The 72089-nt window shown below is 41.2% G+C and overlaps 1 protein-coding gene across 2 annotated transcripts; it reads left to right on the top strand.

The window, feature by feature from the left end:
• Positions 1-55904: 55904 nt before the first annotated feature.
• On the top strand, positions 55905-61263 carry ADCYAP1 (adenylate cyclase activating polypeptide 1; the record flags this gene model as incomplete). 2 transcript variants are annotated; one of them, XM_079717750.1, is made up of 5 exons in its annotated part: positions 55905-56014; positions 58190-58321; positions 58766-58864; positions 59962-60102; positions 61200-61263. In XM_079717750.1, the coding sequence occupies 5 exons, from the start codon at positions 55905-55907 to the stop codon at positions 61261-61263; spliced, it is 546 nt and encodes a 181-aa protein (XP_079573876.1). The 2 variants fall into 2 exon arrangements, with proteins under 2 accessions (XP_079573876.1, XP_079573875.1); XM_079717749.1 differs by lacking the exon at positions 61200-61263 and having other exon boundaries at positions 58190-58377; positions 58768-58864; positions 59962-60151.
• Positions 61264-72089: the final 10826 nt, after the last annotated feature.

Below are 72089 nucleotides of genomic sequence, written 5' to 3'. Positions count from 1 at the left end.
CTTCATGCCTCAGCCTAATTGCCATCTCTTCAGAGGAACTTTCCTGATCATCTGATCTGTAGAAGTCTTTCTCTCTTTAGTTTTTCTCCATCACACCATCCTCTATAATTATTTTGTGTTTGCTTGGTTATTGTCTGTCTGCCCCCCTAAGAAATAAGGTCATTGAAGTCAAGTCACTTGTCCAGGGTCACCATGAACATTTGCACAGGTTGTGCACTGTATAAGGATGCCTAGTTGAGGTAAGTGAATGGGCTAAAATCTGCCTTTACTTACCCACCAGAAGGGTTGTCTTAAAAAAAAAAATTGTCCAAAGATATCATCCAGGCTGGCAGTGGATGTGATTTTGCCTATCTTGTTCAATAGTTTATATACAGAGCCTAGAACAGTGACTGGTGTGTATTGGACTTTCATAAAATATTTAATGAATGGAAGGGAGTAATGTAGCTGCAGGACTGGTTTATACTAGAAAATAACCAAGGAGTCCTTAATAAATTAAAAGTCTTCCAATGAGTTTCATTATACGTAGAGTAAAATCAAAATTCTTTTTTTTTTTTTTTGCCGTGCCACGAGGCATGTGGGATATTAGTTGCCCAACCAGGGGTTGAACACGTGCCCCCTGCAGTGGAAGTTTGGAGTCTTAACCACTGGATCACCAGGGAAGTCCCCAGATCAAAATTCTTTGCATGGCCCATTGCATAGCACCCTTCTGATTGTGATGAAAAATTGCAGTAGTTCTAACCTACTTCACAAAAGACAACCTTCCAGGTATCTTTTGATAATCAAATTCATGATAAGTCCAGAGCCCACACATTACACAAGGAATGCTGTTTCCTGCTATATTTCAACTTGCATGAAGGGATAGTCTGTATTTCTTTTTCTTTATTTCTTTTTTCATTTTTGGCCACACCGCAAGGCATGCAGGTTTTTAGTTCCCTGACCAGGGATGGAACCTGTGTCCCCTGCAGTGAGAGCACGGAGTCTTAACCAATGGACTGCCAGGAAGTCCCAATATTCTGTATCTTAGGACTCAGCTGAAGATGCCTTGAACACTTGCATTTTCTCCCTATTATAGGATGGCTTTTGATGGGACTCTTCACACAAAAAAAATACCTAGTAACATTAGTTCACTCAGGTCTTGTGATTCCAATCAAATTTCCCTGGGAATGTTTCCTTGTCCATTTTGATTAGAATAGCCACTTACATGGGAATTCTGTACCAATTCTGGAATTTCTTTGACCCTTTCTTTGACAGCTATCTCGAACCACTTGGACCCTTACGGTACATAATTCCTCCTTAGGTGTCCACTGTAGCTTTCTCTTTGTGGATGACCCAGCTCTTCTACTAGATTCTCATCCTCATCGAATTCCATTCCAGCAGTCACATAACCATCTGCTTCTGTCTGACTTTTTACTGTGTTCTTGCCCTTATCCATTTTTACAAGGGCTGCCCACCAGTGCAGGGGAGACTGATCCCAGTGGTAATAGTAATTCAGCAACTGTGGAAGAATCACCTCCCTTCAAGCTCCCTGGGCAGATGAGGTTTTTTTCTGATTCTGAAGGTGACTGGGAATTCATTGCCTGATGACTAACTTCCTCTTTTGTAATGTGATAGGAGGGGAAGCAAGGCAAAAATCTCAACCTCTAAACTCCCTGTGAGGCTTTAATAAGATGTGTTTACAAAGGAACAATTTTAGAACACCAAACCAAGCCAAACAAAATCCCAGGGTCAGCCAAAGTTTTCGATTTTTCCTTGTTCACTCATCTGGAAAAGTAAGTGGCAGCCGTGGTGTTTGGCGTGGCCAGGATGGCCTTAGCTAACATCAAGAACATGTGATTTCTCCTAGTCCGTATTTCTGGTTAGTCCTGCTTGAACATACACACGCCTCTTAAATGCTATGCATTCAGAGCTTCAGATCTGGAACAAGTGTGATGACCTCCGAGGCCCTCATTAGCTTGCCTACTAACTTTAGGAAATTTGGGCAGTGGGATGAGCACTGGCCCCCTCTAAGCCTCAACCACAGGAAGCGTGGGGTGGAGAGACCGCTTTCCTACGGCCCGTTACTCGGAATACTTGCTTGAACCAAATGGAAACCATCTGGCCAAGTGGATTTATTGTCATGAGCTAACAACACTGTATATTTTCATGTAGATTTAAAGGGCTAGGTTTCTGAAAATATTTTAAAAATGGCACTTTAATCCACTTAAGCCATTTGTTACTTATTTCAGTTTGCGGTAGATATTTTATTTTTTTGGCCGCACTGCGGGGCTTGTGGGATCTCAGTTCCCCGACCAGGGATTGAACCCGGGCCCTTAACAGTGAAAGCACCAAGCCCTAACTGCTGGACCATCAGGGAATTCCTGAGGTAGATATTGTAGATCAAATTAAAAGTGATCATTTTCCTTTTTAAGTATATTTGGCCCCTCAATATTGCTGCTTTTCGAAAGTGTCTCTGACCATTCTCAACACAAATAGTAAGATGATGATAAAAATGCTAAGAAGAAGTAGGCATCTTTCTAATCCCATGAGTAAATTTTCTACCCAAAGTGTTTCTGGCAGAGAATTCCATTTTATATAGTAACAACATTTTAGACAGTCTGGAAACAGCCTAGATTACCTGGTGTAATAATAACTATCAGTTATTAAGCATAGCATGCATGCTCTGCTAAATATATGTGATAAGTCTTTTACATGAGCTATAGCTCATTTAATCCGTATACTGTGAATACAGGGTAGTTACCAGTTTTATTTTACAGATAAAGAAACTAAAGTTTGGAGGAACAGAGTAACTTGCGTCAGGCAGGATGGATGAAAAGCAGGAAAGTGGGACCTGAACCAAGGTCTGTCTGACTCTAAACATGTCCTCTGCCTGCCGTGTGCAAGAGTGATAATTATGCTTATTTTTTCTTGGCTCAAAGCGGCCAGGGCATTAAAATAAATCCTAAACTTGTGAAATAATGACAATTGCTTTGTAGGTATGTTATACTGTGTAATTATCATGCTTATATTATGTAAGGTGTGTATTATTGTGACCGTTTCACAGATATGGAACTGAATCTCAGAGATAATTTATCACACAATTATTGATTGAATCACATGCAAACCCAGATCGGTCCTGGCTCACAAATCTCTTCCTGGGAGCTTGTTAGATGCAGAATCTCAGGGCCCCTCCCCCTCCCTCACCTGTTGAATCAGAATCTCCATATTATGAATTTGGTAAAGTTGCAGGATACAAAATTAATGCACAAAAATCTCTTGCATTCCTACACAGTAATGATGAAAAATCTGAAAGAGAAATTAAGGAAACATTCCCATTTACCACTGCAACAAAAAGAATAAAATACCTAGGAATAAACCTACCTAGGGAGATAAAAGACCTGTATGCAGAAAACTATGACACTGATGAAAAAAATTAAAGACAATACAAACAGGTGGAGAGATATACCATGTTCTTGGATTAGAAGAATCAATATTGTGAAAATGACTATACCCCCCAAAGCGATCTACATATTCAATGCAACCCCTATCAAATTACCAATGGCATTTTTTACAGAACTAGAACAAAAAATCTTAAAATTTGTATAGAGGCACAAAAGACCCCGAATAGCCAAAGCAGTCTTGAGGGAAAAAAACAAAGCTGGAGGAATCAGACTCCCTGACTTCAGACTATACTACAAAGCTACAGTAATCAAGACAATATGGTACTGGCACACAAACAGAAATATAGATAAATGGAACAGGATAGAAAGCCCAGAGATAAACCCATGCACCTATGGTCAACTATGACAAAGGAGGCAAGGATATACAATGGAGAAAAGACAGTCTCTTCAATAAGTGGTGCTGGGAAAACTAGACAGCTACATGTAAAAGAATGAAATTAGAACACTCCCTAACACCATACACAAAAATAAACTCAAAATGGATTAGAGACCTAAATGTAAGACTGGACACTATAAAACTCTTAGAGGAAAACATAGGAAGAACACTCTTTGACATAAATCACAGCAAGATCTTTTTTGATCCACCTCCTAGAGTAATGGAAATAAAAACAAAAATAAACAAATGGGACACAATGAAACTCAAAAGCTTTTGCAAAGCAAAGGAAACTACAAACAAGACGAAAAGACAACCCTCAGAATGGGAGAAAATATTTGCAAACGAATCAATGGACAAAGAATTAATCTCCAAAATATATAAACAGCTCATGCAGCTCAATATTAAAAAAACAAACAACCCAATCAAAAAATGGGCAGAAGACTTAAATAGACATTTCTCCAAAGAAGACATACAAATGGCTAAGAAGCACATGAAAAGCTGCTCAATATCACTAATTATTAGAGAAATGCAAATCAAAACTACAGTGAGTATCACCTCAAACCAGTTAGAATGGGCATCATCAGAAAATCTACAAACAACAAATGCTGGAGAGGGTGTGGAGAAAAGGGAACCCTCTTGCACTGTTGGTGGGAATGTAAATTGATACAGCCACTATGGAGAACAGTATGGAGGTTCCTTAAAAAACTAAAAATAGAATTACCATATGACCCAGCAATCCCACTACTGGGCATATACCCAGAGAAAACCATAATTCAAAAAGACACATGCACCCCAATGTTCACTGCAGCACTATTTACAATAACCAGATCATGGAAGCAACCTAAATGCCCACCAACAGACAAATGTATAAAGAAGATGTGGTACATATATACAATGGAATATTACTCAGCCATAAAAAGGAACGAAATTGGGTCATTTGTAGAGATGTGAATGGACCTAGAGACTGTCATACAGAGTGAGGTAAGTCAGAAAGAGAAAAACAATATCGTATATTAATGCATATATGTGGAACCTAGAAAAATGGTACAGATGAACCGGTTTTCAGGGCAGAAATAAAGAGACAGATGTAGAGAACAAACGTATAGACACCAAGGGGGGAAAGTGGTGGGGGTGGTGGTGGGATGAATTGGGTGATTGGGATGGACATGTATACACTGATGTGTATAAAATGGATGACTAATAAAAACCTGCTATATAAAAAAATAAAATAAAATCTAAAAATTTTAAAAAAAAGTAAGAAGTAAACTATCCTTATTTACATGACATGATTCTTTACATAGAAAAGCTTACATAAATCCAAAAAATAATTCCTAAGACTAATAAGTGAATTCAGCAAGGTCACAGAATATAAGATTAACATAAAAACCCAAATATACTAACAATAATCATGTAGAAGCTGAAATTAAAACAACACAATTTACAATTGCTCAAAAAAATTGTATATAAATCTAATAAAACAGGAATGGGAGTAATATGATGAAAATCCTGATGAAAGAAATCAAAGATCTAAATAAGTAAGAGATGTACCATTCTCATGGGCTGAAAGACTCAACAAGGATGTCAATTCTTCCAAATTAATACAATTCCTATCAAAATTCCAGCAAGACTTTTTCTTTGGTAGATAAGTTTATTCTAAAATTCACATGGAAAGGCAAAGGAACTAAAAGAGCTAAAAGAATCTTGAAGTTCTTTTTCCTGTTATTTTTCTGACTCTATTAAGGAAATCTTTATTTCTTGAATCTAGTAATTTAAAAAATCGGGGCTTCCCTGGTGGAGCGGTGGTTGAGAGTCCGCCTTCCGATGCAGGGGACACGGGTTCGTGCCCCGGTCCCGTAAGATCCCACATGCCGTGGAGCGGCTGGGCCCGTGAGCCATGGCCACTGAGCCTGCACGTCCGGAGCCTGTGCTCCGCAACGGGAGAGGCCACAACAGTGAGAGGCCCGCGTACCGCAAAAAAAAAAAAAAAATTGGAACGTGAAAAAAAAAAAAGAATCTGCATTTTAACAAGATTCCCAGGTGATTAGTGTGCCCGTTAATGTTTGGAATTAGATTACATAGAGATTTTGAAAGCTACCTGAAGTCTCCCTCCTCTGCCGCCCCACCCCCATTTTTTCTCCTTAATCTGTTAAAATAACCAAAAAAAAAAAAAAAAATCTGTTCAGTTGCTGTCACTCACCAATACTTCACAAACACGGTCTCATTTAAGCCTCATAACAACTCCACAGTGTCAATACTATCATCCTCACTTACAAGTAAGGAAATTGAGTCTTGGGGAGAACAGAGTGCTAATGTAGGAACCGGAAAAGGTAATATAATTCCTCTCAGGTGAAATTAAGATTCAAAATAGTATAAAATACTGCTTCTTTTTTTTTTTTTTTTTTTGCAGTACGCGGGCCTCTCACTGTTGTGGCCTCTCCCGTTGCGGAGCACAGGCTCCGGACGCGCAGGCTCAGTGGCCATGGCTCACGGGCCCAGCCGCTCCACGGCATGTGGGATCTTACGGGACCGGGGCACGAACCCGTGTCCCCTGCATCGGAAGGCGGACTCTCACCACTGCACCACCAGGGAAGCCCCAATACTGCTTCTTTTGATTTTCCTTTTAACTAATGTTTAATAATAAAAAAGCTGAAAATTGTAGCTATTTGTTGAGTACTCATAATTTACTAAGCACTACACTAAGTGCCTTACCTTATCTAAATATGTAAAACTATTATATAAATGGAATTTATTCTCTCTGACAAGTAGACAAATATCATGGACGCATTTGGCTTGTTTATCACAAACTAATGGGTTAAAAGAAGGAATGATAACTGTTGATTAACTGTTATCAGCAAGACCATCTGACCATCAGTCAACGGCTCAGTCAGGTGTGGGGTTCCCTCCAAGGGACATTTGGAACCATACAGCAGCCCTTTAAGGTTGTCACAGTGCATGGGAGGTACAACTGGCATTTAGTGTCTTGGGATGAGGGATGCTAAATGCTCTGTCAAGTATGGATTCCAACACAACCAAATATCATCCCTCCCCAAATGCCACTGGTACTCTCCTTGAGGAATGGAGACCTTTATCACAGTTTTTGTGTTTATAAAACAAGACTCAACCTTGGAGAGAACTGTACTAATTACTTCCGTTCCCAAAGACTTAACACGTTCCGCTACCAAATCATTGTGATAAACCCACTAGGACACAGATATACTGAGAACCCGGGGGGCTGTGAGGCCATCAGAAATGATTTAATGGTCAGAGAGACCACTTGGATAAATCTCTTCTCCACCTACCTAGACTTCCACCGCCTCTCTCAGACAGGAAACCTCCGCTTCCTCGCCACCCTGGCCGGTGTTGGAGAATCAGGCACAGCCGGGTCCCACCCATTCCTGGGAAGAGGCGCGACCAGTTTGAGCGTGAGCCTCGGATCCCACTTCGGCAGGTTTTCCTAGCGGGTGGGGCTACGTGCTTGAGCTCACCCTTCCTGGTTCACTTCCTACTGTAGGAGTTCCTGCCGGAGCCCCAGGCTAAAAGGCGAAGGTCAGGAGCCGGGCCAGAGGCAGCTGAAAGTGATGGATCTCGTGCTGTTTTGCAGGTTGCTCTGGCACCTGGAATGCAGGCGTTTCCAACTGGCCTTTCCTGGCGCCGCAGTAGTTCCATCTACCCTTGGATTTGCAGGTGAAGCGGGCAGCTATGTATGGGGAAAGCGGTTGGAAACTGCACTTTACCCTCAGGCCCAAGCCTTTCTCCAGACCTGCTTTAAAGAGAATTTATGTTAACGGCTTGCTTAGCTATTAATAAGGAGCCACTGTCTTTCCTTCTGTGTTCCTTCCCACTGCGCATGCTCATGCTCTTCAGCGAGCCTGGGAAAGGAGCTGGGGGGAGGTGGAGGAGGGCTGCACAGAGGGGCAGCTGAACCTTGAGCACGTTCAGTCGCAGTAGTAGCTGCCATGTCCATGAAGTGCCTACACTGTTCTCAGCACTTTTATTTACATTATCTTCTTTCCTCAAAACAACTCTGATACGTCTTGTTCCTGATGTGGAAGGAGAAACTTTGAGACATTAGTAACTTGTCCAGGGCTACTTAATTATTAGATACAAGAGTTGGAATTCAAATAGTTTTCTGTAGTCCAAAGACATTAAACATTTTTAAATTAAAAGCCAAAGCTGGGCTTCCCTGGTGGTGCAGTGGTTAAGAATCTGCCTGCCAATGCAGGGGACAAGGGTTTGAGCCCTGGTCCAGGAAGGTCCCACATGCCCCGGAGTAACTAAACCCGTGCGCCACAGCTACTGAGCCTGTGGTCTAGAGACTGCAAGCTACAACTACTGAGCCCGGGTGCCACAACTACTGAAACTGCGATCTAGAGCCCGTGTTCCACGACAAGAGAAGGCGTGGCAATGAAAAGCCTGCGCACCACAACCAAGAGTAGCCCCCGCTCTCCCACAACTAGAGAAAAGCCTGCTTGCAACTAGAGAAAAGCCTGCTTGCAGCACCCAACGCAGCCCAAAATAAAATAAATAATAAAGAAATAAAATTAAAAAATAAAAAGACAAAGCAATTTCTTCCATGTTTTATGATACAGATTTATCAACAAAGCACTTTTTTGTGAGTTTATGAGTAGATCCTGTTGACTGAAATAAGAACACATGATGCAAAAGTTGTGAATTAAGTTTTATTCAGGGACCTTACTGAGGACTATAGCTCGGGACACAGGCTCTCAAGTAAGCTCCGAGGAACTTCTCTGAAGAGGTGAGGGAGGAGCCAGGTTATAGATGAATTTTTTTGCTGGGAAAAACATATAGTCCAGCATAAAAGGATAACTGCTAATCCCAATGAACAGACAACTCAAATGAATGATTTTAGTGTTTTTCTAAGTATGGGAAGATGCAAGAATCTGGGGTCATTGAAAATTTTCCTTAGATAAGTATCTTATCTAGGGACTGGTATATTCAAAGCACAGAATGCTTTCTGTTTTTCTCTCCATCCTGAACTCCCCTCAGGATGCACTGTCGGTGGCTGACTGCAGTGACTAATGGCTTGATCCCTGTAGAACTGGAATGGCAAGCAACATTTTTTTCTTTACAATCCAAAGCTGTATTTTGAGAAAAAAATACATGGTTTCTGGTAGCTTCCCTAGGAATGTAGGCCACTCTGTCTCTGGCAAGAATGTGGATCAGGTTCCTAAATTTTCCCAACACTTTCAACTGTGCCATCTGCACGTCTGGGATCTAAAGCATATGTATTTTCCTCCATTCAACAACACAGAAGACTGGCATTTTAGTTATTTGTCACTATGAATTGATTGCAATTCAGCCTTTGCCAGAGTTTGCTTGTGACATCTGATAAGAGAGAGAAAGAGAAAGGAAGAATATGAAAAAAGATTTGTGGGAATTGTGTTTATCTGTTGTTCCAGGGTCTCCAAGTTATTGGACTGTATTATCTTAGGTAATCAGAGGATAATGTTCTTGAATCTGTGTGTGTGTCTGTGTGTGTGTTTGTGTGAGTGTGTGTGTGTGTAATCACAGTTCCTTTAAAAATATCATTATAGGAGTAACAAAACAATGCTGTTAGGCTAATCTGTCATTTTACTTATTTCTAGGGCTGCTTTAATTGCTCTTGCAGAAATGACAGGTGTCCCTTTCTTTTCTCACTGTTTAGGGTCTGTTTCACAAAATTGGATGTTTGAGGGGGGAAGACTTTTTTTTTTGGCCTCTCCCCATGGCTTGTGAGATCTTAATTCCCCAACCAGTGATCGAACCTGTACCCTCGGCAGTGAAAGCACGGAGTCCTAACCACTGGACAACTGGGGAAGTCCCAATGGAGGAAAACTTCCTTTTCAGATACAGAAGGCTGGTTCTTCAGTCAAGGTATACAAATGTCCAGGCTTTTACAGTATATGAATAATTATCCATTATATTATTCAATGTATTTATATAAGGATCCCTTTGAGACATTCCTGCTGGAGTCTAGTTCACCTTTATGGAAGAATTCATGTGCCTCATTCTATTTGGAAGTGAGACTTCATACTAAATATCTTTGCTTTATTGTTTTGGTTCCCAGAAAACTCATGGCCAAATGAGTACTTGACTATATTGCTTAATTAATTCCAGATGCTATGTATACATATTGTTCCTTAAAAATTACATTAAAAATTTTAATTGTCAGCTTGTGTCTTAATATTTGTAAGTTATCTAAAACACCCTCTCCCACTTAATTTTTTTGGCAATAGGCATAGAATTACCCTACGGATTACTTGCTAACTGCCAAGGGCAAAAATACCTAAAATGGGAGGGAGACGCAATAGGGAAGGGATGTGGGAACAGATGTGTATGTATGACTGATTCACTTTGTTATAAAGCAGAAACTAATAAAAAATAAAAAAAAAATAAAAAAAAAAAAACCTAAAATGGAGAGATCTGGCTTTCACCACCGCAACCCAGTGATCAATTTTACAATCAGTAATAGCAGGACAATCAGGCATTATGTGCCTCCTGATGAGATGCAATATGATGTACATATTACCACTTGCCAAATATGTTAACTTGAATGTAATCAAGTCTGTAGGTCTTACTTCCAGTTCCTAGAAATAGAAGGGATAGAGAAATTAAAAAACATCATGAAGAAACGAAGTTAAAAATAGAATGTGGGAGATTGTACAATGAAAATAATTGGGGAGATAGAGTCAGTTCTAGATTAAAAGAGATGGGAGAGGGAATTCCCTGGAGGTCCAGTGGTTAGCATTCCACACTTTCACTGCTGAGGGCCTTGGTTCAATCCCTGGTCAGGGAACTAAGATCCAGCAAGCTGCGCAGCATGGCCAAAATAAATAAATAAATAAATAATTAAAAGAGATGGGGGAAGGTACCGAAACTAGATCAACAGTAATTATTTTTAGGCATGTAAAGTGCAGCCACTTTGGAAACAGTTAACAAGTTAAATGTAAATTTGCTCTGTGATCCAGCAATTCCTCTCCTGGGTGTCTTCTACCCAAGAGAAAATAGATATCCACACAAGGACTTGTATGTCAATGTTCATAGCAGCATTATTAACAAAAGCCAAAAACTGGAAACAATCTAAATGTCCATCAACTGATAAGTGGCTAAACAAAATGTGATCTATCCATACAATGGAATATTACTCAGCCATAAAAGAAACAAACTATTGATACATGTTATAACATGGGTGAACATCAAAAACCTTATGCTAAGGAAAAAAGGCTAGATGCATAAGACCGCATATTGTATGATTCTATTGATATGAAATGTCCAGAAAAGGCAAATCTAGAGAGACGTTGGGTAGATTAGTCATTGTCATGGGCCGAGGATAGAAATGAAGATTTACTGCATATGGTCATAAGGGAGCTTTTGGGGGTGGAAAAAGTGTTCTAAAACTGGATTGTGGTGATGGTTTGTGCAACTCTGTACATTTACTAAAAATCATTGAAACGTCCACTTATAATGAGTAGATTTTACAGTACATAAATTGTACCTCAATAAAACGGATTAAGAAAGGACTATGGCAGATGTGATGTTCTGTGAGCCTTGCAGCTTTCCCCTTTCTCCTACTGATACTAGCCCTGAGACTGTCCTGGAGGAGAACTGAGGGGCTCAGCCAACAGCCAGCACCAACCACTGCACCTGGGAACGAGTCCACCTTGAACCTTTGGGAGACTGGCCAACCTTCTAGGTGAGTGAGTTCTTCAGGAGTGAGCTCAGGTGAGACCACAGGAGGAAATACCTGGTGGATCCACAGATCATGAGATGTAGTAAGTTGTTTTACATTAATTCTATATTTAAATACATACATTTAAATAAAAATATATATCGGTGAAGTGATATGGCAAAAGATTAACAGTTGTATTTAAATGGTGGATATATGGTTAATGTGCTGTTTCTATTTTCTGTCTGTTTGAAAAATTTTAAATGAAAAGTTAAAATAGACACATAGGAGAAATCATACATGGAGAGGGAACTAGGCATTTGGGGTAGATACAAATCCTTCCCTAAATTCATGTCTGCATTTCCACCCACGCAATTCTTGGACATATGAGATGGGTCTTGAGTGAGTAGCTGCTGGGGGAGCAGAAGGGATTCTAATTAGAGGAAAGAGCAGATGCAGTGAGATAGAAACAGAAGAGGGTTTGGTTCATCTGGGGCTTATCGCTTATCTATTCCACAAAAATTATTAGCATCTACTATGTGCTCGGCACTGATAAAGGTACTAGGGGTTCAACAGTGAACAAATGAGCTAAAATTCCTGCCTAATCGGTGCTTAAACTGTAGTGAAGGAAGACAAATAATAATAAACAAACAAATGAATAGTATATATGGAATATCAAATAATCAGGAGTGGATCCAGGTTTTGTGAAGTTATACAAAGTTGGAGTATTCATTACTCCAAAAAAACCCCAACATCATCCATGAAAGTAGGGAGTTCTGATGCTGATGCTTCATGAGCTTCATAGTAAATCTGCTCAAGTATCTTTGTGTGAATTTCTCCAGAAGAAGAACTGGGACAGGTAAGTGGTGGATGTGGAAAATAATTCCAGGAAATACTGGTAGTGGGTGGGATGGTTGGGATGAGGGGGTGGGGTGGGAGATCCAAGAGAGAGGGTATATAGGTATACATGTAGCTGATTCACTTCATTGTACAGTAGAAAGTAACACAACACTGTAAAGCAATTTTACTCCAAAAAAAAAAAAAAGAAAAAGAAAAAAGATATCATGGCATATAGAGAACAGACTTGTGATTGCCAAGGGGAGGGGAGGGATGGACTGGAGTTTGGGGTTAGTAGATGCAAACTATCACATATAGAATGGATGGACGAGGTCCAACTGTATAGCACAGGGAACTGTATTCAATGTCCTGGGATAAACCATAACGGAAAAGAATATAAAAAGAATGTATATATATGTATAACTGAGTCACTTTGCTGTACAGCAGAAATTAACACAACATTGTAAATCAGCTATACTTCAATTTAAAAGAAAGATATCATGGCATAAAAGACTGGTATCAGTTAAGCTTAGATTACAGGACCAAGTACAAACTTTATTGAAATAACTGAAGAAGACCTAAATAAATGGAGAGATAGAGCATATTTAGAGGTGGAAAAACTATGTTTTCACTGCTTAATTACTGACCGTTCTGTTGGTGGACACTTAATTTTCTTTCTTAATACAAATCAGACTGAAGTGAATGTTCTTTCATATTTCTTCTTAGGCATGTAGGCTAGAGTTTCTCTATATACGTTAAAGTGGAATTTCTGGTTCAGAAGACATTCTTTTTTTTTTTTTTTTTTTGTGGTACACGGGCCTCTCACTGTTGTGGCCTCTCCTGTTGCGGAGCACAGGCTCCGAGAAGACATTCTTATATTCAGTTTTACGAGATGTTCCTAAATCACTCTCCAAAGTGGTTGTAGGAATTATACTCCCTCAGGTAGAACATGAGAGTCCTTGTTTCACATTCTTACCAATACTCAGGTCTTTATCATTGTTGAAATTTGCGTGAGTAGTAGCAAGACCCAGCACCATGTCATATGTTCATTGTCTATTTGACTTTCCCTTCCTGCCAATTGCCTGTTCATATCTCCTGTTCGTTTTTTTTTTTTCTTTTTCTTTCTTTTTTTTTTTTTTTTTTGTGGTCGTGCCCCGTGGCTTGTGGGATCTTAATTCCCTGACCAGGGCTTGAGCCTGGGTCACAGCAGTGAAAGTGCCGAGCCCTAACCGCTGGACCACCAGGGAATTCCCTCTGTTCATTTTTCTATTGGGTTATTTGTCTCTCTCTCTCTTTTTTTGTTTTTTTTTTTGCTTTTGATTTGTAGAATTTCTTAATATGTTCTAGATACTAATCATTGGTAAGTTATATGAATTACAGGTATTTCCTTCTCCTACCACTCTATGGTGTGTCTTTTGATTTTATTTATAACTTTTTGGGAGTTTGTTTTTTTGGGAGTTTGTTTTGTAGCATTTGAGCCTCGAGGCATCCACTGGAGGGGGTCTCATTAGATAAAGACCCGGAGATTTTGATCAGGGTGATGAGTGATATGGGTGGATGTGCGTAGGCTCTCATTCCAGACTGCTGAAATTTAAATCCCACTATCACTTGTGTAAACTTGGACAAGTTATTAATCTTCTGTGCCTCATTTTTCTTGTCTGTAAAGTGGGAATATTAATAGTACATGGATTATTTTAAGCATTAGAGTGTATTAGTTTTCTATTGCTGCATAACAAATTACCACAAACTTAGCCAGCTTAAACAACACAAATTTATTATCTTACACTTTCTGTGGGTCAGGAGCTGAGTTAGGAAACTCAGTTCTTCCTCCTGTGTCTCTTTTACTCTCACTTTACTAGCAAACTCACAACAGTTCTGACACCCGATGTGTGGGTTTCTTCCCACCAAGCAAGTCCATGTGACACTAGCTGGGTATCCTACAATTTAACTTCATTCTGACACTATCTACCTGGGGATAGAGTCAGACCCCACAGGTTAAGGGCTCAGTCCTACAAGACTTCTCCCCTCCCCCCCCTTTTTTGGCCACACCACATGGTTTGGCGGATCTTGTTTCCCCCATGAAGGATCGAACCCAGGCCCTTGGCAGTGAAAGTGCAAAGTCCTAACCACTGGACCACTGGGGAATTCCCTCCCCCACCCCCATTTAGATGCCAGTGGCAAGTCCAGGTTGTCACCTGTGCTTCTGACCTAAAGGCTATACATCAAAGGTTCCCACGACCCCCTCTCTGGGTTTGATTAATTTGCTACTTGCTGTTGGCCAACTGGGTAACCTTCTCATATCCTAGAGGCAACCTGCCTTCCCTGCCACGTTGTCCTCTCCCCAGCATGGCAGTTTGCTCCTGTGAGATAAGTAGAAGAATCTCTCTCATCCTCTGAATCTCTTCCCAAAGTAAGTGCCCATCTGATTAGGTCAGGCCCACCCAGGAAGATTCCCCTTTTGATTAACTCAACATCAACTGAGGGAACTTAATTACAACTGCAAAATCCCTTCTGCCATGTGATGTAATATAATCGTGGGAGTAACTAGCCCACCATAGTCACAAGTCACATCCACACTCAAGGGGGATGTGTACAGTGGGGAGCAGGAATCTTGGGGACCATCTTACAATTCTACTTGTCATAACATTTCTTCTCACTGGTTAACCCACCATAGGTTTTCTGTCTATTCCATAAACACATTTGTATTTAGAACTTGAGGAATTTCCTATTGGACTTCCCTATTTGTTATCCGCCGGGCCCTTTGGGAAAGGGTTGTCTTGAACAGAATGGAAAGTAATAGTAAGGGTAATTGGGAAGAACCCCCCTGCCACCCCCGAGAAGTCATGGAGGACCAGGACAAAGCCAAGGAGCCCTGCGCCTTCTTTTCAGGGTGAGACTGACAGCTGAAGCCAATGACACATCTTGTGTCTGACAGTTGGTTGCCCTATTAATTACACAGATGAATAACTTTTCATTAGGTTTCCCCCTTCAAAGTTGAATATATCTTCATTCTCTTTAGTGTCCTTGGCAAATTAGATTTCTGAGTCATTTTATAAAAATTTAAATTCGTTATATTTTTAATGATGCCTGGAGGAAGGAAGAGAATTCATCATTTATAGAACTTTTAATGGGAAAAGTAATTTCTGTATTCTTTTGGGTGAGCACTTTTGGGCAAACGCTAGTCACAGAATCCCCATTATTATTACTTCATCTGTGAACCTGAGTTAAAAGAAGAAAGATTTGCTGATTTTTGTGTTTGAGATTCGTGTACCCGAGGTACAGGGAGTGTTCAATTTATTTATTATACCATAAATTATGCATTAGATTAACATTTTTTAGTGATTCACTTTCTCATTTATTAATTTAATGAACACAGTTTTTCAAAGTGAGATTTAATATTGTGAGTAATACAGTGGTAGTAAGGATCAGGCAGAACAATTCATCCTGTGTTAAGTGGGAACATTTTCATAACTTAGAGCATTATCCCTCATATAGCGAGATTGAACTAAATGCCAAGCTTCCTGTATTTGCCCAGAGAGCTTATCAGGATGGTTTGTTAAAGAGGAAACATCTTGTGTTTGGCTGAAAGTAGCAATTTAGAAAAAAATTCAGGAAACTTTTAGGGACTGAACTGGTTCCATGATTTTAAGAATTTATAAATGAACTAACTGTGGAAATGAAAAGAAATGGTTGTAAAGATTATTTCTCAACTTGAAAGAATATGAACCAGTGTCATCAAGAACTTAAAATCCAGTTTTGGTGATATATATGGTATATAATAAATAATAAAATTCTGTTCTATCTTTTATTCTAAGTAGCTGTAAGTATAGAACCAACTGCAGATACCATGCCTAGCTCATAGTGAAGCCATAAGTCGCTGGTCTTTATGAAAAACAAAATTTGTCAATAAGCTTTAGAAGAAAGAAAACATACTCAACCTTGGATCCTATGATATGATAATATTACCCAATGCGCATGTTGAAAATGCAATTTACTAATATTCCATCTTAAAAACAAATCATAGAGGATTCATTTTGGGGAGGGATTAAACATAATTTGAATAGATTTCACCTCAACACATCAATCAGGTGGGATACTTGCAGGTGGAATGATTTTGCTGAAAAAATTTAAAAACTAAATTATAGTTTAGTTCTAGTTAGTTTAGATTAGTTAGTTTAGTTCTAGTTCTTGGTAGTCACAGCTCTGTCAGCTTGCTGCTCACTGCTACCAGATCTTCTCTTTTTTTTTATTTTAAAAGATTATTTTTTAAAAAAATTTATTAATTTTTGGCTGCATTGGGTCTTTGTTGCTGCGTGCAGGCTTTCTCTAGTTGCGGTGAGCAGGGGCTACTCTTCCTTGCGGTGTGTGGGCTTCTCATTGCTGTGGCTTCTCTAGGCGTGTGGGCTTCAGTAGTTGTGGCTCGCGGGCTTAGTTGCTCCGTGGCACGTGGGATCTTCCCGGACCAGGGCTCGAACTCGTGTCCACTGCATTGGCAGGTGGATTCTTAACCACTGCACCACCAGGGAATCCCCCAGATCGTCTCATTTTTAAAAAGGATTTGATTTATGTGTTTATTGAGAAATGATTGTCACAATAATTTAGTTAACATAAATCACCTCACATAGTTACAAATCTTTTTCTTGTGATGAGAACTTTTAATTTTTACACCCTTAGCAACTGTCTTTTTTTAACTGAAGTATAGTTGACACACATTATATTCGTTTCAGCTGTGTAATATCGTGATTTGACATTCATGTACATTATGAGTTGATCACGATAAGTCCAGTAACCATCTGTCACCACACAAAGTTATCACAATATTATTGACTATATTCTCTATTCTGTACATTACATCCCTATGACTTATTTATTTTATAACTAAAAGTTTCTACCTCTTGATCTTCTTATTTCACTCAACCTCCCACCTGCAACTTTCAAATATACAATATTGTTAATTATAGTCACCATGCTGTACATTACATCCCCAGAACTTATTTGTCTTATAACTGGAAATATGTACCTTTTGACCTCCTTCACCCATTTTGCCCACTGCCCACCTCCTGTCTCTGGCAACCACCACATCTGTTCTCTGTATCTTTTTTTTTTTTTAAGATTCTACATACACCTGAGATCATACAGTGTTTGTCTTTCTCTGTCTGACTTATTTCACTTAGTATGATGCCCTTAAGTTTCATCCATGTTGTCACAAATGGCAGGATTTACCTCTTTTTTGTTTTAAATAGCTGAATAATATACATATTTCTTCTATTTCTTGCCTATTATAAATAACATTGTAATGAACTTGGGGGTGCAAATATTTTTTTGAGATAGTGATTTTGTTTCCTTTGGATAAATACCAGAAGTAGATTTGCTGGATCATATGGTAGTTCTATTTTTAATTTTTTAAGGAATCTCCATACTGTTTTCTAATTTACATTCCTACCAACAGTGCACAAGTGTTTTCTTTTCCCCACATTGTCCCCAGCACTTATCTCTTGTCATCTTCTAACAGGTGTGAGATGATATCCCTTTGTGGTTTGATTTGCATTTCTCTGATAATTAGTGATGTTGAGCATCTTTTCATGTGCCTGTTGGCCATCTGTATGTCTTCTCAGGTCTCCTCATTTTTAATAGAAGCAGAAATCTGTGCTATATTTTGCATGAGATCTTCTAATTTTTAAATGTTGGCTCAATTTTTATAAAAAGTACCTTTTGCCTCAAAACCCCCCACAAAAACCCTGTGTGTGTCCCACTGGGGAGAGAGAGCTGTGTGGGGCATTGATATTGATGTGAAATAGAAAGAGAATGGATTCAGGGCTGCTGTGCTCAACTACCTGGCCTCTTAAGGAAGCCTCTTCATCTTCTGAACCCCAGCTTCCATTTATATAAGAGGGGATCTGCAGATGTGTGGTTCCCAGAGATGGGGGTAGTGGTGGAGGGAGGGGGAATTGGATAAAGGTGATCAAAAGGTACAAACTTTCAGTTATAAGATAAATAAGTACCAGGGATGTAATGTGCAACATGATGACTGTAGTTACGGTATATTTGAAAGTTGTTAATAGATCCTAAGAGTTCTCATCACAAGAAAAAAATAAAAAACAATTTTTTCTTTTTCTTTTTTTTGTATCTATATGAAATGATGAATGTTAACTAAACTTACTGTGGTAATCATTTCACAATATATGTAAGTCAAATCATTATGCTGTACCCTTTAATACAGTGCTGTATGTCAAATATATCTCAATAAAACTGAAAAAAAAAGAGAGGGGATCAGATGTCATGTTCTCTAAAGAACCCTCCTCTAAAACTCTTGAAGAATTGCTTTTTCTGTTTTGTACTGGTGACATGCTGTTCACTCAGCATGTTTCTTGATGAATCTTCTACCTAATACATGAAATTCATGAGTTACTTGTTTTTTCATTTATTTTTCTCATGCCCCTTATCTTTCACATAGATGTTCTCAGAGCAGGAGCATGCTCTGGACCATCTGTAGCTTATTACTCTTTTGTTTTGACATTTTAGGCTTTTCAAGGATTAGTTTCTTCAGGTGTAGTTCAAGAAACTAACATATCTATAAAGAGAATTAGCATAATAATTATTTTCTCTCTCCTCCCCTCCTTTTCATTTTGTGTGGCATTATCTCTTGGGCCATAATAGGTAGCAGAAATGAAGCTAAAGTTAGTAGATATTTAGTGAATTTTAACTTTTCAGGCAGTCATTCTGATTGATTCAGTTCCAGTTTCCACTTCACCTTTAACAGTGTACAAATTCAAAAAAATTCTAGAACTAGTTGTAGTAATTACAGTTTTGCAGGTTAGGCCACAAAATATGATTTTTATTAAGACTGATTTCTTAGATTGCTGGAATTATTTCTGTGCTACCTGGGCTTGTTATGCCATCTAAAAGCATTATACCATTTATTTTTTAAATTTTATTGGAGTATACTTGATTTACTAAAAAGCATTATACCATTTAAAAAAACCACACTCAGGTGTAAGAAAAGCAATAAGAAACAGGCAGCCTGATGTAAAATCCTATTCAGCGTCCTAACCTTTTGTCAGTCTCTCTGCTTTACATATTTGTTGTGAAAAGGTATCCTTAGCAACAAAGATTATTGGCTTGTTATATAAAAGAGACCCCAGACTGTTCTTATAAAGATTCAACTGCTTGACACTGGATTTGCTTTGCTTTTCCTTCCCAATGATAATAAGCACCCAGATGGCAAGACTGGAGACCTGACAGCAAAAGCACATGGGCCACAGCATTTGAATAAAAAGTAGGATGTGCTTTAGGCCATGTGCCCACGTGCCTGAGGGCCTCCCCTTCTCAGCCCTCTCTTCTTGTCTTTCATCAGAGCCTCTTCTAGCAAAGCTGCCCAACAAAGGCAGTCTGGCATTTCATTATGGCACCAGGGAAATCAAAAGGAAAATAAAAATGCTCATGAAGTATTTAAAAACTTCATAATGGAAATAGTTGAGTTCCACCTGAAAGCAAATGTATATTTGTCATCATTTTCAATAATGACAATATTATCATTCTTGTAAAAAAGAATAATAATGAGAAAAAGGAATGATGAGCCCCCAAGATGATCATATTTGGGTGCATTTGAGAAGTAATAACATGGAGGCTGTTTTCTAATTTTTATTCTGAAATTGGTGATTTCTCTAATCAAAGAGAGTTCCCCTGCTTCTAACGGTGGTTCTAATTAAGTCAGGGAAAATGTTCAGAAAGAGGGTATTACCTTTGAAATTCCTTTGAGACATTAAATGTCCTTCTTCCCTCTTTCTCCTGAAGGAAACAGCAGCAAATGTCCTGATTTGAGGCCGTGAAAAGAAGCAGGGTCTTCCTGACTAGAGGCTGCTTTGACATTGGTTAATTTCCTACAGGTCAGAGCTACCTGCTAATTTTGTGAATGAGAAAAGTGGGAGAGGAAGATAGCGATGAAAACAAAACCCTTCCTTTCTTGGCACTCCTGTTTTGGTAGCCATTTTCGGTCTCTGGGTTGGCACCTAACTGCAGAAAATTTTCCTAGAATTGGCTGTTCACACTTATAGGAGAAACCTCTGCACTGCCCCCCCAAAATTGAATTTTTTTCACCTTTTCTTGGCTGCCTGACCATTAAGTGATATTTACAGTTCAGGCAATGCTTGGTGTTTCTGCCCTACCCCTTTCCAGGTGGAATAAGGGCGAGCAGCTTGGGGAATCTCACTCTGAACAAGGCTACCCAGGCCCACAGGGGACTCTGTGTTCCTTCATGAAATGCAGAAATAATGAATTAGCCCAGGTTGTGCAAAGGAGTTTCTCAGACTGTCTCCTCTTGTGGGATTCAGATCTGGTTTCATAATCTTCCGGTTTCTGAAAACCCAAGGTGACTTTCAACACAAGGCATCTGGGTATAATTAAATAATTGTTGGCAATTATTTGCGGAGTCATACACACAGGGAAAACGGGAGACCCTCTGATTGCAGCAGTGTTGCTTACACCTGTGGTTTTTGTTATTTAAACCCAGGCCCCTTAAGGTACTAACTATCTTTCTGTCTGAAATGACCAATTTGCTCTTACCTTAATCAAGTAAGTTATCTTTACAGTCTTTCTCAGGGGGAAATCACCCCTTAGAGAAGCACAAACTTCTTTTATGTGGAATAGAATGCGTATACTACCCAGAAGATAAGGCGTGTAAAAGCAAAGATGGTTGGCTGTGGACTTGGGACCAGTCATACATCGAAGTCTCCTTCAGGCTTGATCCCTCAATAATCAATCAGTCCTTAAGAGGGAGGGTATTCACTTTTAAAATATATTATTTTGCCTTACATCAAAAGAACATGAGCCCATGGGCTTCCCTGGTGGCGCAGTGGTTGAGAGTCTGCCTGCCGATGCAGGGGACACTGGTTCATGCCCCGGTCCGGGAAGATCCCACATGCCGCGGAGGGGCTGGGCCCGTGAGCCGTGGCTGCTGAGCCTGCACTTTCGGAGCCTGTGCTCCGCAACGGGAGAGGCCACAACAGTGAGAGGCCCGCGTACCGCAAAAAAAAAAAAAAAAAAAAAAAAAAAAAAAAAAAAAAAAAGAACATGAGCCCAAGTAAACACAAAGCACAAGAACAAGGGCGTTCAGGTTCCAAGTTAGGATTCCACTAACAGCCAAGTAAACCTGGGGAAAAAAAAATCTGATTTCCTCTCTTTCCTAACTATAGTCAGAGATAATCAAGTGCTCCCTTGGCTCAAGACACTAACTTCAGTAAACACATACATGTTATATTTTTCTGTTTCATTTTTGCATTCTTCTTTCTGTCTCATTGAGGGTTTCTGTGAAATAGTGCACTTCACATCACTGCTGTCAATTCCAGTTTTGCCTTCTTTTACTCAGACAGCAGTTGGGGAAAAAAAAGTGCAATTTAAATAACTGAGATATTTATTTAAAGTGAAAGATAGGGGGACTTCTCTGGTGGTCCTGTGGTTAAGATGCCGCGCTCCCAATGCAGGGGTCGCGGGTTCTATCCCTGGTCAGGGAACTAGATTCCGCATGCCGCAACGAAGATCCCGCATGCTGCAACTAAGACCTGGTGCAGCCAAATAAACAAATAAATATTTAAAAAATAAATAAAGAAAGTGAAAGATAATGAAGACTGAGGATCCTGCTCTGAATCGCTTGTGGTCTCCGTCGCCTTTATGATAGATGGTTCCTATTTGCTTGCTGGATTGTGATCTGTGAACCAGGATTTCCTGTAATGATGTTGAAGTCGTTTCAGGACTCTATCTTGGTCGCTATGCTCGTAAAAATAGTTCGCCAACCCAGAAAGGCCAAGGGCGGTGGTTTTGGCAGAGAGCAAGTTCCTCAGAAGGAGCACTAGGTGGCGGTGCTGCGCCGTAAGTGCTAGAAGGCCGAGGCTCGCTGCACTTCAGGGCTGCTAGGATTTCTGTGGAGAGAGCCCTGATCACTGATGTTTGTGCCCCAGAGCGATCAGATTAACCCAAGCAGAGGTGGTCCTTACAGGATATATATCTGGGAAAGGAATTTTCTGTTAAGCTTTCGTTAAGGCTGTGATTTGTTATATCAACAAACCATAGGACTTCCCTGGTGGTCCAGTGATAGAGACTTTGCCTTCTAATGCAGGGGGTACAGGTTTGATCCCTGGTCGGGGAGCTAAGATCCTGCATGGATCCCGGCCAAAAAACCAAAACAGAAAACAGAAACAATATTGTAACAATGAGTCAATAAAGACTTTAAAGACGGTCCACATTAAAAAAAAAACTTTATTAAAAAAACATTGTTTCACAGTCTAAAGGCTGGGGTGTTTTGTTTTGAAAAACTGGAAAGGAAATATAAGGGCAAAATTCAGAGTCTGTCAAGATTATAAGTAAAATTTTACATTTTTTCTTTTTTCTTTATTTTAAAAGTTGAAGTACAGTTAATTTACAATGTTGTGTTAGTTTCAAGTGTACAGCAAAGTGATTCATATATATATATTTTTTCCACTATAGGTTATTATAAGATATTTGGTATAGTTCCCTGTGCTATACAGTAGGTCCTTGTTGTTTACCTATTTTATATATAGTAGTGTGTATATGTTAATCCTAAACTCCTAATTTATCTCTCCCCACCCCTACATTTTACATTAATTTATGTTTTCTATTGGATGATTAAAATTTTCCTGAGGGGCTTCCCTGGTGGCGCAGTGGTTGGGAGTCTGCCTGCCGATGCAGGGGACACGGGTTCGTGCCTCGGTCCAGGAAGATCCCACATGCCGCGGAGCGGCTGGGTCCATGAGCCATGGCCGCTGAGCCTGCGCGTCCGGAGCCTGTGCTCCACAACCGGAGAGGCCACAACAGTGAGAGGCCCGCGTACTGCAAAAAAAAAAAAAAATTTTTCCTGAGACTGAAGGCTTTTGATGGCTGACTGGAAAAATAAAGAGCTGGTGGTGGGAGTGGCACTGTGGGCTCTGAAGGAGGAGCGAGAAGGTAGCTGGTGAGGCATCTACTTGTCCCACCTGTTCTCAGCTGCAACAGAAGAAATCAGGACTGGAGACCACAAAGCTCCCTTCAGATTCTAACGGCCTGTGATTATCTGATTTTAAGCAGTTGCAAAGTATGAGCTCCTGAAAGCCATTTAATTTGATTCCAGTTTACTGTAAAGGCATGTGAATGTTTATAATATGGTATATATGTGAATACTACTCTTGTTGAATGCCAGAAGGGATGTGCATTCCGGGAATTCCAAGATATGGAAGGAAAACTTTGAAGTTTTGGTTGAGGAGGTAATGGAATTGTCTATAATGATATTAGCTCAGTGCTTTATCTTTGCTCTAAATGTTTTGGAAACTGCTGGCCTTCTATTTGCTACATGTAAAATTACATTAGGAAGTCAGACAGAGAAAGACAAGGACTGTATGTTTTCACCCATATGTGGAATCTAAAAAAGCTGAACTCAAAGGAGTAGGGAGTTGGAATGGTTGTTGCCAGGGGCTGGGGGGCAGAGGGGGGAACAGGAAGATGTTGGTCAAAGGGTACAAACTTCCAGCTATGAGATGAAGATGTTCTGGGGATATGATGTACAGCATGGTGACTATAATTACAATATTGTATCATATACTTGAAAGTTGTTAAGAGAGTAGATCTTAAAACTTATCACCACACACACAAGGTAGTTATGTGAGGGGATGGAGGTGTTAATTAACCTTATTGTGGTAATTATTTTACAATATGTACTTGTATCAGATAATCACACTGTACACCTTAAACTTACGTATATTATATGTCAATAGTATCCCAATAAAGCTGAATAAAAACCAAAATCACATTAGAATTTTTGAATCATAAGTCTGACATTACAGAATTATATAAGTTTTTCTTCTAGGGACATGATATATTTTACACATATATATTCTGTTTAAATTAACTTACTAATTTTCTTTTAAATAATTTGTTTATTTATTGAGGGAACCAGTAATGGGCTCTGCCTTCAAGGAGACTACATTTTTCTGGTCAGACAGTGAGTTGGGCAAGCAATTCCAAGAATGTGTGGTAACTGAGCTAAGCGGAAAAATACAAGATTCTCTGAGAGAACATAGCAGTAGATACGAAAACTACTATCTGTAGACACTTCACAGGAAAAACTGAATGTTAGATTAGATTGTGTGGAGATTTTTATAGAAAACAATAATCCTTTAACAGAGGAAACAGAAAAAGACATTGTGTGTCTGTGTTAAATGCTTCTTTTCTTTATGGAAACCTGGAAACATGTAAAATTCTTTGACCACTTTGAGGGCTTCCCTGGTGGCGCAGTGGTTGAGAGTCCGCCTGCCGATGCAGGGTACATGGGTTCGTGCCCCGGTCTGGGAGGATCCCACATGCCGCGGAGCGGCTGGGCCCGTAGGCCATGGCCGCTGAGCCTGCGCGTCTGGAGCCTGCGCTCCGCAAGGGGAGAGGCCACAACAGTGAGAGGCCCGCATACCGCAGGAAAAAAAAAAAAAAAGAAATTCTTTGACCACTTTGATCATAGATGCCAGAGAAAAGCTAATACTAAACACTAAATAATATTAAATACGAAGGGAAATACTAAATACTAAGGGAATATTTTTCTCTTAGTTTTCAAGTCACATAGACAGTTGAATCTGAAAAAAAAAACTTTAAATATCAATAGGCTTTCTATTCTCTGTGAAACTTCTTTTTTCCTCTTGTTATTCATATCCTTCCTCTAACAGAATTATGAGTTCCTAATTAGAACTGCATGGTTACCCTGAATTTGAAATTAAAAGGCAACAATTTGCATTTGCAATACAGATCATTTCAGGTTAATGGCAACTTTTGCTAATGCAAGAAATACACTGAAATCACTCATTCATACTGTGAACAAAACAAGGGAGAAAATATTCATAGAACCAGTGATTCATAGTTATTTTTGTTGGGGTGAAAAACCATCTCTTGAGAAGGACAATGGTTCAATGAACAAATGCCATGGTGCATTGGATGATACAGGCGATGCTCGTAGCTGAATGGAGGAGGACAAAAGTTTTTTTACAAGGATGGTTTTGATGCAATTGGAATATTACATTTATAATACCCTACTCCTTGTTGATGAGTAATCTGATTTCAGTGATGACCCTTTGCTTGAGATACATATATTCTGGCAATTGACTCCTCTTTCCACCCCCGAAATAGAATGTTTGAAGTTTGACATTGTCCTTTATTAATATTTTCAGTATTACTTCCACAACTTGGACTCCTTCTAAGTGCCACATCTGGTTCTTACAACCAGAATGTTTTGTGGGCCCTTCTCTCAGGGAAAATTTTCAGGGTGATCCTCCTGAATCAGAAAATGTTAGGGGTGGACATGGTTTTAAAGATTGTCTATCTAATCCCTTATTTTACAGATGAAAAATTAAATCTTGAAGAGTTTAGTTACATATCTAATAGGTTGTGGAGCTCCAACTAGAACTCAGAGAGGAGAAACCAGGTGAGAATTTGTATGTATGAAGAATCTACTGTGGTAGCTGTGGACCCATCTTATTTAACTTTAATCCTTACCATAATCTTATGTCACAGGCAAATCCTTTTTTTTCCCTTTTGTTTTGGCCGTGCCACTCAGCTTGCAGGATCTCAGTTCCCCAACCAGAGACTGAACCCAGGCCAGAGCAGTGAAAGCACAGAATCCTTACCCCTGGACCACCAGGGATCTCCTGGTGAAGCCTTATTTTTAGACAAAGAGGTTAAGGCTAGAAAAGTAAGAGATACTAGTCCAAATCCAAGTTTGCTGGCTTTTCACTCACTCACTCATCCACTTAAAAACTATTGAGAGGTGGTCTGTGCCAGGCGCCAGGCTGGGGACACAAAGGTGTGCAAACAGAGGTGGATTCTGGTCTTCAGTCGTTTATGGTTTGGCTGCAGAGACAGACACTAATTAAACAATCACACAAAAAAGATGTAAGATTACACTGACGAGAGCTGTGAAGGACATGACGGGTCATTTGTGCCACATCCTGATGTGAAAGCAGCAGTTTCCCATGAAGGTGGTCCTCGCAGAGGCTTGCCCAGCCTGATGCCAGCCTCTTGGAAAGCCAGCTTGGGAGAGAGGCTGGACGGGTTGGTGGGAGGAGAACAGAGGGACAACGTGCTGCCCTTTGACTAATTTCTCTGGGGTCTCCTGGTCTTGCTTTCACATGGCTTCCTCTACTGATTTTTCTGTCATAGTTTGAAAAATAGCCCTGTCAATATATTTTTCTTGAAAAAATGGTAGACAAGCCTTTGCTCTGTGAAATTGTGCTCAGGAGGGTGACAGCTTGCTTTGCTCTCTCCCAGTCACACTTCTGAGTCTTGGTAACACTCCATGGAAATTGTGACATTGACAGTGACTTCTCCTTACTATGAAGTACGATTCTAAAAGGTTAAGTTGGCCTGCTTATCTATGGGTGAATGTCCGTCTATCCATCCGTCCATTCATCCATCCATCTTTCCATCCATTCATTTTTCCATCTTTCCATCATTTTACCCATTTTCTTAGTGGTTTTTCCCTCTTTCTGACACAATTGCATCCTAAGGAATTTTTGTCATTGAGTATGATAACTCCATCAAATTTTGTTTGCTTATAAGACAAATCAAAGAGAATATGGAGAATGAAATGACTTTGTTTTGACAAAATGGTGGAATCCTGAATGAGTGTTGTCGTTTTTATTTTCACTGTTGTCATCATAAAGTCTGTGCAACACAATTTTTTTCTCTTTTGGTAATATCATTCTAGATATATTTCCTTGCAAATATGTGCATATGCTTACTCATTTCATGAAAACGAAATCACATCCTATAAACATTTTTGTGGCCCTTTTCCCTCTTAGCAATATACCATGAACATTTTAAGTTCAAATTAATAAAGCTCTTCATAATAATTTCAATGGCTGCATGGCATCCCATTGTCAGAATGTGCCATAATTTATTTATTTAATCTCCTGTTGTTAGGGACAGTTTGGAATTTCTCCATTCTCATAAACATTGCTGCAATGAACATTCTTGCATGTTTAACTTTGTGCTGTTGTCAACAAATTTCTTTCTGATAGATTTCTGTATTAAATTCTGATAGAATTGCTGTATTAAGGGCTTTTGATACATGCTGCCAAATTCTCATTTTTCATGAGTTTCTCTCAATTTATAAACCCCCCCTAACAAAGCATGAGATGTCCGTCTCTCCAGTGATTCCCTGCCATAGTAACACTAAGCAATGGCAGTGAGCATTTTTAACTATTGAAAACTTTTCCATGTATTATTGACTAGTTGCTTTTCTTGTTTTGAGAACTGTCTGTTCTATATCTTTGGCCAATTTTGTCCAGAGCTATTTATTTTTTGGTAAGGTCTCTTTATATAGAAATGACATTTTCCCAGTTTATTATTTATATTTTGACTTTGATAATGATGTTTTTGAGTTACAAAATCATTTGAGATAGTCAAATTTATTTACTTCTTCCTTTGTGGTTATTGCATCTGCTGTCATATTGAGGAAAGACTTCCATGTTTATATAGTTATTCTACATTTTTTTTTTTTTTTTTTTTTTGCTGCACCGCATGGCTTGTGGGATCTCAGTTCCCCAATCAGGGATTGAACCCAGGCCACGGCAGTGAAAGCCCCAAATCCTAACCACTGGACCACCAGGGAACTCCCTAGTTATTCTACATTTTGTTCTAATAATTTATTTTAAAATATTTTTATATGACTGGAACCTATTTTGGAATATGGTGTGTATTAGGAATATAATCTTTCATTGTAAAATAGTTAGTAGATTGTTAAAGAACCATTAATGGACTATTTTTTAATTTCCTCTGACTTGAAATGTCATCTTTATCATATACATAGATTTCCAATTCACGTATTGTGGCTTATCTCTCTTTTATTCAGGTTTAAATAATTATGCCCTCACTAAAGTTTTGAGCTTATTAGTATAGCTCCTCTGCATTTTTTGCTAAGACTATTCTTAGGTATTTTATAATTTTTATTATTAGTTATAAGTTACTTTTAGTGGGATAGTTTCCATTTTATTTTCCACCGCTTATTGTTGGGACATAGGAAAGCTATTAATTCTTGTATACACATTAATTTGTGTTACCAAGTGCAAACTCGAATAATGTGTATATGGTAAATTTTAAACTGTTAGCTCATATATATATATATATATATATATATATATATATATATTTTTTTTTTTTTTTGCGGTACGTGGGCCTCTCACTGTTGTGGCCTGTCCCATTGTGGAGCACAGGCTCCGGATGTGCAGGCCCAGCGGCCATGGCCCACGGGTCCAGCTGCTCCGCGGCATGTGGGATCTTCCCGGACCGGGGCACGAACCCATGTCCCCTGCATCGGCAAGTGGACTCTCAACCACTGCGCCACCAGGGAAGCCCCTGTTAGCTAATATTTTAAATTGAAGCACACTGGAATCTTTATGAATGGATTTTTTTTGTATTTACTAGATAGATATTTAATAGGAAGAAAATTTGCTTTGAAAGATGAAATTGTTGCTGAACATCCATATCATAGGGAATAGCAACATTTATTTTAAAGGCAGGCAGCTCTTTTCTTTAAGAATAATCTTAGTGAGTTTTTGGTCATGGGAGTCCTAGATTAGCAGAGGTTGAAGAAAGGAAAATGAAGGGGACTTCCTTGGCGTTCCAGTGGTTAGGGCTTTGCACTTCCACTGCAGGGGGCATGGGTTCAATCCCTGCTTGGGGAACTAAGATCCCACAAGCCCTGAGGCAAGGCCAAAAAAAAAAGAAAAAGGAAAATGAAGCTGTTCTGTTTAGTAAAATAACAGGAACATGCCTAAATTCCTCTGCCATCTGAAGAGGCGGGGGTATGGGGAACCCCAAGGATGAGAATAGAAGAAACCATGGGGAGTAATGACCTCAGTGGGGTGAGGAGTACCACGAAAATAGAACTGCTAAAAAATTCCTTGTAAGGGGATTGTTCCTTGTAAAGAACAGTGATATTTATTAATAAATTATAAGTTGATTCCTGTTCTGAACCCTGTTGTGATCTGTTCTAGAATAGAGTATATTCACACAAAATTTGAGATATAGTAAGGTCAACAGATCAGCAAACGATTGCCACTGAAAAGATAATTTATCGCTCACAGTTCCGGAGAGAAGTGGGCATGCTATACCACCTGGGGCCACATGAGGAAGCACCAGCGTTGGTCATGAAGAAGAAGAAGGGGGAGGAAGTGTGGGTAAGCGTTGATTGTAGTTTCTTTGGAAAGAAGCAATTAAGGAGGGGTAAGCAGGCTTAGATTGCTAGTTTGCATAACTTTAGCAGGCTCTGGAATACAAAGGCGGTTCCTAGATGTCTGGGGTGATTGGGGCAGGTGGATAATGGCCAAGGATCTGAGAGCCCTATAAAAAGGTGATTGCGAGTGTGGACTCTGTATTGGCTGGTGTGTATTTGAAAGGCATGTCCCCAAGCAGAGGACTCCTCTTGAGGGGGCAGGGGTGTTGAAGGAGGCAGAAAGTCAAGACAAGGGGACTCAAACATAAAGCAGAACAAGGGGGCTTCCCTGGTGGCGCAGTGGTTGAGAGTCCGCCTGCCGATGCAGGGGACACGGGTTCGTGCTCCGGTCTGGGAAGATCCCACATGCCGCGGAGCGGCTGGGCCCGTGAGCCATGGCCGTTGAGCCTGCGCGTCCGGAGCCTGTGCTCCGCAACGGGAGAGGCCACAATAGTGAGAGGCCCGCGTACCGCAAAAAAAAAAAAAAAAAAAAATAAAGCAGAACAAGGTATGTCCAGCACATGCACATGGGGCAAATATTAAAGCACTGAGTTTACAGAAGCTATAAACATGCTTAATATTGATATGTAATCCTTCTCAGTTTTTTAAACTTTCAGTAAAGTCCTGTTATATGCAACTGTCTTATATTAATGGTAGGTACTTTGGGGAATACAGGAAACAGGGCTATTTTCCATGTTGCAGGTGTTGCTACAGAAAGTGAATAGAGTAGGAAATCAAAGTAGGAGGTGATCAAGAGAAGCATAAGCTCTCCCACCAAGAATTCTCAGAAATACTGAGGAGGGCTATGTGGATGGAGGCTCAAGTCAACTTATTTGGAAAATAAATGCTTCAGGGGACTTCCCTGGTGGTCCAGTGGTTAAGACTCCATACTCTCAATGCAGGGGACACAGATTCGATTCCTGCTCGGGGAACTAAGATCCCGCATCCTGCATGACACATGGCGCGACCTAAAAAAAAAAAAAAAAAAAAAAGCTTCAGGAAGGCTGGAGGAGATGGAAACACCCAACAGCAGCCCTTTGGGTTATGATGGTAGGAATTATAAATTCTGGAGGCTTTAGGGAATGGTTTGAGGGCTGGTCTGTTCCTAGAGAAGGGCTCTCTTACAAAAGTGATTCTTAGGGCTTTTAAGAGTCATGGTAATGAATTTTGGGACTCTGATGAAACTGATACATTTTCTCTCCATAAAAATGTACAATATTTTATATACCATGTCAGGAGCTTTACAGAAGCCCTAGAGCCCATCTGTAGATGCTGGTCCATGAACCTGGGGAAAAAGCTCCCAATATTAAAGTCATAGTAAAAGACATGAACACTATATGGTCTCCTTAAATTGGTCACAACACCTATAGTCCAATTACGCATCTTTGATACTCCCACATGTAAATGAAAAACTACTTTTTCTTTAATCAAGGTTGGCTCCTTACCTATAATGTAGTGTAAAGTCAGGTTGACTTAGAATGACAGAGGTGTGACTTTTATCATAAATGCCAGGACAGTTTTCTAGTATTTATTATTATTATTATTATTTTTTTTTTTTTTTTTTTTTTTTTGCGGTACGCGGGCCTCTCACTGCTGTGGCCTCTCCCGTTGCAGAGCACAGGCTCCGGACGTGCAGGCTCAGCGGCCATGGCTCACGGGCCCAGCCGCTCCGCAGCATGTGGGATCTTCCCGGACTGGGGCACGAACCCGTGTCCTCTGCATCGGCAGGTGGACTCTCAACCACTGCGCCACCAGGGAAGCCCTCTAGTATTTATTATTAAGACAAGATTTTTCTCTATAGGCAATGAAGTTAAGGACTCATTTTCATACCCTTGTTTCTATCTAAGAGTATGGATAACACCAGAAAATCAAATTCTTTTTGGTTCTGAGTAGAAGAGAAGAAATATGATTATCAGAAGAGAGATTTTATCTTCAAATTATTGAAAGTTTTCTGAATAGTTCAAAGGAGAAATAAAGATCACATAATGACATAATGAAAGCCTGCTTGACATTTTTCTTAAAATTTTAATGAGGTAATTTGATAACTTATAGCTGTTTAATACCTGCCTCGGGACCACGAATTAGAAGTAATTTCACTGGAAAAATGATACCTAGAGGGAATAAAACAACGCCATCTATAAGGCTTTCATAAGACATATTTCAGAAGCCTCCATTTATCAACTTATCTACCTTAAGTTGCAGTAAGAAGGTGTTGTATAATAAAGAATTTGTCTGGTCTTTGCCCTAGGTTCCTGGGGTGGAGATTTTATTTTTTTATTTTTTTGTGGTATGCGGGCCTCTCACTGTTGTGGCCTCTCCCGTTGCAGAGCACAGGCTCCGGACGCGCAGGCTCAGCGGCCATGGCTCACGGGCCCAGCCGCTCCGTGGCATGTGGGATCTTCCTGGACCGGGGCACAAACCTGCGTCCCCTGCATTGGCAGGCGGACTCTCAACCACTGCGCCACCAGGGAAGCCCTGGGGTGGAGATTTTAGGCCCTTGGAATTTTCCCAGTGATAGAGGTAACTATTATTCTTAGGGCACCCCTCAGACCACACTTAAATTTATGCTAATAAGGTGACTCATGGGGCACCTTAGATGGCTTCACGGTGGGGGCTGGCCTTGCTGGAAAGGCCAACTATGTGATTAGAGGGATGCAGCTCTGAGCCAGGTGATAGCAGCCCAGCCTCTGGCAGTGGGGAGAGCAGCCGGAGACTGAATTCAATCACACTGCCAATGACTTGATCAATCACACCTACCTAATGAAACCCTAATAAGAAAGCTAGACACCAAGTTCGGTCAGCTTCTCAGCTGGTGAACATATTGATATGCCAAGGGGGTCATATGTCCTGATTCCACAAGGAGAGGATGTGGAAGTTTCATATTTGTGAACTTCCTAGATCTCATCCTAAAGGTTTGTTCTTCTGTCTGGTCTTGGTCTACATCCTTATAATAAAAACCACAATCATAAATATAAAGCTTTCCCAAGTCTTATGAGTCTTTCTATTAAATTATCAAACCTGAAGGGAGTAGACGGAACCTCCGAATTTTTAGCCAGTTGGACAGAAGCCTGGGAACTCCAGGTCTTGCATCTCAAGTGAGGGGGTTCCTGTGGAGGTTTGCCCTCTCAACCCATGAAGTCTGTGATAACTCTAGGTAGTTGGGTAGTTAGCAACTAAATTGCATTGCAGAGGGAGTTTCGGTGGACATGAGCAGAACTTCCTTCAGTAAGGTAGTTGGACATTGGAACTGGCTACACACTGAATAGGTCTGATCTTTCCTAGAACCTCTGGAGGATGCACAGCCCTTGATCTTGGTCTTCTAGCCTCCAGAACTGTGAGAGAGTGAATTCTGTTGTTTGAAGCAAAAATAAAAATTAGCTTTTTTTTTTAATAGAGCTTTATTGGAGTATAATTGCTTCACAATACTGTGTTAGTTTCTGTTGCACAACAAAGCAAATCAGCCATATGCATACACATGTCCCCATATCCCCTCCCTCTTGAGCCTCCCTCCATTGCAGCACTATTTACAATAGTCAGGACATGGAAGCAACCTAAGTGTCCATCAACAGATGAATGGATAAAGAAGATGTGGCACATATATACAATGGAATATTACTCAGCCATAAAAAGAAACGAAATTGAAAAAATTAGCTTTTATACAGTAGTTTATGTTGAGATGAGGCCAACTGGGAATCCACATTGGATTAGGAAACAAACAATTACCCCTTGTTATCCTGTTTAACTCTTTTTTTTTTTTTTTTTGCCACGCTGTGAGGCATGTGGGATCTTAGTTCCCCAACCAAGGATAGAACCCGCGCCCCCTGCAGTGGAAGTGTGGAGTCTTAACCACTGGACTGCCAGGGAAGTCCCCTGTTTAACTCTTAAACAATAATCCCATGAGATCAGTGTGGGGAATGAAGAAAATGGATTTCAAAGAGATTAAGTAACTTGTCTGAGACCAATTAGAGAGAACATAATAGATCTGGAATTCGACTATAAACCTGTCAGACCTCCTCAAACCCAAGGAAGCTTTGTTACTGTACATACCATGGTCAACATGGAACAATAGTGGTTTTTCTGTTAGATCTTTATAACTGTAGTGACACGAAAGGCTGAATCAAGGTTCCCTCCACTTTAATTTTTTTGTCAAAACTTTAAACTCATTATATCAGTGGAACATTGTTACTTTTGGCAAAGGGTGATACAGTCAAAATAAAAATAATCTTGATAAAAAATAACCTTAGAGTTTCTTTTACAGAGACAATAGATTAGCAAGAAAAGTCTCTGAACACTGAGGCAAGGGTCTGTGCATGTACCACTGCCCCATGAGAGAGGATGAGCTGGTTGGAAAAATTAGTGTTTCAGTGATAGCTGAGGATAGAGTTAACCATTGGTGAAAAGGGTCCCAGTGTCCTGCCTCCCGTCCCTGCACTGTGTGTTTGTGTGTGTGTGTCTGAAAATGTGTGTGTGTGATGACATTATACTCCAGGTAGGTTAGGAGTCTGTGAGTGCCTCCCTTCCCAACTAAGGCTTGAGGAGAAATCCAAGCTTTACAGAGAATCCCCTCCCAAAGTATGGTTTGGCAGTGGCAAATCCCCAGAGGGGAGGTCTGGGCAGAGGGCCTGAGGCTGCCTCCTGAGTCACCTGTGGACCCCGAGCAGTGCATTAGAAAGGTCCCTATGTGCTCAAGAGTAGAGTAGGATTGGCTGAGAGAAGGCTGATGGGTTAGAAGTGGTCTCCAGTCATGAATGCAGGGAGGTCATGATGTAGGGAAGCAGTCAGCAGATGTTACATGGACCATGTGAATGAGGAACCACCAAGGACCCAGGAAGATGAGTTACATCTCTGTGGATGCTCATGGAGAACAGAGAAACATCAAGAACCAGACACCTCATCTGTGGAAGCACAGGAACATTCATGAATTCCCCAGCATTTTTGCCCTGGGGTAAAGAGTGGAACAGTGGGTCCCTGGATTTTACTTGGAAAAAAAATTCCTGAATTGACTAACTAAAAACATGGAAAGACTGAGTGAGTAATCATTGGTTTGACTGAGCTTACCTAGAAATTATTAGATAAAATTTTCTGCTGTTGGGTAGTAATAGAAGCTCAGGGAAGAAATTAAATTCAGTTATAGGAAAATAAAATACAGTTTTGCATATTTGAGTTTATGACTGTAAATATTCATTCCTCTCTATGCAATAATACAAACCAAATTAGAGTGTTTCCCACCTGCCCCCATGTTTTTCCATAATTTTTCATCGATTTCTCTCTTGTTTCCTCCCACGCAGGATGAATTGCTAGGCTACCCCTGTCACCTTTCTCAGATTTAGAGGCCAGGAGCACCAGGGGACTTGGAAGATGTCAGGTTGTTAGTTATTATTGTAATAACTGTTTGGTTAAATTAAAGCTCTATGAATTTGTATACTGAAAAATTTCAGATGATTCCTATTTATTTTAGCTCTGTTCCTTTTGCAATAAAAGCCTTCTGTTTAATTATTAATTTGGCTGTTATTTCTGGCAATTCTTGGCTATAAATAAATGTTTTAAAAATCTTATCCACAAACCACTAAGGATTTTTTTCCTGGTGGTAGAGCTGTTATATATGAAATTTTGACTCTGTAAGTAGTGTGTAACCATGAAAAAATACTATCAATGTAAATTAAATTTAAATGATAGTTTCTTCATGATTTTGGAAGGACTGGGAACAAATAATACAATTTAGGCACAACTTCAAATGTCTTATTGTGACTCAGTGACAAGAAGTCACTATTAGAGATTGTGCTGGTTAGTTTTATGTGTCAACTTGCCTAGGCTACGGTAGCCAGTTATCCAATCAAACACTAAGTCTCTCTGTGAAGGTATTTTGTAAATGTGGTTGACATATCCAATTAGTTGACTCTAAGTAAAGGAGATTATCCTTGGTAATGTGGATGGACCTCATTCAATCATTTGAGAGCCTTAAGAACAAAACAGGTTTCCGTGAGGAAGAAGAAAGTCTGTCTCAAGATAGCAGTGTCAGCTCCTGCCTGAGAGTTCCAGCCTCCACTATGGATTTCAGATTTGCCAGCCCACACCATCCTGTAAGCCCATTCCTTGAAATCTCTGTCTCTGTCTCTGTGTCTCTAATATAAATTATATTAGAACATGTAGAACTACTTTCGGTACCAAAATCTGTATCAGTCAAGGAAAACAGTAAAACTGGTTTTGTTTTCCTTAATTGATACAGATTTTGGTACCAAGAGTAGTTCTAGAGGAACTGAATCTTAAGGATGAGTTTACTGAACTGGCTCTGGGTTTTCTGGAATCAGCAATCTAATATGATTGGATTTAAAGGCACGAATGACTCTATTTCGGGGGCACTGGTAGTCCATGGCATAAAGCAGCAATAGAGATACACAAAATATCACCATTGGATACTCCAAATAGTTTTAGGAGGTAAGGTTATGGGTGACCATGAGCTTGAAACTTTAGAATGTTGTCAAAATGATGAGAATAATGAGATTGACTGTTGTTCTTAACTGCACTGGAGAAAGTGGGGAAAGAAAAAAAAATGAGCTCAGGGCTTCAAATTCTCAGCTGCATAAATGAGCTCAACATTTCTATTTCTACCCTGAAAGAAACCCTTATCTCCCGTAGCTTCAGAGCTGAGATTTCTAAAAGTCAAGCTGAGAGTATCATCCTGGAAGTGGCTGAATTATAATTCTAGTTGAATTTTCAACCTTGCAGCGTGTCTCCTGTTAAAGTGAAGACATTGACTGGGAAGGAATGAGACATATGGGGAGAGCCTGATGAAGCTGAGGTTTTTTTTTTTTTTAAAATAAATCTATTTATTTATTTATGGCTGCGTTGGGTCTTCGTTGCTGCACACGGGCTTTCTCTAGTTGCGGCGAGCAGGGGATACTCTTCGTTGTGGCAGGCAGACTTCTGATTGCGGTGGCTTCTCGTTACAGAGCACGGGCTTTAGGCGTGCGGGCTTCAGTAGTTGCAGCGCGTGGGCTCAGTAGTTGTGGCGCACGGGCTTAGTTGCTCCACGGCACGCGGGATCTTCCCAGACAGGGCTCGAACCCGTATCCCCTGCATTGTCAGGCGGATTCTTAACTACTGCGCTACCAGGGAAGTCCCGAAGCTGAGCCTCTTGAATGACTAAATTCTGCTGAATTTCCTTTGACAATAGAAGTAGCCCTTCCACCCCCGTCTGAGGAGGTTAACCTTGCTTTGCTCCAAGAACCTGTAATGACCTCCCCTGAGGTAGTAGCCTGGAAAGAAACTGCTGATTCTCCTGAATGATGGTTCTAATTTATACTGAGAGAAATCCGGAGAATATGTGTTAGGAATGGATATTAAAGTTGTAGGATAATGGTGGAAGGAACATAAAGTTTGATCAGGCTGAATTTATTGTTATGAGTCCACTAAGTATAGATTCTGGAGTCAATGTTGAAGCCCAAGGGGTTAGAATGGGCTCTAACAGTTTGTCTGGTTGGTTGGCTAAAACATGGACCAAAAGGTAGCCTCCACAAAATAAAGTTGGAATGCCAGGACTGCCTTGGCATGCTGTAGAGGAGGATATCCAAAGACTGAAATATTAGAGTGGATTTATCATGTTTATTTTCCCCAAGTGAGGGTTCCAGATGACACTCTTTCACCATGGTTATGAGAAACAAATTTGTGAGTGGAGTGTCAGCATCCTTAAAGTACTCTGTGGTCATTCTTCTCTTTAGGTCAGAATTTGCAGTGGAACCTGCTGCTACTGAACTGGAATCCTTAAACGCATTGGGGATAATTGCATCCTGGGGCATCAGAGGCCAAGTGGTAGCACTTAATCACCAAAGACACAGGGGGTATTATTATTATTGTGGATCTCTAGGATATAAGCTCCACAAAAACACGAGCCTTGTCTTTTTTTTTTTTTTAATGCATCCATCTTCAGAACTTTTAACAGTGTCTGGCACATAGTGGATATTAATAAAATATTTGTTGAATGTGTTTTCTATTCTTTTTTGTTTTTTTTGGCTACACTGTGTGGCATGTGGGATCTTAGTTCGAACCTGTGTCCCTTGCACTGGGAACTTGGAGTCTTAACCACTGGACCACCAGGGAAGTCCCTGTATTTTCTATTCTTGATCTGGCTTATGTTGATTTTATTTTATTTTTTTAATAAATTTATTTATTTATTTATTTATTTATTTATTTATTTATTTATTTATGGTGGTGTTGGGTCTTCCTTGCTGCACGGGCTTTCTCTAGTTGCAGCGAGCTGGGGCTACTCTTTTGTTGCAGTGCGCGGGCTTCTCATTGTGGTGGCTTCTCTTGTTGCAGAGCTTGGGCTCTAGGCGCGCCAACTTCAGTAGTTGTGGCATGCGGGCTCAGTAGTTGTGGCTTGTGGGCTCTAGAGCGCAGGCTTAGTAGCTGTGGTGCACGGGCTTAGTTGCTCCACTCCATGTGGGATCTTCCCGGACCAGGGTTCGAAACTGTGTCCCCTGCATTGGCAGGTGGATTCTTAAACACTGCACCACCATAGGGAAGTCCCTATGCTGATTTTAATATGGCATTAAATAAGAGCCAATACTTGGGAATCTACTGTTCCCAGGATTAGCTATATGAATCTTAATAAATATTGATTAAACGAGAGAAAATACATGCAGTGTCAAACACCTTGTAAGGTAATCAATAAATGACACTTGAATTTGCAATGTGCGTGCCGCTGGCTTTCTCTTTATTCAGGTAGAATCATTCATTAAGCACCTATTATTTTCCAGGTCCTTGGCCAGTGCTGGGGATACACATATGAATAAAACATGAACATTGGCTCCAGTAAGCTCAAGTTTTTATTTACGGAGAACAGAAAGGAAAACAAATATTGAAATCCAAATATCGAAAGTGCTTTAATATGTCTTAAGTTTATGGTGATCCCAGAGTTGGTACAAAAGAGGGAATAATCAAATTTGCTAAAGTTAGGAAGAAAGTGTTCTCAGGGAAGTTTCCAAAGAAGAGGAGATACTTGAGGGACGAGGAGAGCATTCTGTCAGGGGAAACAGCACTTTAAAAAGCAAAGAGCTAGGGTTTCCCTGGTGGCATAGTGTTTGAGAGTCTGTGTGCCGATGCAGGGGACACGGGTTCGTGCCCCGGTCTGGGAAGATCCCACATGCCGCGGGGTGGCTGGGCCCATGAGCCATGGCCGCTGAGCCTGCGCGTCGAGAGCCTGTGCTCCGCAATGGGAGAGGCCACAACAGTGAGAGGCCCGCGTACTGCCAAAAAACAAAAAAAACAAAAAAAAAAAACAAAAAAAACAAAGAGGTAGAAAACTAAGTGCTGGGTTTATGAAACTCTAATAAATTGGTGATGCCTACTTAGTGGGTAGGATGGAAGGAGTCCCATGGTTGAGATGAGTAAGGGCTAGATCTACACTGTCCAATATGGTAGCTCCCTAGCCTCATGTGGCTGTTGAGTCCTTGAAATGTGGCTAGTCTGAATTGAGATGTGCTATAAGTGTAAAGTACATTTTGGAGTTTGAAGAGTTAATAGAAAAAAATGTAAATCTCACTAATAATTTTTTCACATCAATTACATGTTGAAATGATGATGTTTTGGACAATTGGGTTAAATATATACTTAAAATTAATTTCACTTGTTTCATCTTACTTTTCTAAATGTCACTACTGGAGCATTTAAAGTTACATAAGTGGCTCCCATTTGTGGGCTGCGTTATATTCCTATTTGACTCTGCTGGGCTAGAGATGGATGGATAAATGGATCGGTACATTCTTTGTCCTATGAGCAATGGGAGCCTTTGAAGGGCCTTAACCAGAGTGGCACTGTGACTAGATTTGAATTTGAGCAGCATTCAGGGGGCTGTGTGGAGGATGTCACGGAGGGAACTGGGACTGCAGGTAGTTAAGCGTGCACTGCAGGAGCCCAGGTGAAGGATGAAGAGGGCCTGAGCTGAGCCTCGGGTGGAGTGGAGGATGAAAAGAAGATCCAACAGGGTATGAGTCTGCTACGGGCTGAATTGTAGCCCTTAAAAATGCGTACGGGGCCTCCCTGGTGGCACAGTGGTTGAGAGTCCGCCTGCAGATGCAGGGGATACGGGTTCGTGCCCCGGTCTGGGAGGATCCCATATGCCGCGGAGTGGCTGGGCCCGTGAGCCATGGCTGCTGAGCCTGCGCATCCGGAGCCTGTGCTCCGCAACGGGAGAGGCCACAACAGTGAGAGGCCCGCGTACAACAACAACAACAACAACAACAACAAAAATTGTGTACGTTGAAGTCCTGAACCCCAGAATGTAACCTTATTTGGGAATAGGGTCATTGCAGGTGTAATTAGTTAAGATGAGGTTATACAGGCGCAGGGTGGCCCCTAATCCAGTAGGACCAGTTTTCTTATAAAAAGGGGAAATTTGGACACAGACACACACACAGGGGGAGCATAATGTGGATATGAAGACAAAGATCTGGGTGACATGTCTACAAGCCAAGGAATGCCCAAGATTGCTGGCAAATCACCAGAAGCTCAGGGCGAGGCCTGGAAGAGTCTCCCTCTGCCTTCAAAGAAGGAATGAGCCCTGTCAAAACCTTGATTTGGACTTCTGGCCCCTATAAGTGTGAGACAATAACTTGCTGTTGTTTGAGTCCCCTAGTTTGTGGTACTTTGTTCCTGGAGCTCTATAAACCTAATACAGTGTCTCTTAAAATTTCAGATTTTAGGGAATTCCCTGGTGGTCCAGGGATTAGGATTCAGTGCTTTCACTGCTGGGCCTGGGTTAAGATCCTGCAAGCTGCATGGCATGGCCAAAAAAAAAAAAAAAAAAAAATCAGATTTTATTTAGATTGAATTAATATTGCCTAATTAATATTGAATTAATATTGCCTAGGTTAGCCTATGGGGGTGAGTTCTGTTGTCAAAGGGTCATGATTTTTTCACAGCAGTGGACCAATTTTAAAGAAATTCTTTCCAGGTTTATAGTGGTAGGAATGGAGAGAACCGGGCGCTGGGAAGCTGGGTCAATGTCTATATTTTCTTCTGGTCTGTGAACAAGGGGGTGGTGAGAAGTCAGAATAGTCTCTTCCATGCTAACCTCTCTTTTTGGTCGCTGTGATGGATATTTCTCATGGTGTGTTCTTCTAGTGAATTCAGTATTCAGGCCCTGAATGGGACTGAGAAACTGCAATAGTTTTCAGTGGCTGCAGCATCACTGTCCATGGGTCTTAGGTTCCTGGAGCCAGTTATAGGTGATTTTACAGGTGAGGGAAGTCTGGGGTTCAACAGGGTGGCCACGGTCCACTTGTGCTCATTGTGTTTATACAACTGAAAGGAGGTAGGCTTCAGGAAATAATTATTTTTTTTTACCGTTGGTCTTTCAGATTCAACTACTGCCAACAAATAGCCTTGGTTTATGGATAATTCATATTCATGGCCATGTGGTGTATATTTAACAGTTATATGCATGCCTCAAGGGATCTCATGATTTAAAAATATAATAATTTTATTAGTTCTTATTGATTTATAAGTTATCACTTTCTACTGTAATGTGTTATTTATTTATTTATTTTGGCCACCCCATGTGGCATGTGGGATCTTAGTTCCCCAACTAGGGATGAAACCTGTGCCCCATGCAGTGGAAGCTCAGAGTCCTAACCACTGGACTGCCAGGGAAGTCCCATAATGTGTTACTGCTTTACCTGATTTTGAGCAGGATATGAATATGCTTCAGAGGTAGAAATAAAAGAGTTTACTGAGGTATAACTCAATAAAGTACCCAAAATCTTAAGTTTACAGCTGATAATTTTTACCTACGTATAGATGCATGTAACCATCACCCAGGTTAAGGGGTAGTACATTTCCAGAAAGCTCTCTCCTGCAACTACCTGGTCAATACCTTCCTCTAAAGGTAACCACTATACCTCTGTCATTATAGGTCAGTATCAGGCACAATTTTAGTGACTTTTTTTTAAGCATTATAGATTTCTCTGTATCTGGCCTCTTGCATGTTTTTATGTCAGAGTGATGTGGCTTTCATAAAAGCCATTGAGGGACTTCCCTGGTGGCACAGTGGATAAGACTGCATGCTCCCAATGTGGGGGGCCCGGGTTCGATCCCTGGTCAGGGAACTAGATCCCACATGCATGCCACAACTAAGGAGCCCACATGCTGCAACTGAGGAGCTAGTGAGCCACAACTAAGGAGCCAGCAAGCTGCAACTAAAACATGGCACAACAAAATAAATAGATAAATATTTTTTTTAAAAAAGCCATTGAGTACATCAACTATCCCACAATAAAAAAGAAAAAATTAAAAGAAAAGGTCAAAACAAAACAAAAAACAAACAAACAAAAAAAGCTAATGAAAGCATGGAAATAGCAGGCAGAAAAGTTTTCTTTAGGATATGTGTTCATGCCTCACAGAATCTTGGGGCAAATCTAAAATAAATCAAGTTGCAAGTATAGTGACTTTTAATTGCTGCCTCTTCTATGTATTCTAATTTAATTGTTCATCTGGGCAGAATCTGCTGTGTGATATGAGAGCAATGTAAATGAGGAGTGTGTGTGTGTATGTGTGTGTGTGTGTGTGTGTTATATGATACTTGTAACAGAAAGAGGTATCTTTTTTGTTAACTTTATTGTGGGATAGGAAGACAGAATAGCCTAGATAAAATCTGTGTTAAGAGAACATAAATTCTGTAGGCCAAGTACAGTCTTTGTAAGCATAGTGATTTTTTTCTTTCACACAATGACATTTAATTAGAATAGCAGAAATGTGAAAATGCAAAAATCTCTCCAACAGTAATAGATAACTTTCCCATTTTAAAAGAACATTCTAACACTCTTTAAAACCATTTTGGTTTAGATCACATGGGGACACTGCCATTGAGTAGCTGTGGTGAATATGATAAGAATTAGAATCTCTTGGGCTAAGATTCTCAAGCACAGGGTGAACTAAACTACTGTAAACACTTCACATCCATTCAGATACACCCATTTCTGGAACTTCAAAACCATCAGCTAAAAACAACTCTTTATTCAAATGACTTTGGGATCGAGGCTACACATACCATGACTTAAAACAAAACGGAGTTTAAACTCTCCCTACAGACTTCTCTGCACTTTGTCAGGACTAATTGATATGAAACCAATGCATTAGACCAACGATTCTCAACACTATCCTCCTACTTTTTTATTTTTAAGGTAAGCACAGTGATTTTTATTAGTTTTTAAAATTTTATTTATTTTTGGCTGTGTTGGGTCTTCATTGCTGCCTGTGGGCTTTTCATTGCAGTGGCTTCTCTTGTTGTGGAGTACGGGCTCTAGCCGCGCGGGCTTCAGTAGTTGTGGCTTGCAGGCTCTAGAGCGCAGGCTCAGTAGTTGTGGTGCACGGGTTTAGTTGCTCTGTGGCATGTGGGACCTTCCCGGACCAGGGATTGAACCCGTGTCTGCTGCATTAGCAGGCAGATTCTTAACCACTGTGCCACCAGGGAAGTCCAGCATAGTGATTTTTAAAAGCAGTTTCATATGTATATGTATAACTGAATTACTTTGTTGTACACCTGAAACTAACACAACATTTTAAATCAACTATAATCCAATTAAAAAAAAGCAGTTTGCAAAGCTGACATAGCTCGCATTCATGCTTGCTGTCTTAGGTAACAGCACAGCAGTTATCCTTGTGAGTGGCAATGACTAACCTGCTGCACTCATCTTCTTTAACTGAGATATTTGTTGGAGAGTTCAAAAACAAACATTTTTGGCAGTTGTATGCACCCACCAATGTTTCCTGAATGAAAGCAGCAGTGGAGGAGTAGAGGGGATCCGACTTAAGGAACTGTCTTAGCTCAGGCTGCAGTAAGGGAATACTGTAAACTGTGTGACTTAAACATCAGACATTTATTTCTCAGAATTCTGAAGGCTGGGGAGTCCAAGATCAAGGTGCTGGCTGATTCAATGTCTGGCGAGGGCTCTCTTCCTAGTTTGCAGATGGATTCCTGCTTGCTGTGTCCTCACACAGAGCAAGGGAGAGCAAGGGATGATCTCTTCTGTGTTTCTCCTTATGAGGGCACTAATCCCATTCATGAGGGCTCTATGCTCATGACCTAATTACTTCCCAAAGGCCTCACCTTCAAATACCATCACATGGGGGATTAGGGTTTCAATATATGAGCTTTGAGGGGACACAAACATTCAGCTCATAGTGGAAACTCAATAGACAACTTAACAGAAGTGCATTTTGATTCCAGTTATTTTGATTGTAAACCTCATGACGGCAGAGAGTTTACATGCCTCATGCTTCTTTTTTAGCCTCTCCAACACATGTTGCTGTTAACTGACAAAAACTTGCTGATATTTTTATCTTGATTTGGCTTCAGTAGACGTGGTAGATGTCTGTTGACTGTAGCTGCTTGCGTAGTGCTACACTGTGGACCTCAGGGCTCTGTCGTCTTATGTACAGCTATACATAGTATTACTATGTTTAACTTTTTATGTAATTTTGGGTTCCTTTAGCTCAAGAGTTGGGATGTTTGCTTCACGTTTTGGTGTGGCTTGCTGCTAAATATAAAAGCTTGCACAGTATTAGGCTACAGTGAAAGAGAACAAGTAAAATCTTTCTGGCTCTAAAATATGTCTGTATCCCTATAGCAGAAGTATTTGGAGATGAAATATGAGTGGTCCTGCCTCTGAAGAGTGGAGCTGACTTTGTAGGGTGTCTTTCTCTGAATCCAGGACCCACGTGTCTCAAGGTACTTAGGTGCTCCATATGAAAGGTCCTGTGGCCTCCTTCTTTTGTTCTCTGGCTGTTACTCTGAGTCGTGCAGTTTTCATAAAGAGATTTTATTAATTTAGCAAAACATTTGCCTTCCTGGGACAGCCTTATTTACGAGGTGTCTGTTGTGTGAAACTTCAGGGAATGGCCATCACACACTGTTGCCCTAGTGCACGTAAACCACACAGACAGCTTTACCCAGACCAGTCTGTCTGCACACCATGCATTGAGCTGGCCCAGTAGCTCCTTGTTTTGTTTTTTTTGACCACACCGCACAGCTTGTGGGATCTCAGTTCCCCGACCAGGGATTGAACCCGTGCCCTCACAACACAAATGAACGTACCTATGAAACAGAAATAGACTCACAGACATAGAGACAGACTTGTGGTTGCCAAGGGGAAGGGGATGGGAGAGGGAAGGATTGAGAGTTTGGGATTAGTAGATGCAAACTATCATATATAGGATGGATAAACAACAAGGTCCTACTGTATAGCACAGGAAACTATATTCAGTATCCTGTGATAAACCATATGAAAAAGAATGTATATATATGTACAACTGAGTCACTTTGCTGTACAGCAGAAATTAACACAACATTGCAAATCAACTATATTTCAATAAAACTAAAAAAAAAGAAAAGAACCCACGCCCTCAGCAGCGAAAGTGTGGAGTCCTAACCACTGGACCACCAAGGAATTCCCATGTAGCTCCTTGTTTTAACACCCTAGTGAAGCATCGTGAGATTGCAAGCCATTTAAAAAGCATTAGGCCCAGTTAACAATTGCCTTAAACTATAAGGCCTCGTAGCCACTTCTGTTCAGCATGTTTATTAGGGTTGTCACTTTACCTGGTTCTGTTGTATTTATGTACTCCCTTTCTTTTCAAAGTGCTTCCCAACAAGTTATTAGTTCTGTGCAGAAGTCCTGTGAGGGGGAGCAGACTTTTATCCCAATTTAAAGCTGAAAAATGATAGCAAAATGGAAGTTGAAGGTGAGGGTATATATATAAAACAGATAGAGGTGTTGCCTGCACTTGCAGGCAGGAGCAGATCCCCAAGTCTCTATGATTAGTTTTACAGTCGTGCATCAGAGTCCTTCTCAGTATTTCCCAGAATCCCCTGGGAATTACTTGCACCTTGTTTTGGAGAGGGGCATTATACCACCTGTATTAGTTTCTTAGGCTGCTGTAACAAAGTATCACAAACTGGGTGGCTCAGAACCACAGAAATTTATTGTCTCACAGTTCCAGGGGTTAGAAGTCCAAGTCAGGGTGTTGGCAGGGCCATCTTCCCGCTGAAACCTGTTGGGGAAGGAACCTTCCTTGACTCTTCCAGCTTCTGGAAGCCCCAGACATTCCTTGGCTTGTGACAGTATCATGCTCACCTTCACTTGGCATTATCCCCATGTCTCTTCACCTAATCTTCCCTTTGCACATATGTGTGTCTCTGTCCAAATTTCCCCATATTACAAGGGACCCCGGTTATATTGGATTAGGGCACACCCTAATGACCTCATTTTAAATTGACAACATCTGCAAAGACCCTATATTCAAATAAGATTACATTCCGAGGTGCTGGGAGATTAGGACTTCAACATACATTTTTGGAGGACACAGTTCAATTCATAACACTGCCTTTTGAAAATTCTAACTAATGCCTCAAACATAGCACTTCACCAAGCCTGCTTGCTAGATCTTGTTCAGCCCTGATAACATCTATCCCTGAAGCCTGGCATGGAAAGGATGTATTTTATGAAGGAGAGGTCAGGAGACACTAATCAGATGTCTAGACCTACTTGGTCCCACAAACCATGGCGGGGGGGTGGACAATAAACTTGGATCATAAAGGAGCCAAATTCTGAACAAAACACAAGTTAGATGACCCACCTCTGAATAATGTATGATAAACTATTCTTCCAAGATACAGTCAACCTCATTCAGTACAAATTTAACACATTCAATTAATCTTATCAATAATGAGAGGATTCGATACATACTCTAGACACAGCTACTGTTGATGACCGTATTGCTTGTTGATGACCTCTGCTGTGTTTCTTCCCGTACCTGCCTTTGCTATGCTATCTCCCTTAATGTGTTGACTTGGTTCTGTTCTTTCTTCCTTTCTGATTTGCCTTCAGCTTTCCTTCCAAGTGGAGGTCACAGATCAGACCTACATGATGAGAAGAATCAAATAGATGCTTAGCTCATTATAAGACAAAAAAATTTCAACAGAGGAAGTACACATTTATTGGAAAAGTAATAAAGAAAAGCCATGAATTATATTTAAAAATAAACCTCATACTTATTTTTCTTATTATAAAATACATGTTCATTAAAAAAACTTTAGGAAAAAACACATAAGCATTAAAAGAAAATAAAAAGAATCCATGATCCCCTTCATAATTCCAACACTGTCAATGAACTTTGTTAATGTTTTGGTATATTCCTTCCAGAGGCACATGTATAAACATTTTGCTTTTACAAAGCTGGTATTGTACATGTGGGTTTATAATTTGTTCTCTGTCTCTTTTTAACAACATGTCATAAGCATCTCCTCATGTCATTAAAGATTTTTCTACACTGTCATTTCCTTTCATCATTCTGCAGTGGAAATAAAGTTCCATTGTAGGGATATACTAAAAAAAATTAATCAATCCCCTACTATGGGACATTTTATGGTTGTTTTCAAATGTTTCTTATTATAATCAATGGTGTTGTGATTAGGGTTGTATTAATCTTTTGATAGACTTATGCTTATTTTCTCATCATAAATTCATAGAAGTAAAATCAGTGGGTCAAATTTATGCATAATTGACAAACTGCTCTCTGGAAAAGATGGATCAGTTTACACTCCTGCCAATAGTGCTTGAGAACACATATTTCCTGGCATATTTGATAATACAACATGGTAGAATATAAAAATATCATTCCAATTTGGTAAATTAAAAAACCAACACTTTAATTTGCATTTGTATGACCATTTATGCTACACAGAATAGATCAAAGGAATAAATATAAAAGATGTAAATATAAGGAAATAAACACTATTATGTAATTTCTAATGCAAAGAGTAGGATACTAGGACAACTGACTATCCAATTGGAAAAATAAAGATTTTGTGCAAATTTATTGGCCACTCATGTTTCTAATTTTATGAATTGCCTCTTTATGTCCTTCACCAACTTTGCATTTAGGTATGATTGTCTTTTCTTTATGGATCTATTAGTGTTCTTTGTACTTCGAAAATCTGAATTCAAATTTTCATGTTTCTTTTTCATAAGCAATGGCAAAGTTTTCCCAAGTTTTCCTGTTTAACTATTTAACTTTATTTTAATACAGAGAAATTAAAAAAAATTTTAGTCGATTTATCAATCTCTTACTTTTTGGTTTCTTTTAAATTGCCAGCTGTACAATTTTCTTTCCAATTCTAAAAGTATTTCTATATTTTTTTCTAGTATTTTTGAGATTTCTTACATTTAAAATTTTAATCCACTTGAACATGTTTGATGTTTTTGTAGGACATGAGTAGCGATCTAATTTTTTTTTTCCAAATGGATAATTAGTTGTCCCAGTATTCTATTCTTTCCCTTGGAAATTACATAGTAGTATTTATTTCTTCATATTTATATACTTGGTATTTATTCCTCTGATATATTATTTCATCAGCACCACACTGTTTTAATTACTGCAACTTTATCACATTTTTTAATACCTGTGAGTGCAACCTTATTCATTACTTACATCTTTAAAATGTCTTTAAAATGATACTTACACATAACTTCATTTATTTTAAAATGTCAAGAAAAAGCAAGAATTGTTCTAACTACTGCTTTAAAACTCATGTTTTGTTAAATAATCGTGTGCTTTTATGAAAGTTGATGCTTCTTTCCCCTTTAATAATAATAATGGTAATTATACAGTGATAACAAGGAGACCAAATGGTAGGAGAAAGTACAGTAACTTTGGAAACAGGCAGTACTGGGTTGGAAACCTCACTTTGTCATTTGTTAGCTGTGTGCTTTGGTCAAGTTAGTTCACCTTTAAGAGTCTCAGTTTATCCATTAGTAAAAAAAGGAATAAAACTACCAAATCTACTTCCCAGGGCAATAAGAGGATTAAATGGGACATCGCTAATACAGAGCAAGTCACTGCTGTCAAAGAATGACCCCAGTAAATGTAATTACCCTTCTCTTATACTGGTCTAGGATTTATTGTTTGTAAAACATTTTTATATACATCACCTCATTTGACTCACAAAAGTCTTGACTCATTGGCAATCATATGATTTCTGTGGTATTAAATTACATGATGATTTAATAAGATATGATGATGATATACTGGGTATTAAATGGTCATCTTACAAGATAATGTTTTTTTTACTTAAACACATCACTGAAACTTCTGCTACACTCTTAGGTATGAAATCACTTTAAATAATGACTCAGAATGGCAATATTTTTAACCTTTTCAACAATTTGATAACATAAGTAAGAATATGTGCACCATTAATACACATATTTTTAGACACATATCTATTTTCTAAAGCAAAGCCCATAAGTATGTGATATATTTGTAGTCTAACTAAACCAGTTTCTGTTGTGTTAATAGCATTGGATTCCAATTACATTAAACATAATTTTTAATTTAAAAGTTAATAAGAAAAGAAACATTTTCTTCTCAGCTGAGTCAAATCATGGATTAAATCTCATATTAAATTAGTAATTTGTATTTATAACAACTCTGGAACAAATAAATATGTAAACTAGTATAATATACTACTGTCATTAAGACTGTCTGAAGTCACTGAGACTTGAATTTGAGTCTCTGCTTTACAATGTAGCAGCTGTGTGACTTTGGGTAAGTTACCTAAGCACTTTGAGTTTTAGTTTCTCATCTGTAAAATGGAATAATAGTAGTATCTAGAAAGAAGATTGTTTGAGGGTAAAGGAAATAACTCTAATCAAGCATTTATCATAGTAAGTGTTCAATAGATAATTATTTTTGCTGTTGTTATTGCTATTATTGACTGGTGAGTAGCAAAATTATGCAGCCCCATTGGAAGGAAGGACTTAAAAGAATTTAAAGAAATAATAATTGAAGCTTTCAAATAGTAAACTCATGGCTAATATAATTGTATTTCAAGCAGATGATAGTTTCTTAAAAAATTAAATCATGCCTCTGTATATTTGGGTGGAGAGAAGAATTAATTAAAAAATATTTGTAGAGATAATATTATTAACACAAAGTGTTAGTAATAAGGATAATGAAAAACAAAGGCTCCAAAATTATTACAAACAGACCTATATTCACAGATAGATAAGGCTGAGTTTGAACCCAAAGGACAGAGGTTTGGGATGCTATGAACTCATAGAGCAACATCCTGTTTTGATTTATGCATAAAAGCCTTGTTTTATTTTGCACACAGATCTTCCTTCCAACATTTTTAGAGGCTGTCACAAAAACTCATTTAAGATATTGGGTTTCCTGTATCCTCTTCAAGCTTTTCTTCCTGCATTTAAGACTTACATGAGCAGAAGATTTAGACTTAAGTAGAGAGAGGACTTCCTTCTCCTTGGCTTTTAAGAGGACATGTTCTGGAAATCTCTGGAGAATCTGGCAGATGCTGCACAGTGAAGTATGGAGTATATATTTTTGGAACCTAGGGTAGGGGAGGAAAATCCTTCTCTTCCCTTCTAGGTTCTTTGGTTGGCCTACTAATTAAATTGACATAAGACAGATTAACAACAACAGCAACAAAAAACTCAAATTTAATTCGTGTGTATGGAAGCCCATAGAAATATGAGACTACAAGAAGAGACCAAAGCAGGCAGCTTTTATACCTTCTGGACAAGGAAAAAAATAAACTTGTGAGGAATTGACAAGACAAAGAAGTTCGGACTTGGGGTAGTCAATTAGTGTAGAAGTAACAAGGTTTGTTTATAATACCCTTCTTGGCCCTAAATTTTCTATCTCTGGTTATAAGGATGCCCCTTCTACCTCCTGGGACAGGGAAGGTACTTTCACATGGGAGATTTATTTCCTGCTTTTAGGGGGACAAAGGAGGTTAGTGTTTTCCTTGAACCAGCTGTTTCAAAATAATCAATATGCCAAAGTGGTATTTTTGGGGCAGCCTGCCCTGAACCCCATCACCAGTAAGCTAATGCTCAGAACCAGGCCTTAGAAGAGCCACATATATGAGACAGTTGAAATCACCCAAACCTTCAGCAAAGGTTCAATCCTAGTTTTTCCTTCCTGAGTGTCTGCTTTGTCTTAAAACTGGCAAAATTTGTTGGCCCTGTGAACAGGCAGTTCTGTTCTTGAATTAGAAAGGGATGCTTTTGCTCATGTGGTTTGGAAAGGCTTCCTTTGCTGATTGTTTTCAGAGTGTGTGAAGCACTAGATTCTGAAGGTCAGAGAAACCATGACACATTCTGGGTAAACTCATCAGCTTCTCACTACTTTGTGAGTTCAGAGGGGCATGATGCAGGCAGTCCAGTAAATGATGGTCATGATGTTCCACTACAGGACATTTGGGTTTCCCTACAGGTATAATCGGTATGAAGTGAGTCATTAGTCATCACATTTTCTGGAAGAGTCAGAAGAGAAAAAGTTTAGAGTGAAATTGAATACAGTGTTGCAATTTACTCTTGTCACTCATATGAGAGGATGATGTTTTGCAACGAGCTTGCTCACTGAGAAAGCTTACTGTAGCCTGGTTCCTACCTAAGTATTGACTTAGAAATGAATAGAATGAAAATATAAGACTTTCTCAATCTGGCTTAATGTTATTTATACTAGGAATGTATGAAGATGTTGTGTGCAAAACATGTCCTTTCATATGGTTAAAAAAAAAATCCATGGGGTAGGGGATGGGGATGGTGGTGGTACAGGGCAATGGGGAGAGCTACACAGTCAAAGAAAGGAAAAATGAACACATGGAAACTGTGTAGGATGGGTAGCTAGGCCAGAAGGAAAGTAGTGGAAATCTCCTTACCCTAGGGAACTGAGTCTTGTTTACGCCAGGTGTTTGCTAATGTTGTGAAGCCATCTGCAAATTCAAACTCTCAGTAATATACTAGACATATTCCTCCTGTTTGAATACAAACCCCCATTTTTTTAAGGGCTAATGAGTTCTTTAAAATCGAGTGTTGTTTGAGGGTTCAAGGCTTGAAACTTCAAGGGGACAGATGTATTTGTGACCAGGAAAAACAATTCAGGGAAGTGTTAGTTTGACTTGTAGCTAGCATCCACCATTTCAGACCAAAAGTTTTGTTTCTGTATCTTAAGGACCAATGGGATAAAAAGGAGTTGATAACATTATAGGTTTGAAATTCAGGATCTTTGATCATTTCCAACCAATATTTCCAAACAGCCTCTTCTGGGTAGGTCACGGCTTAGCGGGAAACTGCCTGCCTTCTGTCCCTCTCCCTCACAGAACACCTAGGTGAGGCTTTGCACTCTGAAGATTTCCGTGGTACCACCAGCTTCTCTGACTGAACATGATGCCAGTTACCTGCCATTCTTTGCTTCCATGGTCGGGAAAGCAACTGCTGCTGGGGAATTCTTCTACTTTGTCTGGTGAACGTTGGGGGTAAGGGTCGGGGCTGTTGGAAAGAGGACTTGAAATTCCTCTGCGTTACCTGTAAATAGGAAGTTCTAACTCTTGGGTCCCTTCTTCGTCCCCTCCCTCTTCTCCCTGTGTCACTGTCAATTACACTTGGGCATCTGGAGGTTTCTCTCTCGTCTGCATTTGTAGTGAGTGAGCAAGTCCATATCTGCCGCCGCGGTTTCCTGCGCGGCCCTGGCCGGGACCCCTTGCAGCTCGCACGGGGTGGCTCCGGGCCTCTCCAGCCTGGTGTGATGCGCGCCTCCTCGCTGCTCCCCCAAACCCCCAGACACAAAGGCCCCCTGAAAGCAGCGTCAACACTCGAGTTAGAACGCTCCCGAGGTTGGAAGAAAATTACCACTCTCAGGGCATTTGGGGTAGTTTTGGTCTTTGAGACATCGGTCGCCCCATATTCCCCTCCATCGAATAGAAAGCAGAAAGGGTCTGCGCTCACGCCGAGGGCTGTCGAGACAGGGGTGCAGCCCCAGACCCTCCAAGTTCTCGAGACGGGTCCTCAGCTTCTAGCTCCTCCCCTTCCTCAGCCTTCCCAGCATCTCCCGGCCCAGCGGCTCAGGACAAGACCAGAACTTTCAACAATAGGATACCATCTTTGCCCACGGGACACCAAACTCGCTTAATCAGAGACGCTGCAATTGGACGAAAGTTCTGCGGGACGACCCTTTTCCGGGTTCGATTCCCCCAGGTAGCAGTGGGTCGTGGCTGGGCAGGTCTTTGGATTGTGCCGAGCAATGCATGGATCTCCGAAGCTTGATTGTTTTTGGAGTTCAGTGGCCAAGAATCTCAAATTAAATTCTCTGCTTAGTCTTTCACTTCAGTGAACAGGTTCGGGCCTCGAGGCCGGTAATTCTGGCGTGCTGGGCCCTGAGGTCCGAGCTCACAGGGCCCACGCTGAGAACAGTCCAGTGGCACATCTTTTGTAAACCAGAGGATTCTTGGCGGGGGGGTGGGGGGGTGGAGCCGGCAGTTCCTTCCTGCTCCGCATAAAGGTATTGGTGTTTGTGGATTTCCCCCTTTAATAGTCCATGAAGTCAACAAACTCCCCACATGGTGGCTCCCTTTACTAAAGTTGAGTAGTGAATTGGTACAAGGAGTCTTGGAAATTTTCAAATATTTCTAAAGATTTAACTCATTTCAGAATTCGCGTGGGAGGAAAGAGTAGGATTTTAATCGGGTTCACCTTTGACGTGAAGCAAGGCGGAAGACAGGAAAGCCACAGTCGGTAATAGCTCCGGGCGCTTTAGTAAGAAAGCCGTCTCTGCTTGATTATCCGGTCGTGTTCACCGCCGGCTCTTTGTGTGCGAGCTTACTCCAGAGGCAGAGCTGAACACGGAACACACGCATGTAAACACTCCAACATAAATCAGCGAACATATGCAGTGGAAACAAAGAGATTCATCCCCATGTAGATGTGGTTTGAATCTTTATTGCAGATAGGCAATCTGGAGCATCCCCAGGAATAAACTAAGAGGAAGTGGCAGTTTCTGGCCATGAATGGTCAGAACGAAGCAAAACTTTGTCACCTTGGAGGAAGTATTAAATCTCAAATAAGAGAGCGGGAAATGCATTGAAAATGAGCAGCATTATAATTTTGTCTTAGAAAAAGCATGCAGAATATAGCTTCTCTAAATGTTAGATCTAAATCATAGTAACAGGAAACACTCCCACTAAATTGCCATTTCCTCTAATTTTTGTTTAAGATCCAAATAATTAAAATGCACACTAATGGTTATCGACGGCTCTATTTCCTTTTTAAAAGAAATAGACCCGAGTTCTCTTACTGGAGTAGAAATTTACAGATCTTCTTAAATAACCCCGGGACTTGGAAGCTTCTGGGTGGATATGGTCTTCCCTTATTGCTTTCCTCTCCCCACGTCATTTTCAGTTAAAAAATTTTAGCCATCCCCAACGAAGGGATTCCTGTTAGAAACCCTCAGTAAGTGAATTTGTACTGGGTATCCTCGTGCTTTCCCCGTCTGTCTGTATTTCCCCAAACAGAACTCAAGCTGTAAATAAAGGGGAAAAACATATTTCTCACTCCCAAATTCTTAAAATTTCAGTTTTTGTGGAAAATACAACTTCACAATTTCAATGTTAAAATTAGTAAGTGCCACAGAAAGTGTGAAGGTGTCCAAATAGGTCATCTAGAGGTCCCAAAACTAGGACTAAGGGGAGACATAGAATGCTCTTTACTCAGAAGGGCAGGGGCAGGGGTTGGACAGTTCTCACCATTAAGGGCATTCGTGGACACTGCAAGGGAGGAACATATCTGAACAACGGGGGGACTTGGACGATGAATCGCCACATTAAGGGCACCACTACCAAATCTTCAGAGGCTCTGGTGAAAAATTAAACTAGTGGCAATTCTCAATGTTTGCAGCATCTGCGACCAAACAGTTCAGCACTCCAAGCCTGGACAGCTCCACAGGCCGCGCTCCGGACGCGGCTTTAACTCTAATCAATTCTACTCAGAGCCAGACTGTCAACGACAGCCAGACTCATTAGTGATTTACTGAAAATCCTCCAAGACGTCCCTTTAAAAACAAAACGACTTCCATATTTAATTGTCTATCTAAAAGAACATACGCAAGAAATTAGGAGATCTAAATTAAATTTATTAATAGGAGGGCTTGATGGTGCTTAATTCCAGAGCTTAGAGCTCTGATTGCTGGGGCTTGATGAAAAAGCAAAAAGAAATAAGAGGGACATAGTTAAAAACATGATTTTCACCATTCTCAAAATTCTATGAATTTTTTACCCATCCTTGAGAAGTGGGTAAAATTGAAAACAATCAAAACAATTAAACTTCTTTAAAATTGTACTGTATGAGTGAAAGGTGTTTATGAGAAGTCGATGACTCCGGATCTTATCCAAGAGGACGGCACAGAATAGTTAATATGTTCCTTGAGGGACTAGGATGCTGACGTCTTTTTCTGATACCCGATCATTACGTGACTGGAAAAAAAAAAAAAGGAAGTCATTCCATGAATAAAAATCGGAGCGCAACAGTGCAACAAAATATTCTGTACTTAAAGGCCATAGGCAGACAGATGTTGACAAAGAAGGCTCTTCCAAAACCATGTTCGGATAGATTTCTGCTAACTGCACATATAAACAGGAGCAGAGGGCCGGTCACCTCTGTAACCACCGGCAGCAGCAGAAGAAGCCGCAGCTTCAGACGCAGACAGAGGGACTTCTGAGCAGAGAAGGCGCTGCCGACTCGCGCAGCTGCCTGACCGAGCGGCTCCCACAGACGCCGGCTGCGCCGCGGCCCTGTCTCTTTCCTTCGTCTCCTTCTAAGACTTTCCCTCTTTCCTTATCACTTCTTTCTCTCCGTGGACTTAAGGCCACTTTGTCCCCCACTCCTCTTAACTCATCGCCCCCTCCTTCTTCCTTCTACATCTCTCTCCTCGCCCCCTTCTCTCGGTGTCACGCTCCCTCCTAGTCCGGAGCGTCCACAAACTTTTGAACAGAATACCGGCCTCAGCAAACAAGTCCTTCAGCTCCTCCTGCTGCTCCTGCTCGTTGCTGCGGCTTCTGCTCAGACACTAACGCCAGACGGTGATGCCTCTTGGGTTGTGACTCCAGCGCAGAAACTTGGAGAAGCCCTTTGCCCGCCGTCCTACTTGGCAGCAAACCCTCTCCTGGCAGCGGTAAGAGTTGAATGGTAAGGGGAAAAAATCTTACCAAACCAAACAACTCACCTGACTGCTAATTCTTTCGCCAGCATCAGGGTACGAGTTAGCTTGCCTTCGTACCAGATCTGGCGAGTTATTGGGCGTTGGGTATATACATATATTTTCTAACTATAGCGACAAGGAAGGGGCGGGGGCGCGCCGGCTGTCATTAAGCCGTATTCAATCCTGGGAGTCAGAGGTGAGCGCCGTCCCTCCCTCAGTTCAGGGGGTTTCTAGGGGTCGGAGGGTGGAAGGCCAGGGGCGTTCTGACTGCTGTGTGCTCTCTTTCGCGTCCTGCGCAGAATGACCATGTGTAGCGGAGTGAGGCTGGCCCTGCTGGTCTACGGGATAATAATGCACAGCAGCGTCTATTGCTCACCTGCCGCCGCCGGACTCCGGTTTCCTGGGATCAGGTAGGTGCTGGCCGCCCAAGCTGAGCTGAGGCCAGGGCTTCCCTTCCCCCGACACCTCCTCGTGGTCGCCCTCCTGCAGTTCCTCGGTCAGGCTACGACCTGTCAGGCTACCACCACCTCCCCATGCGCCCCCACTGCACCGCCACCAGCTTGGGTCCAGCCGCAGGTCAGTGGCCGTGGCTCAGCGGGAGGCTCCCGGCAGGCTCCACTGGGCCTCGGGCCCCCTCCCCCAGCCCGCCGCAGCCGAGGCGCCCGGGGGGACCGAGCGCACTTCGGCGGGCTGGAGAAACCTCCCCTCCCCCAACCCCTCCCACGGGAGGGGGGCAGGGCCGGGCCCTGAGTTGACTTCTTTTCCCTATTCTTAGCTTGAGTTAGGAGAACTTTGGCTCCTGGAGCCAGTTTTGGGGGGAGGGTGAGAGTGAAGCTCCCGTGGACTTTGCTTTGTTACAGCTTGTTCGGGACTATCGGGGCGGGGTCTCCCTCTCTCCTCTGCTCTCCTTCTCACCTCAATTCGAATTCTTTCTACTGGAAGAGCTTCCTCTCAAGTGATAGGTTTTCCAACTACATTTTGAGTCTTGGGGAGAGGGAGTGTTGGCCGGGTAGAGTTAAGAAGAAGCTATTTGAGAGAAGGAAAACAAAGATGAGGGAGGGGGAAATAGATGAAATAGATGCAAAGGAGGAACAGAAAGCAAGCTGGCAGGCAGTACTGGGAAGGCAGCCCTACCCACCCCAGGCAGGAGTAACCCTGGCTTCCCCACCCCGCCCCCCCTAATTCCTGGTTTCTAATCGGTCGGCGCTGCCCGGGTTCCCCGCCGCAGCCCCAGAATCCCGGGCCTGTCAGCGGGAGAGTGGAAGCTCGCCGCGCAGCGCAGCATCGGCACTCCGCTGTGCACCGGGCTCCCGGCGGCGAGGAGCGCGCGTTCTGCCTGCAAAGCTGCTCCTCCGAGCCGCGCCCAAGAATGATCTCCTTAGGGGTCGCTGACCATTGATTTGGGCTATGGCTTCAGTATTAGGATTCCAGCATCTGGGCACGGGGTACGGGGTGGAAGTGCCCAGAAAGACCAGGAGACTCCGAGCAGCCGGGCCAGGGCAGAGAGGCGCGTCGCCGAGGAAAGGCTGGGTGTGGGGCGAGCGCAGCAATGTCTTGCCCCTACCTCTCCAGGGATGGAGGAAAGGCGAGCGAAGTAACGAAGTATGGCTAACCCCTCCTAAAGCGCGCTACTTGCCTTGGCCGCTTTCCTAGTCTCTCCAGCGGCCGAAAGCGAGTGGGTTGTGTATACTAACCCACCTCTCCCGTCCTATATCAAGGATTGAGTTGGTAGGTAAGGGCGACTGCGAGATCGTTGTCTCTCGGTCCCCTGTTGACCCTTTGACCCTCGCCCTTTGCCTCTGGGTTGAGATGCTGTCCCGCCGCCCCGCCACCGCTAACATATTAGCGCGAACTATCTACTTACTGGACTTAAAAGCCCTATTTCACCCCCAGCTATTTTCAAAGTCCCGTGTGCCTGGCACTTTCTCCGGGCAAGAGGTACCGGAGGGCGCGGACATGCCACAGAATGAGCCGCTGCCAAACAGGCTAAGTTTAGGGGCATCTATTACTCATGTTCCTGCCGGATCCTCTCCCGCCCAAAATAGAAGCCGGAGGTTCTCCGTGACCTACATATGCGCGGGGAAGGACTCCCCTGGGCTCGGAGGCTGATGGGGGTGGCTGCTGGCGTTGGCCGCCGGACTCCCCAGCCATCCACCCTCTCTGGCTCCCGGCCTCCCCCATCCGGTCTTCGCGTGGCCAGCGTCTCTCTCCTAGAGCCCTTCTCATCTCTGCCCGCCGCTGCTTGTGGACAGAGGCTCAAGCGCCAGGCCGGGAGCGGAGCGGTCCTGCTCCGTGGCCAAGTGTGCTAGGTCGGCGCAGACGCCTCGGCTTCCCAGTGCCCGTTGAGGCCGCGGCCCGGGCAGGGCGACCCTGCACCCGCGAGAGGAGGGGTGGGAATTTATGTTGGGTGTAGTTTTCTCCTCCTACTTCTACCCGCACCCTTATCCTAGAAGAAGAGGCAGTTCTCCGAGGGGCGACTTTAGGAAGAAGGAAAATCGTGAGAGCCCCTAGGGATCTTTGGGTCCTCGCAGAGCCGGTGAGGGACCTGTACTGACCACTCCTTGTGCCCCCGGCTACCCCTGCAGGCCGGAGGACGAGGCGTACGACGAGGACGGAAACCCGCTGCAGGACTTCTATGACTCGGATCCACCCGGCGTGGGGAGCCCCGCCTCCGCGCTGCGCGACGCCTACGCGCTCTACTACCCGGCGGAGGAAAGGTACCACCGCGCGGCCCCGCGCCAGCCCAGGACTGGGAGGGAGGAAGGGGCAGGGGGTGGCCCATCGAGTAGGTTCTTTTTCATAAAAGCCCTCAAGCCTCTCCTCTCCTGGGATGGTTCCCACGAGAGCGAGAGAAAGTTAGTAGCGGGCCGGTTTGTGTGGACATGAGGGCCGCGTGGGGACGAAAGGTCCGTGGCCCAAGGAGTGGCAGTGAGTGCGCGCCCCGGCCGGGCTCCACACCTGCGGTCCCCGGAGGGCAGGACGAACTCCGGTTCCTGGCACTCACGGGAACATCCCAAGAGTCATTCCCGAGTGCCTTGCCTCTGGGGTTTTCCCCAGCAGCCTCCCGGAGCACCGGGGGGCGTGCGTGCCCAGCTGGGGACCTGGGGCTGCCACTTGGGGACAGTCAGTGACCCCAGGTGCGCACTTTGCCTCCTTGTTAGAGATTTCGCCCACGGGATCCTTAACAAGGTCTACCGCAAAGTGCTGGACCAGCTGTCCGCCAGGAAATACCTGCAGACGCTCACGGCCAAGGGCGTGGGGTAAGAGTTTGCGAAAGAGTTAACCCGCGCGTAACGGCGCGCAGTGGGTATCTGTGCCAACGCGCGCTGGGCGGGCGGCGCAGCTTCTACGTCCGTGCGTGCACGTGGGGCCGAGGGTGCGTCTGCGCCGCAGGGTCTGCCGGGCCAGCTCCCGGACGCAGACTAAGGTTCGGATACCGCGCCTTAAGTTTGGCCAGAGAGCTCGGGAACTGGGTGAGGAAGGGAGAAGACAGGAAACCCGGGGAATCTGATCCGTTTTGAATAATTGAAAAAAAGAAAAAGCCCCCCTCCCCCACCAAGGCCTTCAAAACCTTCAAGCTTCGTGGGACGATTGGCTAGGATATCCTCTAAGCATGACTTTTTCTTTCCTCATTTTTCTTTCACTGTAAATTCAGTTCGAAACAAACAAATCCTCAGATTTGGACACTTAAGGAAACAGTTTTTGCTCGTGCCAGACAAACCCAGAGCACAGGGCTTGCGTGGAGCATCTCTCAGCAGAAGGCAATAAATAAAGCCCATGGGACAAAAGATTACATTTTCCGCAATTAATAATTCATGCGATGAAAAATATTGCCTACAGCCTGTCGACTTATATTATTATCACGTTTTTCAATTTAGCGCGCAGGAGAGGAGTGTTCATGTCTGACTAGGAATTGCGGGATCGATGTAAACTCCACGGCGGCAGCCAACTTGAAATTTAGGGCTCTTCGGTTATTTTCTCTGTACGTGGGGGCGGGTGGGGGTGTGCCAGGAACGGTCAGGACGATTGAGCGCAAAAGCAAGGATATTCAAATTTCAGAGGGCAGCGTTTGGAGAGAGGTTGGCCTTAAGTCGCTTGCCTTTGGCCCGGACCTCATCTGGGGCCCATTCTGTAAGGACTTAGTGCCCCAAGATAGTCGATGGGGAGGGAGGAGTGAGGGTTCCCATGGCAGCCCTCCCTCCGGCAGCTCTCTGGCCGAGCAACACGGCGCGGTGGGCGTTGAGAGCCGGCGCCCTCCCTGAAGACTCCCGCTTGGGGTGGGGCCCGTCTGCCTCCCGCAGCTATTCAACCTGTGTCTCCCGCCCCGCCACCCTCTTCCCGACCTCTTTCCTTGCAGTGGGAACCTGGGCGGCGGCGCGGACGACGACTCGGAGCCGCTCTCCAAGCGCCACTCGGACGGAATCTTCACGGACAGCTACAGCCGCTACCGGAAACAAATGGCTGTTAAGAAATACTTGGCGGCCGTCCTAGGGAAAAGGTATAAACAAAGGGTTAAAAACAAAGGACGGCGAATAGCGTATTTGTAGCGATGAGTTACCAGCTACCCTGTGTATACAACCCTGACACACTGAAAAGTCATTTTCCCAACTGACTGAACAGTCATCGCTCTTGTGTTCTGTCCAAACATGTATTTATGTATGAAGTAAAGCCATTAAATGAATATTTTGATAATAATATTGTTTTTCTTTTTACAAAGCACTAGAGAATGCACAGATATACTTTGTGGACCAATTATTGATATTGATATATATATATTACAAATATATATTAAGAATATATATATAAAAGTATAATCGAAAGCAGTTCAAAGTGTGCACAAGGATTGAAAATTCGCCTGAGCTGTTTGTTTTTATATAAAATAAATAGAAAAATAGACAATCATTGTTTTGAATATTACTCCTATTTTTGTAAACTGGAATTAAAAGGATAGTATTTTTATCCACTACAGGCCTGAAGATATTAATACCGACCATTTGCTACTGTACATAAACAGTGATGCCCTGCTCCAGGGAGATTTTGAGTAATGACTTGGGAGAATTGCTGAAGGGCACTCTTTCCCAGTGAGTCTTTGGGGCAGGCTGCTTCAATCCCAGCTGGACTCAACTAGCCACTGTCCCCCTTGCTGGGTGGCAATTCCAATACTTCTGTTTTCTTGGATTCTATTTTTATGTGTATTTGTTTCTCTTCAGACTCATCCCAGAAGGAAATTCTCCTGATAAAACAACAGCTGGATCCAAATTGCGCTTCTCCCCAGGATTCATACCACTCCCTGGGGGAGGAATTGGACTGTACAGAGAAGGGAGACTTGAATAAGAAGCTCCCTTTTCTGTACTTCCAGGGACCCCAATATTCCAAGGTTAGGGCAATTGGAGCAAAGTGAAGGAAATGTAGGAATATTGGAAAAGGCAGAGCGTAAGGCAGTAGGAGGAGGACCCTCCTGGAGAGGGACTGGCTGGGGGCTGCCTCAGGCCTGGGAGCTGGGCATAAGCCGAGTCCCACCTTAGTCCCCTGCCTGCCTGACTTTGGGCGCTGGGTATTGGAAATGGATGCAAAGTACAATGTGTTTTTCTCCAGTGCTGTCCATGCTTCTCATCTTGTGAAATGGCCAGGATCCTCCCCTTTGAACCTTGCTCTGTAGGAGCCACCCTTTTCTTTCGTGGTTTTCTGAAGACTCTTCTTTCCCACCCTCTCGCACCAGTTTTTAAAGTACTGTTTACCATTTTTCATTCACTTCTCTTAAACTTGTAATGCTTCTTAATATTTTTGTTGTTTGATGCTAGCACTTATTGTAAAGTGTAGGAACCTTTGTGTAGTTACCACTAAGTAATTATGCACTAAATATGAATCTTTTGTTTCTTGTTGATTGAGTTTGTAGGTAAAATGTATTTTTCTACATTATGGCTTATTGCTTAGTAAAATTTATTTCATAAAACCAACCTTTGTCATATTAGAATGTGTAGTGTTCACATGTTGGTCAGTTGTACTAACTGATAAATCATTTAAACCTCATCTTCATATGTATGAGTACTATCTTATATTTGTGGTCAAGAGTGAGGTAAGCAAGCTCCAACAGGCCCTGAGAATGTCCCCTTGTATTCTTTCTTGGCTACAGAAAGCATGTCTGTCTGTTTCCTATCAATTCCTTGAACCTGTCAAGTAATCTCAATAAACAAAAGAACCTTCACCCAGCAACCAGATCAAGCAACAACAGGCAAACCAGACAGCCAAACTCCCAAATTTCAGACCCAAGTTCTTTTGAAAAAAAAAAAAAAAAAAAAAGAAAAGATTAAACATTAGCTTGTAAAGTTTAAAGGACCTTTCCTTTTCCTTTACGGATTTGATCAGTATGAAGTCATAAATCAAAGAAAACTGACTTGGATTTGCATTCCCAGGCGGGATGGTTGCTGCCAGGAGATCACATTGCAAACAGTGAAAGCACAGAGGCATTCGATCTATGCCTGAGTCCTGTGTACAGAATCAATCTTTCTTTAATTCTGCAGTCTCCTCAGGCAATGTGACATGGGATGCAGTTTGCAGCTTTAGTGCCTTTCTTCGCCTTTTAAATCGCCACGAATCACAGATGGCTATTTAGTGGCCCTACAATGCTGCAACACATCGGCTTGCATTTTAGTCTTAATTATTTGTTTCTTGGATAATGGGCAGAGTTTTCTGTATTTGTGTCAGCTGTTAGTGGTGAAATAGGGCTCTAGTTAACTTTTCTTTACGAAGTCTAATTTAGTGTTCCCGTGGCTAGTTGCAAGCATTTACAGTGATCACCCAGTTTAATCTTTTGTATACTTTTTAGAAATGCCAAGAGCCTTACTAATAACCTGGAGCAGGTTTATGATATAGTGATAATTTAGATAGATGTTAGTCTTGAAGCTCTTATTTTATGTGCAACTGATTATAAAAACATCTTACCCGAGTATTATTACACACATGATATCTATAATTAGGACTTTGATAACTGTTATATAAAGTGTGTAAAATTTGTATGAATAAATTTTTATAAACAATGCAACTTGGTCTAATGTGTGGGGAAAAAAGACATTCAGGAAATAACTACTTTAAAATCTCTTAAAATATTTTCTTTAGCAACCATAAGATTTTTCATGTCTGGAATATCTATCTAATCATCCATGTATTTTCATAAATTGTACTTTAATATCTGCTTGGTGGGTTACTGAATTCGACTAAAAATTTAAAGTAGCTACTCAGATGGAGGCGCCTAAGAAGATACTAAGCTCATAAATAGGTGAAGATATTGGAACCTTTATAGGATGCTCAATTTAGATTAATTTCCATCCCCTGGTGTGTAAATACATTGCTCAGTATTCAGAAAGTTGCTATCCAGTGGTGGGAGATAGTAACTGGGTATTAGTTACACCTTTGAAATAGAAATTTAACATTGTTATTTTGTAAGTAACTCTGCACACTAAATTGGTCTCCAAAAAATTCTGTATAAAAATGACTTAACTTTGGAGGTTTAAAAATATGTTTAGAGATCTATAAACAACTGTCTCTGATTAAAATGCTTTGGGTAGAAGGAAAAAGGATATGAGTAAGCAAAGAGTTAATTAAATATCTTTAAAAGAAAATGTACTTTGAAGTCCAGGACAAAATGTGAAAAGTCATTTGTGGATTATTTTTTTAGTCATTTTAACAAACTTTAAAGCAAAGCCTTCATATGAAATTCCCATAAATTTCTCAGTGGTGTTTATTTTGGAGCCTTGCTATTTCTGGGTTAAAAAAATGTAATAAAAGTCACTTATAATAAGTCACATACAATTTAATTTAAATTTCCAAATTTTCATCCTAAATATTAATGCATACAATTAATAAATGAATAAATGTATCACAATAATATTAAAGGACCAGTAAAGATCTGCAAGGATTCAAAAATTATCTTTAGAGCTTAGCTCAGTATTTAAGGCCCAGAATCATATAAGGAGGAGCTTATGATCTAGAGGTCTCATTTGTAGTGTATCTAAAACAATGAACAGTAAAATTCACATTTACATTGGATTTTATTGGATAAGGAGTTTTTCTTCTCCATCTTTAAACTGCCCCTTCTGCTGCGCCCCCCCATGGAGTCACTGAATGTGTGTGTATATATATATATATATATATATATATATATATATATATGTATATGTATATATATATATATGTATATGTATATATATATATGTATATATATATGTGTATATATATATATTTATGTATATATATAGTATGCTAGTGTGGTAAGTGGAAGAATGAAGAAAAATAAAGCTAATTTATTTGGTTGAAGGCTAATGACTTGTTGAGAAAATAGAAATAAGCCCCAGACTGGCTGACTTCAAGTGAAGTTAATTGTATTTAGCAACTTTCTATATTCTCTTATGTGGGTTAACTCAAATGATGGTTTTTCCTTGGAGGGATTGATATATTTAGGTACCCAAGAAGTCATCAGATGTGTCCTATTGGTGATAGGGCTGGGGACACATTGATTCAATACAGTATATATTTACTGAACACCTAAAACGGACCAGGCACATTGGTTGAGAAAGCCTAACTAACACGTGGGAGTTAAGCTAGTATTTTTTGAAAGAATATTTTTCTGCAACAGGATCACATGGGGGAACTTGTTAATAACGGAGATTTCAGGGCTTCACCAGAATCAGTGAATCTGCATTTTAAATAAAAACCGTAGATTAATGGGCAATAAAGTTTGAGACTGCCTAGATCTAGAATTTGGCAACATATGTAGGCACATGTGTGTGCTGTGACTATTTTTTTCATATTAATAAGCAACAGGTTATGCTATCTGTACACAGTAATAAATACATCAATAAGCTGTATTCTCCCAGGATGGACATTAGGTTCTTGGGAAGTTGTAATATTTTCTTTAGGTCACTAAGTCCATAGTTAGCATTATTTTACTTATACGTTCTGGTTGGACCTCTCTGTTAGAGGAGCTTCTGGAAGAAGAGTGATCCTGTAAATAGAGTCTAAGTAGTTCAATCACATGACTGAGAGAATAATGAAATAATAGAACCTGCGCAGCTAGCTGGCAGTAACTGCGGATCCAGAAGTCAACTTGCAATTGCATTATGTCCAAATTTGGCTCGAATGTGTCCCCCCAGCTGTTTACAAGATTTTACTTGGAGGCTCCACTAACCTCACACTCAACCCTACTGTTCACACTGTTACAAGACTGAGAACCAACATCAAGTCTGAGCTCTTCTCTCTCTCTCTTTTTTTTTTTTTTTTGGTGCGGTACGCGGGCCTCTCACTGTTGTGACCTCTCCTGTTGTGGAGCACAGGCTCCGGATGCACAGGCTCAGCTGCCATGGCCCACGGGCCCAGCTGCTCCCCGGCATGTGGGATCCTCCCGGACCGGGGCACGAACCCGTGTCCCCTGCATTGCCAGGCGGACTCTCAACCACTGCGCCACCAGGGAAGCCCCTGAGCTCTTCTCTTTCTTTGGAACCCTTCTTTGAAGAAGGGAGGTGCCTGCTTCTCTTTCGGCCTCACTGCTGGCTTCCTACGCTGGTTCGTAACAGGTCAGCCTGTCCCTGGTCATTTCCCCTTCAACCAGGTAGCTTTAGCTCCTTCTTTTTATCCCTCTGATGTTCTGGGGTAGCCTCCACTGTCACAGGGTCCAAAGTTCCTCATACTTTGGACCCAACACGATCCTTCTCCTTTAAAAGGACAAGTTCTTATTGGTCTTGGAAACTTGAATGCTCCTTTTCATCTCCCACAATTCCTTCATGGCCGGAATGTCCTTTCTCAACCTAACCCAACCTAAATATTCTGTAAGGGCTGACTCACACCCTCCTTTTTTAGGGATCTTCCTCAGCCTCTCTGAGTAACATATTGATATCTCCACCACCATCCTTGCACTTGTTTCCGGTGGCCCTTACTCTCTGCAGCAGTACTTCTGATCTTTAATTCCATGCTGCTCTGCCCTGTTCCTGAACTGTTTTGTAAGTGCCTGGCTTGTTTCCCCAGCTCCATGACCTCCTGGAAGTTGTGGATGACAAAATGCACGTTAATGCCCAACACACTTCTGGGAACATAATAAATACCTCTTTTGAGGTATGGAAATAACCAGAGGACTTGCAGAATTCACGTTGACATTTCCCCCTTAGTCTAATAGGACAGCTACAAAGTGTATGTAGGAAGTGAAATTAACTTATTAATTAGGTGTTCATTGTAAATCAAACTATATCTTACTCCAGGAAAAGCTACATAGAAAAGAATGCCAAATTAATTAGGTGTGTTTCTGCAATAAGATAAAATGAACTTTAAATTCCTATGTAGGCAAAAGCGTGCGACAGACTCAAGCCACCAGGCCTTAATTTTTCCATCCTGATAAAGAAGAATTGTATTTCCAAATTAGAGGGAATTCACCTTATGCCTCGGGAAAGTCATACTTTTTCCTAGAATAAAGGAAAAGGGATTTCTTGAGAAACAGACTGGGAACTGGACTGCTCTCAAAGTTGATAATTAACAGGGCAGTTATCTGCAGCTGTCAAACTTCTCCCATCAACAGAAATGTGATTGGAACATAAGTTCATAGACAGGAAAAGGCACATAAGGAAAGACATTTTTTAACAACAGTGGAACATCGTGGTAGGTGATGTCATCTGGTCTAAGTTTATTTTCTTCTAGCTATATCTTTGCTATATATTACAGAATCCTAACTTAGGGAGGACTATTACCTATAAACCTAAAAGAAAATAGACAATATGGTATGCATCTGCACACATTTGCCCTCCTCTTGTTAACTACCTGGATTTACTCGAACACAGGTCCCTCATGCAGCTCTTGGCTTTTATGGGATGCAAACTGCACTTCTAGATGTAACTAATCAAGATAATTATCCCCCCTGACCACAATTCAGGGCTTGACATGTTACCCATTTTAGGATAGTGGGATTAGAGATTTTTTTTTTTGCTGGAAGCTTCTAGGAAAGAAGTTCTTTTTTTTTGCGGTATGTGGGCCTCTCACTGCTGTGGCCTCTCCCTTTGCGGAGCACAGGCTCCAGACGCGCAGGCTCAGCGGCTATGGCTCACGGGCCTAGCCGCTCTGCGGCATGTGGGATCTTCCCAGACCGGGGCACGAACCCGTGTCCCCTGCATCAGCAGGCGGACTCTCAACCACTGTGCCACCAGGGAAGCCCAAGAAGTTCTTTTTTTTTTTTTTTTTTTTACTTCTGAATGGCGTGGTGTATGATTTAACACAACTTATAAGAAGCCAGCCTCGCAATGGAACTGACACCATGAAAGACAGACAGGAGTGACAGGAAGAAACACGTCCCTGAAAACAACATTGAGCCCTTGCATCAAACAAACCCTGAAGCCTGAACTGAACATTCCTGTTAAATAAGCCCATAAATCCCCTTCATTGCTTAAGCCAGTTTTGTTTGTTGTTTGTAAGTTAAGACCTGTGTTGCAAGTCATGGAAACCCAACTCATACTGGCTGGGTATTTTTTCTTCATAAATCAGGAGAGTGTTAAAACTGGTCTGCAGAAGTTCCAGCCAACAGGAAGTGTTACAGCTTCCATTGCCCCAGTGTTCCAAAGCCTTCACACTCTCTGCTAAAATTTTACTTTAATGTTTAAATATTGTAAAACATCTAGAAGTAAACCCAGTAACTGCTTTTAATTATAGTAAGAAATATTCTGTGAGGACCCTCACCATCCTTTGCCATCAACTCTGCTACTTCTCTGAACCACTAGCATCTTAGAACTGCTCTGCTCTGAAACTTTTTTGAAATTCTGCCTTTCCCTGTACCCATGAAACTTGTGATAAAACTCAGTAGAGCCACTTTGGAAGACAGGTTGGCTGTTTTTTACAAAACTAAACATACTCTTACCATAAGATTCAGCAGTCAGTCTCCTTGGAATTTGTCCAAAGGAGTTAACAAATTATGACCACACAAAAACCTGCACACAAATGCTTAGAGAGTCTTTATTCATAATTGCCAAAACTTGGGATCAACAGAAATGTCCTGCAGTAGGTGAACATCTATGATGTTCTGATGCGCCCACCCCTACAGTCCTTGTGAGAGTTCAAATGTCCAATTGACATATTCACCTGGACGTCCAAGCTCGCTAGGTACCCCAAGCTCAATATGTTCCCAAATGAATCATTATCCACATTTATTCCTCCTCTCTGTTTTTGACATCATTATCCATCATGTTACCCAATCTAAATACTTCAGAGTATTCTTCTCTTCCTTTTCCTCCTCTTTACTCCATTTATTTAATCGGCCAGTAAGTCTTAATGGATTTTCCAATCCTATCTTCTGCGGAACTCCATATTCACATAATCTTTTGCTGTTTTTACAGTAGCCTCCTAACACTTTGGCTCCACTTACTTCTTCCTAGTCATTCTCCTCTGCCTCCAGAATGATCTATCTAAGATAAAATCCTGGTTATCTTACCTCCTTATACTGGCTTGAAAAAATTTTTATGATTTCTTCTGGCCTATTGGATGGAGTCCAAATTCTTTAGCATGTCTTTAATAATTTCCCTCTAACCTACCTTTCTCTTCTCACCTATCACCTTCTATTTGTGGGTCCCTCTCTCTAGAACGGTCTTCTATCCCTTTTTTTCCCCTGGTGAAATGCTACTAATCTTTCAAGGAAGGACTAGCTCCTTTCTCTGTTTTCCTGCTGCATTTCTTCATACTACTAGACATGCATACACATCTTTTGCTGATAGGATGAGAACCTAAGGACCATAATTATTCAACATCCAACGCTTAGGGCCTGTAGTTTCTGGCACATAATGGACACTCAGTCACTACATGTTGAACTGAAATTAATTCCATGAAGTTGGTGAATGATTATTCTTTATTTAGACACTAGGAAAAAATAATTTAAGGTATAACATGAAGTATTTTGGTTGGATATTAGGAAGGATTTTGACAGCAACAAATACTTTTTGAGTGATTGAGTCAAAGCATATTCCTTTGAATACCCAGTGTTTGTGTGCTGAGGTTGTTTGAATTCTGCAGGATTGTTTCCCTCTTTGTTTTACTTATTCTCTTCTCACCCTAGCAGGTGATAAATCTTATACTCTCAGGTGACAGATGGGAACAGCAACACAGAACTTGAACCTGGTAGGTGCTCACTGGAAGTTGTCCGTTGACTAAATGGATTTGTTTTCTGAGAAAACATAGGCCACCAATTTAGAGCCCAAATTCCTTGGAGTTGCTTAAAGGCCCCAAGTATATTTGACATTGTGCATTGACTTGTGTGTTTCCAAAATTTAAGCTTTGATGAGAAATTAAAAAAAAAAAAAAGAAACACATTCACACAATGGACATCAGACTTTCTTGAGTGGTTGGGAATTTTCCAGCTTGCTTATATATGCAGATGTTCTTGGATGAGCCCCTGCTAAGATCTCTTCTGGTTCTCCCACTTTGAGTGTAAATAGGGAGCATCAGAGAAAGGCCGTCTGACTTCTTTAGTGTCATATACTTGCCTGTGGAAACCAGATGCTCATTTCTACAGTGAGCTGGGGAAATAAATGATGCTCTTAGCATTAATTAGATGGAAGCTATCTTGGGATTGTGATTTTGCAGGGGCACATCTTGCTCACATAACTTTCATAATTATGTAAGGAGCTGATGATCCCATTTGCAGATTCTGTCTTCTGATCATGAGATTATTTATTGTGCTTCAATTAGAAAGAGGGAAGGAGAAGAAACAAAAATGTGAACCAGATCAATCTGCTGATTGCTAGGCATCCTGGTGAAAAAGGATATTGAAGCTGCTAAAGCAAGTCCTCTAGATTTCCCATAAATCTAATCAGTGTGTGTTTTCCTCTAGTATCATCAGTAATGGAGAAAGGATCCTGTCTTTTCTTACTTGGATCTTTTCTTGAGATGTAGTAAGGGAGAACTACTGTTTTTTTTTTTTTTTTAAACTTTAAAGCTGATAATCAGTCTATCTTTTTTTCTTTTTTTAACATCTTTATTGGAGTATAATTGCTTTACAATGGTGTGTTAGTTTCTGCTGTATAACAAAGTGAATCAGCTATATATATGTATACATATAACCCCATATCCCCTCCCTCTTATGTCTCCCTCCCACCCTCCTTGTCCCACCCCTCTAAGTGGTCACAAAGCACCGAGCTGACCTCCCTGTGCTATGCAGCTGCTTCCCACTAGTTATCTATTTTACATTTGGTAGGGTATATATGTCAATGCTACTCTTTCACTTGGTCCCAGCTTACCCTTCCCCCTCCCTGTGTCCTCAAGTTCATTCTCTACGTCTGTGTCTTTATTCCTGTTCTGCCCCTAGCTTCATCAGAACCATTTTTTTTTTAGATTCCATATATATGTGTTAGCATATGGTATTTGTTTTTCTCTTTCTGACTTACTTCATTCTGTGTGAAGTAAGACTCTATGTCCATCCACCTCACTACAAATAACTCAATTTAGTTTCTTTTTTATGGCTGAGTAATATTCCATTGTATATACATGCCACATCTTCTTTATCCATTCATCTGTCGATGGACACTTAGGTTGCTTCCATGTCCTGGCTATTGTAAATAGAGCTGCAGTGAACATTGTGGTACATGACTCTTTTTGAATTATAGTTTTCTCAGGATATATGCCCAGTAGTGGGATTGCTGGGTCGTATGGTAGTTCTATTTTTAGTTTTTAAAGGCACCTCCATACTGTTCTCCATAATGGCTGTATCAATTTACATTCCCACCAACAGTGTAAGAGGGTTCCCTTTTCTCCACACCCTCTCCAGCATTTATTGTTTGTAGATTTTTTGATGATGGCCATTCTGACTGGTGTGAGGTGATACCTCATTGTGGTTTTGATTTGCATTTCTCTAATGATTAGTGATGTTGAGCATCCTTTCATGTGTTTGTTGGCAGTCTGTATATCTTCTTTGGAGAAATGTCTGTTTAGGTCTTCTGCCCATTTTTGGATTGGGTTTTTTGTTTTTTTGATATTGAGCTGCATGAGCTGCTTATAAATTTTGGAGATTAATCCTTTGTCTGTTGCTTCATTTGCAAATATTTTCTTCCATTCTGAGGGTTGCTTTTCATCTTGTTTATGGTTTCCTTTGCTGGGCAAAAGCTTTTAAGTTTCATTGGGTCCCATTTATTTATTTTTGTTTTTATTTCCATTTCTCTAGGAGATGGGTCCAAAAGGATCTTGCTGTGATTTATGTCAAAGAATGTTCTTCCTATGTTTTCCTCAAAGAGTTTTATAGTGTCTGGGCTTACATTTAGGTCTTTAATCCATTTTGAGTTTATTTTTGTATATGGTGTTAGGGAGTGTTCTAATTTCATTCTTTTACATGTAGCTGTCCAGTTTTCCCAGCACCACTTATTGAAGAGGCTGTCTTTTCTCCAATCAGTCTATGTTAATAAGTAGCTTATGTCCCTGAAATTACTCTGAAGGCATCCTAACATAGGAGGGAAAAAATAAATTTATGGAGTAAGGGTTTATCTGACTGTACCTTGAAATAACTAACTTTTAGTATTCTTAATAACTTATCTCTGTGTAGACTCAAGTCGTTTAGGCTTTAGGCTTAGTTTTGTTTTTCATTCAATTTATCTAAAAAACTGTAGACAACTGATCCCCAGATTCTTGCAAAGGTATTCAAGTCAAGTCTTTGAAAGTATTCTTTCTGGTTCCTTTAAACGACTCTGAAGAAATCTGCCAGGGAACTGAAGGGTTGGTGAAAATGAGGGCTTGGACAGTTACATATTCTAGAAATTACCATTAATGTGATAAACACAAAGGATCCATTTTTCAGCAAAGGATTTCAGAAAATATAAGGCTGGAGGGGGTTTTATGAGTGTGGCTTCCTAAGTCTCCCCAGTTCCTTGAGGGAGATGGGCTTGGGAGGGTAGCAAAGGTAATTTGTCTGCCAAGGGTGGGTCCTGTCAGGCAGAGGGAAGCCCAAAGTAAGGGATTTCCAAATCTCTTTTACCCCCAACTACAGTGCCCCAAATCCCCAACTTAACTACTTTATATAGTTATAATAACTGCCTTTAGCAAGTCACCTGTGTCTAATGTGCTGCTATATTTTCTTATTTTACAATCTTTGCCCCACTGTGCACAGATTATGTAATAATGACTGGACTCCACCAATTTATAGTCACATGGAATGAACTATGTAAAGATGACCAGTTGTGAACACACACAACAGGACTAGCTACATAATTTTGGGGGCCTACAGCAAAATGATAATGCAAGACCCTTTAAAAAATTATTAAGAATTTCTAGACAACAGCAAAGTACTAACCCAAGTGCAGACCTGTTCTGAGCTCAGGACCTAATGGGAGTGTACAGATCATACAGCCATGAAACAGGCTCTGGTTCTAGATTTGGGAGTGCTGAGTATGGCAGGTCTGGCCACAGCTTACCCCAGAACCCTGTCTTTATTTGTTCTTAAATGTTCTATCCTTAGTGTGTGTGTGTGTGTTGTGTGTGATT

This window comes from Hyperoodon ampullatus (genome assembly GCF_949752795.1).
Source record: "Hyperoodon ampullatus genome assembly, chromosome: 13".
Classification (NCBI taxonomy): Eukaryota; Metazoa; Chordata; class Mammalia; order Artiodactyla; family Ziphiidae; genus Hyperoodon; species Hyperoodon ampullatus.
Note: the sequence above shows the minus strand (reverse complement) of the source record. Positions and strands in the feature narration are given on the sequence as shown.